General features: G+C 47.8%; 5 protein-coding genes across 7 annotated transcripts; all 5 read left to right on the plus strand.

Moving 5' to 3' along the window:
- The first annotated feature begins 276 nt into the window (after positions 1–276).
- LOC120873326 (E3 ubiquitin-protein ligase TRIM33-like) lies at positions 277–27,742 on the plus strand. The gene is made up of 4 exons (XM_040254126.1): positions 277–400; positions 25,990–26,396; positions 26,623–26,688; positions 27,491–27,742. The coding sequence occupies exons 1-4, from the start codon at positions 277–279 to the stop codon at positions 27,716–27,718; spliced, it is 825 nt and encodes a 274-aa protein (XP_040110060.1). The 3' UTR covers positions 27,719–27,742.
- Positions 27,743–35,510: 7,768 nt separating this feature from the next.
- On the plus strand, positions 35,511–36,733 carry LOC120873216 (metallothionein-2). 2 transcript variants are annotated; one of them, XM_040254033.1, is made up of 3 exons: positions 35,511–35,882; positions 36,177–36,242; positions 36,495–36,733. In XM_040254033.1, the coding sequence occupies exons 1-3, from the start codon at positions 35,855–35,857 to the stop codon at positions 36,584–36,586; spliced, it is 186 nt and encodes a 61-aa protein (XP_040109967.1). In that variant the 5' UTR covers positions 35,511–35,854; the 3' UTR covers positions 36,587–36,733. The 2 variants fall into 2 exon arrangements, with proteins under 2 accessions (XP_040109967.1, XP_040109966.1); XM_040254032.1 differs by having other exon boundaries at positions 35,689–35,882; positions 35,964–36,242.
- A 6,949-nt stretch (positions 36,734–43,682) lies between these two features.
- Positions 43,683–45,105, plus strand: LOC120873219 (metallothionein-1C). Its single transcript, XM_040254038.1, has 3 exons — positions 43,683–43,821; positions 44,454–44,519; positions 44,884–45,105. Exons 1-3 carry the CDS (start codon positions 43,794–43,796, stop codon positions 44,973–44,975), a joined length of 186 nt encoding a protein of 61 aa, XP_040109972.1. The 5' UTR covers positions 43,683–43,793; the 3' UTR covers positions 44,976–45,105.
- Positions 43,745–50,295, plus strand: LOC120873218 (metallothionein-1B). 2 transcript variants are annotated; one of them, XM_040254036.1, is made up of 3 exons: positions 43,745–43,821; positions 49,069–49,134; positions 50,063–50,295. In XM_040254036.1, the coding sequence occupies exons 1-3, from the start codon at positions 43,794–43,796 to the stop codon at positions 50,152–50,154; spliced, it is 186 nt and encodes a 61-aa protein (XP_040109970.1). In that variant the 5' UTR covers positions 43,745–43,793; the 3' UTR covers positions 50,155–50,295. The 2 variants fall into 2 exon arrangements, with proteins under 2 accessions (XP_040109970.1, XP_040109971.1); XM_040254037.1 differs by lacking the exon at positions 43,745–43,821 and adding an exon at positions 48,186–48,377.
- Positions 50,296–53,410: 3,115 nt separating this feature from the next.
- On the plus strand, positions 53,411–55,921 carry LOC120873217 (metallothionein-1A). The gene is made up of 3 exons (XM_040254035.1): positions 53,411–54,202; positions 54,917–54,982; positions 55,691–55,921. The coding sequence occupies exons 1-3, from the start codon at positions 54,175–54,177 to the stop codon at positions 55,780–55,782; spliced, it is 186 nt and encodes a 61-aa protein (XP_040109969.1). The 5' UTR covers positions 53,411–54,174; the 3' UTR covers positions 55,783–55,921.
- Positions 55,922–59,233: the final 3,312 nt, after the last annotated feature.

Below are 59,233 nucleotides of genomic sequence, written 5' to 3' on the forward strand. Positions count from 1 at the left end.
TTACAATTAAAAAAAAAAAAAAAGAATCTATGGTCCATGTGATCTGCTACTTAAAAGAAGGCACTCTAATAATAGATGAAAATACTGAGTCCAGTACCGCCTATGCATTACTTCATTTAATCGTAACAACATGATTCCACGAGGTCAGTACTGTTATCAACCCCATTTTACAGGTGAGGAAAGCAAGGAATACAGAGGTTAAATGACTTGCCTGAGACCCCCTGGCTAGTTGTGTAGAATTGAGATTTGAACCCAGGTCTGACAGACCCCAAAGCCATGTCCCGAGAGCAAGTGCAGGTACGAAAAACAGCTTCCGGGCTGAAGTCCCCTACGCTGGCCCTGGGGAGGAAGTGGGATGAGTTCACACTCACCCATCTCACCATCCTCAACAGAGCAGAAGGTAAACTCACAGTTGGGGAGGGTGTTCATCCATGCTGCCAAGGGCCTGAGACCAGAGCAGCCATGTGCACCACAGGCCTAGGTCAAGGTGACCCAGAAGCAGGAGCAGGAAAGAATGAAGCCTTCTCCAAGGGTGTCCTGTGGGGCCGGGCTCAGCCAGCAAAACAAGGAGCAGGCCTTACTGTGTGCTTCCTGGCGCTGGGTGTTTTCATAAGCCAGACTGTCATCCTCTCTGTTTGGAAATTATCTGGGGCCTGCCTGCAAAGACTCCCCGTCCGCCCATGAACTGAGCTTTATTTATTTTTTTTTAGTTTTTCCTTGGTGTGACTTCATATTTTTTAATATAAATTTATTTATTTTAATTGGAGGCTAATTACTTTACAATATTCTATTGGTTTTGCCATACATTGACATGAATCCACCATGGGTGTACATGTGTTCCCCATCCTGAAACCCCCTTCCACCTCCCTCTCCATCCCATCCCTCTGGGTCATCCCAGTGCACCAGCCCCGAGCATCCTGTATCCTGCATCAAACCTGGACTGGTGATTCATTTCACATATGATATTATACATGTTTCAATGCCATTCTCCCAAATCACCCCACCCTTGCCCTCTCCCAGAGTCCAAAAGACTGTTCTATACATCTGTGTCTCTTTTGCTGTCTCGCATACAGGGTTATCGTTACCATCTTTCCAAATTCCATATATATGTGTTAGTATACTGTATTGGTGTTTTTCTTTCTGGCTTACTTCACTCTGTATAATAGGCTCCAGTTTCATCCACCTCATTAGAACTGATTCAAATGTATTCTTTTTAATGGCTGAGTAATACTCCATTGTGTATATGTACCACAGCTTTCTTATCCACTCATCTGCTGATGGACATCTAGTTGTTTCCATGTCCTGGCTATTATAAACAGTGCTGCGATGAACATTGGGGTACACGTGTCTCTTCCAATTCTGGTTTCCTCAGTGTATATGCTCAGCAGTGGGATTGCTGGGTCATATGGCAGTTCTATTTCCAGTTTTTTAAGGAATCTCCACACTGTTCTCCATAGTGGCTGTACTAGTTTGCATTCCCATCAACAGTGTAAAAGGGCTCCCTTTTCTATACACCCTCTCCAGCATTTATTGCTTGTAGACTTTTGGATAGCAGCCATTCTGACTGGCGTGAAATGGTACCTCATTGTGGTTTTGATTTGCATTTCTCTGATCATGAGTGATGTTGAGCATCTTTTCATGTGTTTGTTAGCCATCTATATGTCTTCTCTGGAGAAATGTCTGTTTAGTTCTTTGGCCCATTTTTTTCATTGGGTCATTTATTTTTCTGGAATTGAGCTGCAGGAGTTGCTTGTATATTTTTGAGATTAATTCTTTGTTAGTTGCTTCATTTGCTATTATTTTCTCCCATTGTGAAGGCTGTCTTTTCACCTTGCTTATAGTTTCCTTTGTTGTGCAGAAGCTTTTAAGTTTAATTAGGTCCCATTTGTTTATTTTTGCTTTTATTTCCAATAATCTGGGAGGTGGGTCATAGAGGATCCTGCTGTGATTTATATCAGAGAGTGTTTTGCCTATGTTCTCCTCTAGGAGTTTTATAGTTTCTGGTCTTACGTTTGGATCTTTAATACATTTTGAGTTTATTTTTGTGTATGGTGTTAGAAAGTGTTCTGGGGGGGTGGTCCTAAGATGGCAAAGGAATAGGATGGGGAGACCACTTTCTTCCCCACAAATTCATCAAAAGAACATTTAAACGCTGAGTAAATTCCACAAAACAACTTCTGAATGCTGGCAGAGGATATCAGGCACCCAGAAAAGCAGCCCATTGTCTTCGAAAGGAGGTAGGAAAAAATACAAAAGACAAAAAAAGAGACAAAAGAGGTGGGGACAGAGCTCTGTCCTGGGAAGGGAGTCTTAAAAAAAGAGAAGTTTCCAAACACCAGGAAACACTCTCACTGCCGAGTCTGTGGTGAGCCTTGGAAGCACAGAGGGCAACCTAACAGGGAGGAAAAATAAATAAATAATTAAAACCCACAGATTACGAGCCCAGTGGTAACTCCCCCAGCGGAGAAGCAGCACAGACGCCTGCACCCATCACTAGCAAGCAGGGGCTGGGCAGGGAGGCGCGGGCTGCATTGCTTAGAGTAAGGATCTGGCCTGAATGACCCGAGGGCAATCTGAGCAAACTAACCTGGGCTAGCAAACAAGACTGTGGGATAGCTACCACGCAAAAAGCTCTAACATAAGACACCGCCAGGACCGCGCACAGAACAAAGGACTGAACAGAACTAGCCGACTGCAGACCATCCCCCTCCGGTGACAGGCAGCCAGAGCCGCAAGGGGGCAATCGCAGCCCCAGAGAGACATCTACCAGGCTTCTTTGCTAACTAAGACTTCTTGGGGTTCTCGTCATCATCCACCTGAGAAGGTGAGCCAGTTGTACACCCAGAAAACCGAGTGGCAGGGACGGGGGAGGCAATAAGTTGCAGCGACCACGCTCGCCAAACACCTCATCACCTGAGCTGCTTGGACGTGGGAAGGGCACAAAACACAGGCCCAACCAAGTCTACGCCTCTGAGGACTACCCGAGTGCCTGAACCTGAGCGGCTTAGACCTGGGAAGTGCATGCAGCCCAGGGCCGGCCTTGGATGGTTCCCAGCGGAGCAACCTAGAGCCTGAGCAGTGTGGGCAGGGAGGGCACACGCGCCTTGAGCAGGGGCAGGCGCAGTGTGGCTGAGGCACTGCGAGCACACGCCAGGGTTATTTGTTTGCAGCGTCCCTCCCTCCCCACAGCGCGACTGAACAAGGGAGCCTATAAAAAGTGTCCACCACCGCCCCCTTTGTGTCAGGGCAGAAATCAGACACCGAAGAGACCAGCAAAAAGAAGCTAAAAAACGGAGGGAACCGCCTTGGAAGTGACAGGTGCAATAGATTAAAACGCTGTCGTTAGTACCAACTACATAGGAAGGGGCCTATAGATCTTGAGAAATATAAGCTGGATGAAGGAACTATCCGAAAATGAACTGACCCCACAATACCCACAACAACACCAGAGAAAGTCCTAGATATATTTTTACTATTTTTATGATCATTCTCTTTTTAAAAAATTTTTTTTTTTTTTTACTTTTAAGTCCTCTATTATTCCTCTTGGGCTTCCCTGGTGGCTCAGACGGTAAAGCGTCTGCCCGCAATGCAGGAGACCCAGGTTCAATTCCTGGGTCAGGAAGATCCCCTGGAGAAGGAAATGGCAATCCACTCCAGTACTCTTGCCTGGAAAATCCCATGGATGGAGGAGCCTGATAGGCTACAGTCCATAGGGTCGCAAAGAGTCAGACACAACTGAGCAACTTCACTTTCACTTTCATTACTCCTCTAATTTTCACTTTTATAACCTACTATTACTTTGGAAAAAAAAAAAAAGACCTATTTTTTAAAGCAAACTTCATATATATATTTTAAAATAATTTTTGTGACTTTTTTCTTTCTTTTCTTCTTTTCTTTAATATTGTGTTTTTGAAATTCCAAACTCTACTCTAGATATTTAATCTTTGCTTTTTGGTATTTGTTATCAATTTTGTACCTTTAAGAACCCAATCTTAAAAAAAAAAAAAAAAAAAGAACCCAATCTTCAGTACCCATTTTTACTTGGGAGCAAGATTACTGGCTTGACTGCTCTCTCCCTCTTTGGACTATCCTTTTTCTCCACCAGGTCACCTCTGTCTCCTGCCTACCCCCTCTCTTCTCTACCCAACTCTGTGAATCTGTGTGTTCCAGATGGTGAAGAACACTTAGGGAACTGATTAGTGGCTGGATCTGTCTCTCTCCTTTTGATTCCCCCCCTTTATCCTCCTAGCCACCTCTGTCTCCTTCCTCCCTCTTCTCTTCTCTGTATAACTCCATGAACATATCTGAGTGGTCCGGTTGTGGCATGCACATAAGGAAGTGATAACTGGCTAGCTTGCTCTCTCCTCTATTGATTCCACCTCATCTCATTCGGGTCACCTCTAACTCCCTCTTTCCTCTTATCTTCTCCATGTAACTCTTTGAACCTCTCTGGGTGTCCCTCACTGTGGAGAAACTTTTCATCTTTAACCTAGAAGTTTTATCAACAGTGCTGTATAGAAGGAGAAGTCTTGAGACTACTGTAAAAATAAGACTGAAAACCAGAAGCAGGAGGCTTCAGTCTAAATCCTGAGAACACCAGAGAACTCCTGACTCCAGGGAACATTAATTGACAGGAGCTCATCAAACGCCTCCATACCTACACTGAAACCAAGCACCAACCAAGGGCCAACAAGTTCCAGAGCAAGACATACCACACAAATTCTCCAGCAACACAGGAGCACAGCCCTGAGCTTCAATATACAGGCTGCCCAAAGTCACTCCAAAACCATTGACATCTCACAACTCATTACTGAACACTTCATTGCACTCCAGAGAGAAGAAATCCAGCTCCACCCACCAGAACACCGACACAAGCTTCCCTAACAAAGAAACCTTGACAAGCCACCTGTACAACCCCACCCACAGCAAGGAAGCTCTACAATAAAGAGAGGTCCACAAGCTGCCAGAATACAGAAAGGCCACCCCAAACGCAGCAATATAAACAAGATGAAGAGACAGAGGAATACACAGCAGGTAAAGGAACAGGATAAATGCCCACCAAACCAAACAAAAGAGGAAGAGATAGGGAGTCTACCTGATAAAGAATTCCAAATAATGATAGTGAAAATGATCCAAAATCTTGAAATAAAAATGGAATCACAGATAAACAGCCTGGAGACAAGGACTGAGAAGATGCAAGAAAGGTTTACCAAGGACCTAGAAGAAATAAAAGAGTCAATATATAATAAATAATGCAATAAATGAGACCAAAAACACTCTGGAGGCAACAAATAGTAGAATAACAGAGGCAGAAAATAGGATTAGTGAAGTAGAAGATAGAATGGTAGAAATAAATGAATCAGAGAGGAAAAAAGAAAAACGAATTAAAAGAAATGAGGACAACCTCAGAGACCTCCAGGAAAGTGTTAAACGCCCCAATATTCGAATCATAGGAGTCCCAGAAGAAGAAGACAAAAAGAAAGACCATGAGAAAATACTTGAGGAGATAATAGTTGAAAAGTTCCTGAAAATGGGGAAGGAAATAATCACCCAAGTCAAAGAAACCCAGAGAGTCCCAAACAGGATAAACCCAAGGCAAAACACCCCGAGACACATATTAATCAAATTAACAGAGACCAAACACAAAGAACAAATATTAAAAGCAGCAAGGGAAAAACAACAAATAACACACAAGGAGATTCCCATAAGGATAACAGCTGATCTTTCAATAGAAACTCTTCAGGCCAGGAGGGAATGGCAAGACATACTTAAAATGATGAAAGAAAAGAATCTACAGCCCAGATTACTGTGCCCAGCAAGGATCTCATTCAAATATGAAGGAGAAATCAAAAGCTATACGGACAAGCAAAAGCTGAGAGAATACAGCACCACCAAACCAGCTCTCCAACAAATGCTAAAGGATTTTCTCTAGACAAGAAACACAGAAAGGGTGTATAAACTCGAACCCAAAACAATAAAGTAAATGGCAACAGTATCATACTTATCAATAATTACCTTAAATGTAAATGGGTTGAATGCCCCAACCAAAAGACAAAGACTGACTGAATGGATACAAAAACAAGAGCCCTGTATATGTTGTCTACAAGAGACCCACCTCAAAACAGGGGACACATACAGATTGAAAGTGAAGGGCTGGAAAAAGACATTCCACGCAAATAGAGACCAAAAGAAAGCAGGAGTAGCAATACTCATTTCAGATAAAATAGACTTTAAAACAAAGGCTGTGAAAAGAGACAAAGAAGGACACTTCATAATGATCAAAGGATCAATCCAAGAAGAAGGTATAACAATTATAAATATATATGCACCCAACATAGTAGCACTGCAATATGTAAGACAAATGATAATAAGTATGAAAGGGGAAATTAACAATAACACAGTAATAGTGGGTGACTTTAATAGCCCACTCACACCTATGGATAGATCAACTAAACAGGAAATTAACAAGGAAACACAAACTTTAAATGATACAATAGACCGGTTAGACCTAATTGATATCTATAGGACATTTCACCCCAAAACAATGAATTTCACCTTTTTCTCAAGTGCTCATGGAACCTTCTCCAGGATAGATCACATCCTGGGCCATAAATCTAGCCTTGGTAAATTCAAAAAATTGAAATCATTCCAAGCATCTTTTCTGACCACCATGCAGTAAGATTAGATCTCAATTAAAGGAGAAAAATTATTAAAAATTCCAACATATGGAGGATGAACAACACGCTGCTGAATAACCAACAAATCACAGAAGAAATCAAAAAAGAAATCAAAATATGCATAGAAATGAATGAAAATGAAAACACAACAACCCAAAACCTGTGGGACACTGTAAAAGCAGTGACAAGGGGAAGGTTCATAGCAAGACAGGCATACCTCAAGAAGCAAGAAAAAAGTCAAATAAATAACCTAACTCTGCACCTAAAGCAACTAGAAAAGGAAGAAATTAAGAACCCCAGGGTTAGGAGAAGGAAAGAAATTTTAAAAATTAGGGCAGAAACAAATGCAAAAGAAACAAAAGAGACCATAGTAAAAATCAACAAAGCCAAAAGCTGGTTCTTTGAGAGGATAAATAAAATTGACAAACCATTAGCCAGACTCATCAAGAAACAAAGGGAGAAAAATCAAATCAATAAAATTAGAAATGAAAATGGAGAGATCACAACAGACAACACAGAAATACAAAGGATCGCAAGAGACTACTATCAGCAATTATATGCCAATAAAATGGACAACGTGGAAGAAATGGACAAATTCTTAGAAAAGTACTTTCCAAAAGTACTTTCCAAAACTGAACCAGGAAGAAATAGAACATCTTAACAGATCCATCCGGAGAAGGCAATGGCACCCCACTCCAGTACTCTTGCCTGGAAAATCCCATGGATGGAGGAGCCTGGTAGGCTGCAGTCCATGGGGTCACTGAGAGTTGGACACGACTCAGTGACTTCACTTTCACTTTTCACTTTCATGCATTGGAGAAGGAAATGGCAACCCACTCCAGGGTTCTTGCCTGGAGAATCCCAGGGACGGCGGAGCCTGGTGGGCTGCCATCTATGGGGTCGCACAGAGTCGGACACGACTGAAGCGACTTTAGCAGTAGCAACAGACCCATCACAAGCACGGAAATTGAAACTGTAATCAGAAATCTTCTAGCAAACAAAAGCCCAGGTCCAGATGGCTTCACAGCTGAATTCTAGCAAAAATTTAGAGAAGAGCTAACACCTATCCTACACAAACTCTTCCAGAAAATTGCAGTGGAAGGTAAACTTCCAAACTCATGAGGCCACCATCACCCTAATACCAAAACCTGACAAAGATGCCACAAAAAAAGAAAACTACAGGCCAATATCATTGATGAACATAGATGCAAAAATCCTTAACAAAGTTCTAGTAATCAGAATCCAACAACACATTAAAAAGATCATACACCATGACCAAGTGGGCTTTATCCCAGGGATGCAAGGATTCTTCAGTATCCACAAATCAATCAATGTAATACACCACATTAACAAATTGAAAAATAAAATCCATATGATTATCTCAATAGATGCAGATAAAGCCTTTGACAAAATTCAACATCCATTTATGATAAAGACCCTCTAGAAATAAGGAATAGAAGGAACATACCTCAACATAATAAAAGCTATCTATGACAAACCCATAGTTCATCAGGCACTCTATCTATCAGGTCTAGGCCCTTAAATCTATTTCTCACTTCCACTGTATAATCATAAGGGATTTGATTTAGGTCATACCTGAATGGTCTAGCAGTTTTCCCTACTTTCTTCAATTTAAGTCTGAATTTAGTAATAAGAAGTTCATGATCTGAGCCACAGTCAGCTCCTGGTCTTGTTTTTGTTGACTGTATAGAGCTTCTAGATCTTTGGCTGCATAGAATATAATCAATCTGATTTTGGTGTTGACCATCTGGTGATGTCCATGTATAGAGTCTTCTCTTGTGTTGTTGGAAGAGGGTGTTTGCTATGACCAGTGCATTTTCTTGGCAAAACTCTATTAGTCTTTGCCCTGCTTCATTCTGCATTCTGAGGCCAAATTTGCCTGTTACTCCAGGTGTTTCTTGACTTCCTACTTTTGCATTCCAAATGCAAAAAAGCAAAATGGCTGTCTGGGGAGGCCTTACAAATAGCTGTGAAGAGAAGACAGGTGAAAAGCAAAGGAGAAAAGGAAAGATATAGGCATCTAAATGCAGAGTTCCAAAGAATAGCAAGAAGAGACAAGAAAGCCTTCTTCAGCAATCAATAGCAAGAAATAGAGGAAAACAACAGATTGGGAAAGACTAGAGATCTCTTCAAGAAAATTAGAGATACCAAGGAAACATTTCATGCAAAGATGGGCTTGATAGAGGACAGAAATGGTATGGACCTAACAGAAGCAGAAGATATTAAGAAGAGGTGGCAAGAATACACGGAAGAACTGTACAAAAAAGATCTTCACGACCCAGATAGTCATGATGATGTGATCACTAATCTAGAACCAGACATCTTGGAATGTGAAGTCAAGTGGGCCTTAGAAAGCATCACTACAAACAAAGCTAGTGGAGGTGATGGAATTCCAATTGAGCTCTTTCAAATCCTAAAAGATGATGCTGTGAAAGTGCTACACTCAATATGCCAGCAAATTTGGAAAACTCAGCAGTGGCCACAGGACTGGAAAAGGTCAGTTTTCATTCCAATACCAAAGAAAGGCAATGCCAAAGAATGCTCAGACTACCACACAATTGCACTCATCTCACATGCTAGTAAAGTAATGCTCAAAATTCTCCAAGCCAGGCTTCAGCAACACATGAACCATGAACTCCCTGACGTTCAAGCTGGTTTTAGAAAAGGCAGAGGAACCAGAGATCAAATTACCAACATCCGCTGGATCATGGAAAAAGCAAGAGAGTTCCAGAAAAACATCTATTTCTGCTTTATTGACTATGCCAAAACCTTTGACTGTGTGGATCACAATAAACTGTGGACAATTCTGAAAGAGATGGGAATACCAGACCACCTGACCTGCCTCTTGAGAAATCTGTATGCAGGTCAGGAAGCAACAGTTAAAACTGGACATGGAACAACAGACTGGTTCCAAATAGGAAAAGGAGTACATCAAGGCTGTATACTGTCACCCTGCTTATTTAACTTCTATGCAGAGTACATCATGAGAAACGCTGGACTGGAAGAAACACAAGCTGGAATCAAGATTGCCAGGAGAAATATCAATCACCTCAGATATGCAGATGACAGCACCCTTATGGCAGAAAGTGAAGAGGAACTAAAAAGCCTCTTGATGAAAGTGAAAGAGGAGAGTGAAAAAGTTGGCTTAAAGCTCAACATTCAGAAAACGAAGATCATGGCATCTGGTCCCATCACTTCATGGGAAATAGATAGGGAAACAGTAGAAACAGTGTCAGACTTTATTTTGGGGGGCTCCAAAATCACTGAAGATGGTGACTGCAGCCATGAAATTAAAAGAGGCTTACTCCTTGGAATAAAAGTTATGACCAACCTAGATAGCATATTCAAAAGCAGAGACATTACTTTGCTGACTAAGGTCCATCTAGTCAAGGCTATGGTTTTTCCAGTGGTCATGTATGGAAGTGAGAGTTGGACTATGAAAAAGGCTGAGCTTTGAAGAATTGATGCTTTTGAACTGTGGTGTTGGAGAATACTCTTGAGAGTCCCTTGGACTGCAAGGAGATCCAACCTGTCCATTCTGAAGGAGTTCAACCCTGGATTTCTTTGGAAGGAATGATGCTAAAGCTGAAACTCCAGTACTTTGGCCACCTCATGCAAAGAGTTGACTCATTGGAAAAGACTCTGATCCTGAGAGGGATTGGAGGCAGGAGGAAAAGGGGACAACAGAGGATGAGATGGCTGGATGGCATCACGGACTCAATGGACGTGAGTCTGAGTGAACTCCGGGAGATGGTGATGAACAGGGAGGCCTGGCATGCTGTGATTCATGGGGTCGCAAAGAGTCGGACACGACTGAGCGACTGAACTGAACTGAATGACCAACCCACAGCAAACATTATCCTCCTTGGTGAAAAATTGAAAGCATTTCCCCTAAAGTCAGGAACAAGACAAGGGTGCCCACTCTCACCACCACTATTCAACATAGTTTTGGAAGTTTTGGCCATAGCAATCAGAGCAGAAAAAGAAATAAAAGGAATCCAAATTGGAAAAGAAGAAGTAAAACTCTCACTGTTTGCAGATGACATAATCCTCTACATCGAAAACCCTAAAGACTCCACCAGAAAATTACTAGAGCTAATCAATGAATATAGTAAAGTTGCAGGATATAAAATCAACACACAGAAATCCCTTGCATTCCTATACACTAATAATGAGAAAATAGAAAGAGAAATTAAGGAAATAATTCCATTCACCATTGCAATGAAAAGAATAAAATACTTAGGAATATATCTACCTAAAGAAACAAAAGACCTGTATATAGAAAACTATAAAACACTGATGAAAGAAATCAAAGAGGACACTAATAGATGGAGAAATATACTACATTCGTGGATTGGAAGAATCAATATAGTGAAAATGAGTATACTACCCAAAGCAATCTATAGATTCAATGCAATCCCTATCAAGCTACCAATCGCATTTTTCACAGAGCTAGAACAAATAATTTCACAGTTTGCATGGAAATACAAAAAAAACCTCAAATAGCCAAAGCAATCTTGAGAAAGAAGAATGGAACTGGAGGAATCAACCTGCCTGACTTCAGGCTCTACTATAAAGCCGCAGTCATCAGGACAGTATGGTACTGGCACAAAGACAGAAATATAGATCAATGGAACAAAATAGAAAGCCCAGAGATAAATCCACACACCTATGGACACTTTATCTTTGACAAAGGAGGCAAGAATATACAATGGATTAAAGACAATCTCTTTGACAAGTCATTTCTTTTAATTCGTTTTTCTTTTTTTCTGTTTCATTTATTTATACCTTTCTATCTTCTCCTCACTTATCCTATCTTCTGCCTCTGTTATTCTACTGTTGGTTCCCTCCAGAGTGTTTTTCATCTCATTTATTGCATTATTCATTATATATTGACTCTTTATTTCTTCTAGGCCCTTGTTAAACCTTTCTTGCATCTTCTCAATCCTTGTCTCCAGGCTATTTATCTGTAACTCCATTTTGTTTTCAAGATTTGGGGTCATTTTCACTATCATTATTTGGAATTCTTTATCAGGTAGATTCCCTATCTCTGCCTCTTTTGTTTGGTTCGGTGGGCATTTATCCTGTTCCTTTACCTGCTGGGTATTTCTCTGTCTCTTCGTCTTGTTTTTATTGCTGAGTTTGATTTGGCCTTTCTGTATTCTGTCAGTTTGTGGACTTCTCTTTATTGTGGAGTTTCCTCGCTGTGGGTGGGGTTGTACAGGTAGCTTGTCAAGGTTTCCTGGTTAGGGAATCTTGTGTTGATGTTCTGGTGGGTGGAGCTGGATTTCTGCTCTCTGGAGTGCAATGAAGTGTCCAGTAATGAGTTATGAGATGTCAATGGTTTTGGAGTGACTTTGGGCAGCCTGTATATTGGAGCTCAGGGCTGTGTTCCTGTGTTGCTGGAGAATTTGTGTGGTATGTCTTGCTCTGGAACTTGTTGGCCCTTGGTTGGTGCTTGGTTTCAGTGTAGGTATGGAGGCGTTTGATGAGCTCCTACCAATTAATGTTCCCTGGAGTTAGGAGTTCTCTGGTGTTCTCAGAATTTGGACTTAAGCCTCCTGCCCCTGGTTTTCAGTCTTATTCTTACAGTAGCCTCGTGACTTCTCCATCTATACAGCACCAATGATAAAACATCTAGGTTAGAGATGAAGAGTTTTTCCACAGTGAGGGACACCCAGAGAGGTTCAAAGAGTTACATGGGGAAGAGAAGAGGGAGGAGGGAAATAGAGGCAACCAGGAGGAGAAGAGGGGGAATCAAAAAAGGAGAGAGCAAGCTAGGCAGTAATCACTTCCTTGTGTGCTCTCCACAGTCTGGACTGCTCAGAGATGTTCATGGAGTTATACAAAGGAGAGAAGAGGGAGGAAGGAGACAGAGGTGGCTAGGAGGATAAAGGAGGGAATCAAAAGGAGAGAGACAGATCCAGCCAGTAATCAGTTCCCTAAGTGTTCTCCACAGTCCAGAACACACAAAGAGATTCACAGAGTTGGGTAAAGAAGAGAAGGGGGAAGGAGGAGATAGAGGGGACCTGGTGGAAAAAGAGGAGAGTCCAAAGGGGGAGAGAGCAGTCAAGCCAGTAATCTTGCTCCCAAGTAAAAATGGGTACTGAAGATTGGGTTCTTAAAGGTACAAAATTGATAACAAATACCAAAAAGCAAAGATTAAAAATCTAGAGTAGAGGTTGGATTCTCAAAAAAACAATATTAAAGAAAAAAGTCACAAAAATTATAATATATATATATATATATAAAGTTTGCTTTAAAAAATAGAGTCTTTTTTTGCAAAGTAACAGGGGTTGCACAGAGTCGGACATGACTGAAGCTACTTGGCAGCAGTAGCAGTAGGTTATAAAAATGAAAATTAAAAGAGTAATGGACTTAAAATTTTTTTAATTTAAAGAATGATAATAGTAAAAATATATCTAGGACTTTCTCTGGTGTTGTTGTGGACAGTGTGGGGTTAGTTCATTTTCAGATAGTTCCTTGATCCAGCTTATACGTCTGAAAATCTACAGGCCCCTTCCTATGTAGTCGGTGCTAACTACAGGGTTTTAACCTATTGCACCTGTCACTTCCAAGGCGGTTCCCTCTGTTTTAGCTTCTGTTTGCTGCTCTCTTCAGTGTCTAATTTCCACCCTGACACAAGGGGGCGGTGGTGGACACTTTTTTAGGCTTACTTGTTCAGTTGTGCTGTGGGGAGGGAGGAACACTGCAAACAAATAACACTGGCATGTGCTCGCCTTGTCTCAGCCACACTGGGTTTGCCCCCGCTCACGGCATGTGCGCTTTTCCTGTCTACACTGCTTAGGCTCTAGGTTGCTCTGCCAGGAACTGTCTGAGGCTGGCCCTGGGTTGAATGCACTTCCCAGGTCTAAGCCGCTTAGGTTTAGGCACTTGGGTAGTCCTCAGAGGTGCAGACTCGGTTGGGCCTGCGTTTTGTGCCCTTCCTGGGTCTGAGCAACTCAGGTGACCAGGTGTTTGGCAAGAGTGGTCCCTGCGACTTATCGCCTCCCCCGTCCCTGCCACTCAGTTTTCTGGGTGTACAACCAGTACACCTACTCAGATGTGCCGTGTGTCTCTTCTGGGGAGCTGATCTCTGGCTGTGACCCTCCCAGTGGATGTCGACCATCCAGAGTCCCAAGAAGTCTTGGTTAGCAACGAAGCCTGCTTGCAGTTTGGTAGATGATACCTCTCTGGGGCCGCAATTGCCCCCTTCTGGCTCTGGCTGCCCTCGCCTGCCTGTCTGTCTCCGGCGGGGGATGGGCCGGTCCACAGCCGGCTAGCTCTGCTCAGTCCTTTGTTCTGTGAGCAGGCCTGGCGGTATCTTAGGTTAGGGCTTTCGCAGTGTTTCCTGGTGTTTGGAAACTTCTCTTTTTTTTAAGACTCCCTTCCTGGGATAGATCTCCGTCCCTACCTCTTTTGTCTCTCTTTTTATCTTTTATATTTTTTCCTTCCTCCTTTCGAAGACAATGGGCTGCTTTTCTGGGTGCTTGATGTCCTCTGCCAGCATTCAGAAGTTGTTTTGTGGAATTTACTCAGCATTCAGATGTTCTTTTGATGAATTTGTGGGGGAGAAAGTGGTCTCCTCATCCTATTCCTCGGCCATCTTATGACCGCCCCCTGGATCGAGCTTTAGATGCAGCATCTCAGTGCAACAGAAAGGACTTGGGAGTCGGACCCTCCACCCCCGCCCCCCACCCCCCGCCGGCTGTGTGACCTTGAACAAGTCACTTACCTCCTGAGGCTCAGTTTCCACATCTGCAAAGTGTCCCTCCCTCACGGGGAGAACCCGCAGCATAGGGTCAGTGTACACTGAAGGTACTCCCTAAATGGGGATTCACAGGGCTTTCTTAGGCTTCTGTTCATGAGTCTCTGAGAAGGTCCCTGGCAAGTCACTGTCAGTAATGGTGGAGCTCTGGGTCCCCTTGGGAAGGACACGATCCTGGTAACCATATCTTCCAGGGGGCAGAAAGGTTCCCTGTGGCTCCAACAAGCAGGCTGATCATTCACTCAGCCTCAGCGCTCCCAAGGGATGCCATCTCATCTCATTCAAATGCTTCATTTGAACAATCTCATTTATTCCTACCACATTTTTAAGCCCTCAGAGTTTCATATTAATAATGATAATACCAACAACTAATATTTATTGAGCACAGAGTGCTGAACACTTAACAAGTACCAAGCACTGGCCTAAGCAGTTTATAAACATCATCTCATGGACCCTGAACCATTAGGACTACTTCAGAGCTGGACAGTCAGGGTCCTGCTATGGACCCCCTGCCTTAGAGGGTCTGTCTTTGGCTCTCCTCCCTACAGGTAAGGAGACTGAGAGTCATGAAGACACATTCACCCAGAACTCTTTATCTGTTCCTCTCCTACTTACCCCAGTGAGACAAGGCTTTGAGTACTGGGGACCAACTCCAGGGCCTGTGTGGGCCTCTTCCCCAGGTCAGTCCTGCCTGAGGGTGGACCATGCCAGCAGTCTGCGTGCTCCTTGACCTGAGGGATGGAGGAATTCAAGGAAGGGGGATGTGTGGGTAGGGACCGGGCACTAGGGTTTTGATGTCTGCAGAATGGAATGGAGCCAGGGGTGGAAGAAAAGGGATGAACTTACAGGCTAACCTTCCATCTTTCCTTTTGCCCAGATGAGGATGCCAAGGTTTGGGAGACTCAATGGGTTGCTCAGAGACACAAGGCTCATAGGCAGCAGAACTGGGACCTGAATTTGGGGCTGCTGGGCTTAGAGTTCATGCTCATGCCTTTGGTAGATGGATGGGACAGAGAGAAGGCTGCAGGTACTCCAGCCCCACACCCAGGAATAAAAGGTCCCCGGCCTGGGCCTTGTGCTTTAAAGAGCCTACTTATCCAAACACTCAAAACACAAATTTATTGAAGAATACATGGGGGTTGCTGTCACTCACAATCGAGTACTTGTTTGGCACAGTCTAATTAATTAACCCTAAACACTAGCTCTTGTGTCTAACATGGGTCCCTAAGAAAATACTCCTCCACCTCTTGTCCTATGTCCTCAGAATGACAAAAAGTGAATTGAAGACCTTAACAGACACCTCACCAAAGAAGATCTAAACAGATGCCACAGCAGCATATGAAAAGATGCCCCACACCACATGTCTTCAGGGAAATGTAAAACAATGAGATACTGCTACACACCTATGGGGACGGACAAAGTCCAGAAGAGCAACCACACCAAACGCTGGCAAGGATGGGCAACAGGAACTCTCATTTGTTGCTGGTGAGTTTGGCCCCTCCTAGACTGGTTACTCCATTTCTTTGGAGAGTATCTCACAGTCTCAGCCTGGGGCAACATGGCAGATCCAAACAAACAGAAGTGAAGGAGGTCATGTCTCGGCTCTCCAGCTTTATCCCCCTTCAGTCACCATCCTGGTTGCTGTGCTTGCCTCTTCTTTCCCTCTCCCAATTTGACTTCCCAACTAAACAGAATAAAATAGCCACCCCACCCTGTGGACGTCTCTACTTCTTGATCTGAGCTGTGGCTTTCTCTCCTTCCATCCACCCATAAATGTGATTTGACTCCTTTTGATATTCCAGAAAAATGTTAAAATCTGATCCATTAATCCAAGTCATCCTCCCCAACACCAAGTCCCTGTTGTCTTCTGAGTTTTTCTTTCCATGGATATTCAGGAGGAAGGAGAGGTAAAATGCATGTATGTCCTCAGCCTTCCATCTTGAACCAAATATCTGGGCTCAGCTCTTTATTTTTATTTATTTATTTATCTTTGCTGCATTAGGTCTTAGCTGTGGCACCAGGACTCTCTAGTTGTGGCACACTGGCTTAGTTGCTCTGCAGCATGTGGGACCTTAGTTCCCCAACAGGGATCGAACCCATATCCCCTGCATTGCAAGGTGGATTCTTAACCACTGGACCACCAGGGAAGCCCCTGTACTCAGCTTTTTATTGGTATTATTTGAATGCCTGCAAAAACCTTGCTGGATAGCAACAATTATGTTAATTCTACAGGTAAAGGAACTAGACTCAGAGAAGTTAAAGACCTTTTCCCTACTCAGGCAAGACCAGCTGAGAGGAATGCCTGAAGACCAGGAGGGAAAATGAGCTGGGGCAAAGGCCAAAGTGAAAAGGGGGCAAACTGGTTACATATGACCCTGAATGGTTAACACACCTGAGCAGTTCAAGAAACCAAGGAACGCGATTTGAAGTCAGGGAAAAAAAGCTTTCTCATGGCAGAGTTGCCTGGAGCAGGAAAACGCCGTGTTAGCAGGCTGACACAATACGGATTGTGCTCCTGTGTTGCCCAAGGGACAATGGAGACCTCAGAGAGGCTGTGACAGACGCTGGACCTGCTCAGGTCATGCTCCGACTTGGACGGAGACCAGAGCAAGGTTTGATGGGGAAGGAACGGAGCCCAGGTCACCGGGTGGGGAGGGAAGTTCCTCATGTGAACTGCAGGGGGCGCTCCAGACCCAGACGCAGGAGCATACTGAGTCCTCTCGGAGCCTTAGTGAATTGCACAGACTTGTTTCAACTTCAGTCTGGCTGGGTTTGGAGCCCAAGAAATCCCAGTAAGGGGCTAGAATCCTTAGTCACCTCTGGGGGAGGATAAATCAGTTCTCCAAAGGCCTTAACAAGGCGCAAAGCACCTAGATTCACAGGCGTAAGGATTTTAAAAATCATTTGGCAATAACAAGGACAGAACTCTAGTATTCTTGCCTGGGAAATCCCATGAACAAAGGAGCCTGGTGGTCTACCGTCTGTGGGGTAGAGTCAGACACGACTTAGCGACTTAAAACAACAACTGTATACACAGGGAACTCTGCTCAAAAGTATGTGGCAGCCTGGAAGAGAGGGGAGTTTGGGGGAGAATGGATACATGTATATGTATTTGCTTTCCACCTGAAGCTATCACAACATTGTTAATCGACTGTACTTCAATGTAAAATAAAAAATTTTTAAAAATTAAAGAATAATTTGGCAATATATTGATATGTCAAAGAACCATAAAATCATTTTACCCATTTGCCCCAGTGGTTTCACTTCTGGAAATCTATTCTAAGAGTTCACTGCAAAGTCAGGGGAGAAAAAAAAAAAACAACTACACTCACTCATAGAAAGTTTCATTTTCACTATTTACATTATGAAAAACTGGAAATAACTTCAATTCCATGAAGTTGCTTAAGTAAGCCATGGTCTGTGCACACAAGAGGATATAACCCATTAAAAATGCAAAAACACAGAAAATGATTACAGCCACAATCTTAAATATTAGGCTACAATTCATTATGCAGGATTTTTTTTTGAAAAAGAAAAACATACCAAATATGGAAATGAACTATACTAAAATATCAACAGTGGTTGTGTTCAGATCATAGATGAAATTCTTTACTTTTCCACTTTTCTATTACTCTGAAATATCCAACATTTACTGAAGTAGCATTTTTTAAACAAATACTGTTTGAAAAGGAAAAAATGTGTACTTTGAGCCAGAAATTCTACTTCAAGGAATGTAGTGTCTTAAGAAAAAAATTATGAATGGACACACTCAAAAGATGCCAAGATGTTTATCACAGTATGAAGTATAACAGTGAAGATTTGAAAACAACAAAAATGTTTCAAACTTGGGGACTGGTTAATAAAATTGTGCTCATCTTACTGTGGGTTGATTTTTTTATTATTATTAAATGCCTCCTCACCCAGACTGTGGGTTCTTGGAGAAGAAAGACACTGTTCCACTCACCTTTGTGTCTGCTCAATAAATATTTGCAGTATGAAAGGGTTCACCACTAAATGACTCATTAGGCAAAGGAAGATGCTGGGAACCACAGAATAACTTCAATAATACATACTTAAATCAACCTCTTTTCCTGACCCACCCTTCAAAGGTGTTCCACAAAAAGAGTAAATCCAAAGTTGGGCGCTCTCAGTTCTCACATTGATTTATTCACTCAACAATCAAAGGACATTTCAGGTGTACAGGGAGCTTTGCTAGGCACAGAATCAGGGAGAGAGGAAGGAATTGCTTCTTCCAGCTTCAGCCTTCTGGGACCTCAGAGTCCACTGGGGAGACTGTAAGACTACCTTGTACCCTTCTATGGAGCAGAAAGTATCCAGACAAACCCCTGGAGAAGTTCTAAAGAGGGCAATACATTTTGTTGTAGACAAGAGTGAAGACTTTCTGAAGGAGGTGGCTTTGAAAGTTACATAGGATTTTAAACAGGTAGAAATCATGGGCAGGAAATTCCAGGAAGTGGCAAAAGTATGAGCAGAAGCATGGAAGCAGGTGAGCTTGGGGCACATTTTTGGGTTAGCATGGACTGCATTTGGTTGCCAGGGTAGGTAGGGGGCAGACCATGAAGAGATAGGAGAAGTAGGTGAAAGGGAACTGGCATCCATCATTTGCTAGTTCCAGATCCTGGAAGATTCCTGAACAGAGAAGGGTTCACTGAGCACTGTTTAGTGAGCAGCTATCATGTGTTAGGTGATCTGCACGAAGAATCTCACTTATTGTGCTGGAGAGGGTGTGGAGAAAAGGGAACCCTCTTAGAATGAAATAATGCCATTTGCAGCAACATGGATGGACCTAGAGATTACCATAATAAGTGAAGTAAGCCAGAGAAATGCAAATAACATATCACTTAGATGTGGAATCTAAAATATGACATAAAAGAACATATCTATAAAACACATGGTACTCAAAATACATAGGAAAGACCCAGCAAATGGTGAACAGTATCCGTATTAGTCACCAGCAGTTATCTGGTCAAACTATGTGAAAACTGGGGAGAGATTTCCTTGAGTTCAGAAAGCTAGTTTTTGAAAGAGCTGGAACTAGGAACCATGGGGCTCTTAGACCAGAGCCCATTCCTCTGCTTCAGCTGCCCCTGTGAACAATATTACTCTTTTAACAATTACTCTGGGCTTCCCTGGTGGCTCAGATGGTAAAGCGTCTGCCTGCAATGTGGGAGACCTGGGTTCAATCCTGAATGTCCAGACCTCTCCAAGAAACGACTTTCTTTGCAAATGAGCATGTTTGCAACCTCTTTTGGGTACACTGCTGTTTACTCAGGCTCCTAAACTCTTGGCCAACTTTCAGTCCCAGGATAATAAATTGGGAAACTCTTTAAGAGAGCAATGCAACAGTCTTAATACTGCACTGAACCAATTTCAGCCAGGGGTGGGACTTGTTGGGCTTGTTTCTGAGATCACCTGGGGATTTTCCATCCATTAGTTGGTGTGATCCTAAGTGATCTTCACCCCTCAACCCATCTGATCCTGCCTCCTGGCTCCAATCTCATTTAAAAGATAAGTATCTCCGTGCCCTCCCTTCTCCCAGGAGGCACTGGGATTGGGTGCAGGGCTCAGGGTGAGGATTGATGTCTGTGACTCAGCTGGTCCAAGCCAATGCCTGTAAACCTATGTCAATCAGAGGGAGCTGCCGTTCGGGAAGCCCAGAACTGAGGCTAACAATGGAGCTGGGTGTCAGGTAGGAGCTCTAGGGATCCCAGGCTCCTGCAGAGTCCTCACCTGACCTCGTGAGTCTCAGATTTATTTGCAAACAGAAAGAGCCAACATAGTTAAGGCCCTGCTCGGAAAGCTTTCCAAGTGCCTCCCAATTTAACCTGCTGAAAAAACTGTCACCATTTTACCCTTAAGCAACCCAAGACACAGAAATGCTAGCAACTTACTCGTCACTTGTCACCTTACTAGTCAGGGTCAGAGTCAGATTGTGACCTGAAACGGGCTGGCACCTGGGACCCTTTGCTGCGGTGCTTGTACATGGACAAATGTCTTTAAGCAACAAGATACAAGTCAACTATAAGAGACCAAAAATAATTGCCTGTGTATGCAATTGGGGAAAATTATGAACAAGATGCAAGACAAAAAACCAGCGACTTGCCTGGTGGTCCAGTGGTTAAGAGTCAGTAAAGAGTCCACCAGCCAATGAGAGCGACATGGGTTCGATCCTTGGTCTAGGAAGATCCCACATGCAACTAAGGGGCAACTAAGCCCATAAGCTGTAATTACTGAAGCTCACACACCCTACAGCCTCTGTTCTCCAACAAGAGAAGCCACCACAATGGGAAGCCCACACACCGCAACTAGAAGAGTAGCCCCCGCTCATCACAATTAGAGAAAATCAAGGCACAACAATAAAGACCCAGCACAGCCAAAAATTATTAAATGAAAATGAAAATAAAGGAAAAATGACCAAAAACCCACACAGCACCATCAAAGGCAGACCACCTAGGCCATCCCTCTGGCCCGACATATGGATCCCCTCCTACCCTCACCCCATAGGAGGAACCAGCTTGCCCCCTCTCAGGGAGTAAGCATGGGAATCTGTCACTTGTTATTGCTCCCCACTGCTGCAGCAGGAACCCTAAAAAGCCTTGCCTAAATTTTTTGTCTGGTCTCATCAATTTCTATTGACTAAGGAGGTTAAGAACCTTTCGATAACAAAGGCAACAGCTTGAATTCAGAGCCACTCATTCATTTATTCAATAAATATCTCCTGAATGTCTCCGATGTACAGGACACTGTTCCAGGCCCTTTATATGTCCACGAACAAAAGAAATGAATTCTTCATCAGATTGCAGTGATTAAATTTTAGCAGGGGGGGAGATAGCAATAAGCTTTACAAATGAATTATTTAGTTCACTAAGAGGTGTTAAATGCTATGAAAAAAGAAAAGACAGAGCAAAGTATAGGGGACCGAGGTATGTGTTGCCATTTTAAACAGGGTGATCACGGAGGTGATCAAGATTTGAGCTTCATGGAGGCAGCAAGATTTGAGATTAGAAGAAAAGAAAGAAGGGAGTGAGCCATGTGGATATCTGGGGAAGGAGCATCACAGGCATAGGGAACACAAAATAAATTTACACTGAGAATTAACAAGGGGTCAGAGGGAAATGAAGGTGAGGTGATGGGGAACTTTCTGGAGTGACGCACCTACGTGAAATGCTCTTTGGAGGTCACAGAAACTGAGAAAGAAGGATGAGAAGCCTGGTTCTGTGAAGAATTGGCAAGTAGGGCTGGGCAGGAGGATGTTTCAGTAGAATGTTGTGGCTTTCAGATCTCTCAAAATCCTGGCCACCCTTGGGTGTGGGTGATATATTAAGAGTCTACAGAGAAACAGAACCGTAGGCAATGTACACATACAGAGTGACTAGGACTTGACATACTGAATTATGGAGGCTGAAATGTCCCAACATCTGCCGTCTGCAGGCTGGAGATCCAGTAAAGCCAATGGTGAAATTCAATCCGAGTCTGGAAGGCTGGGAATGGAGAAGTCTATGTTCCCAGTCCAAGTTCAAAGGCCCGAGAACCAGGAGTCCAAGGGCAGGAGAAAATAGATGTCTGAGATGAGGCAGAGAGCAAATTCACCCTTGCTCTACTTCTTTGTTCTACCTAGACCCTCATGGGGTGACATCCACCCACAATGGTAAAGGTTATCTTTACTCAGTCTTCTGATTCAAATGTTAATCTCTTCTGGAAACGTCATCACAGATAGCTAGGAATAACATTTAATCAGCTTTCTGGACATCCCTGAGCCCAGTCAGGTTAACAAGATTAGCCCTCAGGGTGAGAGATGGTTCTCCTAGCTCTGAAACCTCAATTCTGAGGAAATCTGAGCAGTCCAAGGGGAAATGGCAGGCGGACAGCTTGGCTTGAATGTTAGGTTGCACACCTAACCTGGCACTAAAACTTCCAGATAGGGAGACCTTGAGTACTGTCAAGGTTAGGGCCCAGGCCAGAGAAGTCTAAGGCCCGAGTGCTCTTAGGCAAAACGGAAACAAACAGTGACTCGAGGTGGTGAGCTCTTCAGTTGAAATTGCCTGAAGCCACCGTTGAGAGTCTTCCCTGGCGGCTCAGATGGTAAAGCATCTGCCCGCAATGCGGGAGACCCGGGTTCGATCCCTGGGTTGGGAAGATCTCCTGGATAAGGAAATGGCAACCCACTCCAGTACTCTTGCCTGGAGAATCCCATGGACAGAGGAGCCTGGTAGGCTCCAGTCCATGGAGTCACAAAGAGTCGGACACACCTGAGCAATTTCACTCACTCACTGTTGAGAAGCCACCCGGGCTTCACGTTAAATACCTTGGGGTTATTGTTGTTTGGCCACTAAGTCATGTCCAGATAGGAGATGATAGTGTCTTCTCTTTGAACTTTTTTTTTCTTCCTTCTTTTTCCTCTTCCTTCAACTTTATCGAAACTGAAGACTCATGACCCAACACATGCAAAGCCTAGAGAAAGCTTAGCTCACTCCTTGACTGAGGCCCTTTGGAGGTCCCCTGGAAGCTAATATTTTTGAGGGTGCAGAGTTTCCAACCAACATTTTCAAGTGCTTGTCCAGCTCTGATTTAAAAGAGGCTCAGCTTTGCCAGGGGGGAACGGAGTAGGGCCTGGTCTCTCCTGGTGAGTCTCAGTCGCTCCATCTTCCTGGGAAGCAGCCTCAGGACCACCTCCAAAGCGGGAGGGCTGCAAATGCTCCACAGATATTGACCCTTTAATCAAGAGGAATTGATAAGAGGCCAGGCAAGGCTTTATTGGGTTCAGGCTGCAGCATGAGGTAGTGAGAATAAGAAATGGGTGTCCTTGCTCGTTCTCCCAGGAGGTGGGCCGGTTCCTTAAATGGATGAAGTTAGGGGCGGCTCTGGTTGGGCCAGAGGGGTGGCTTAGGTGTGCTGTGCGCAGGGATCATGCACAGTGCCCTGATTTTGCTGTGTGCGGGGTTGTTTCAGTCGTGTCTGACTCTTTTCGACCCCATGGACTTCAGCCCACCAGGCTGCTCTGTCCATGAGATTCTCCAGGCAAGAGTACTGGAGTGGGTTAAGCCCTCTTCCAGGGCATCTGCTCTGGGCACCTCGAAAAGGGCAGTCAGTTTGTGGCCCTCCTGTATCTCATTGTTCCTAATCGCCTCAACTGTGCATGCATGGTTATCTATAGTTTCGTACAGTTTCTTTGTAAATGAAGAGACATTTGTCCAGGGCAGGCACTCTGGTAGAGAGTCCCAGGTGCCAGCCTATCCCAGTATTTCTTTTTTAAAAAGTGGAAGGCGGGTGTGAGAGGTGATCAGGTCTCTTTGGGAGGACTTGTGGAGGCACTTCCATTCTTGGGGAGGCAACAGGTAGTCGCTGTGTAGTCGCGAGGTCAAGTCCAACTCTGCTATCCCATGACTGTAGCGTCCATGGAATGCACGAAAGTGAAAGAGGAGAGCGGAAGAAGTTGGCTTAAAACTCAACATTCATAGCATCCAGTTCCATCACATCATGGCAAACGGATGGAAAATGATGGAAACAGGACAGACTTTATTTTCTTGGGCTCCAAAACTACTGCAGATGGTGACTGCAGCCATGAAATTAAAACACGCTTGCTCCTTGGAAGAAAAGCTGTGACCAACCTGCTGCTGCTGCTGCTAAGTCGCTTCAGTCGTGTCCGACTCTGTGCGACCCCATAGACAGCAGCCCACCAGGCTCCCCGATCCCTGGGATTCTCCAGGCAAGAACACTGGAGTGGGTTGCCATTTCCTTCTCCAATGAATGAAAGTGAAAAGTGAAAGTGAAGTCGTTCAGTCGTGTCCGACTCTTAGCTACCCCATGGACTGCAGCCCACCAGGCTCCTCCATCCAAGGGATTCTCCAGGCAAGAGTACTGGAGTGGGGTGCTCTAGAAAGCATATTAAAAAGCAGAGACATTATTTTGCCAACAAAGGTCCATCTAGTCAAAGCTATGGTCTTTCCAGTAGTCATGTATGGATGTGAGAGTTGGACTGTGAAGAAAGCTGAGCGCTGAAGAATTGATGCTTTTGAACTATGGTGTTGGAGAAGACTTTTGAAAGTCCCTTGGACTGCAAGGAGATCAAACCAGTCACTCCTAAAGGAAATTAGTCCTGAATATTCATTGGATGGAATGATGCTGAAGCTGAAACTCCAATACTTTGCAAAGAACGGACTCAGTGGAAAAGACCTGGATCCTGGGAAGGATTGAAGGCAGGAGGAAAAGAGGATGACAGAGGATGAGATGGTTGGATGGCATCACCAACTCTATGGACATGAGTTTGAGCATGCTCTGGGAGTTGGTGATAGACCGGGAAGCCTGGCATGCTGCAGTCCACAGGGTCACAAAGAGTCTGATAACAACCGAGCAACTGAACTGAACTGAACTGACTGCAGCCCAACAGACTCCTCTGCCCATGGGATTTTCCAGGCAAGAATACTGGAGTGGGTTGCCATTTCCTCCTCTAGGGGATCTTCCCAACCTAGGGATTGAACCCACGTCTCCTGTATTGCAGGCAGATTCTTTAACTGCTGAGCCACTGGGGAAGCCCCTTAATGCAGGTTTCCTGGGAAAAATTTTGTTTTGTTTACTGTCTCTAGATGAGCCTTCCCTCTGTGAGGCCCAATACAACCATGTGAGAGGTGCTTACACTACAAGTAGAAGTGAGGCCACCCCGTGTTCGGGGCTGGGCAGGGGTGGGGTGGGAGGTCACCATGTGGCTGCCCTTTCTGAAACACCATCAGCAACCCTTTCTCCTCCTTCTGTAACCCTTGGCCAGTTGTCTAATGCTGTCCTTTGCTCCTCCATTCCCTAGGGATTAAGTGTGCTGACTTGCTGAGTGAGGACCCAGTCTTATAACAAAGAACATGGACTGTTCTGTGTCCAGCTTCTGTGGCTGCAGGCCCCATCACGCCAATCTCTGCTCTTGTGGTCACATCGCCCCCTCCTCTTCTCGTCTCTGTGGACCTTCTAAGCATGCTCATCACTGGATTTAGGGCCTATGTGGATAATCCAGGATGATCTCATCTCAAGATTTTTAATTGAATTACATCTGCAAAGCCCTCCTTTCCAAATAAAGTAATAACCACAGATTCTAGGATTTGGATTTGACATTGATATCTCTTGAGCGGCCAGTTTTCAGCCAACCACACGTGCAAGGGTCTCTGAGAAACTCAGCAGGAGGAACAGATAAAAGGAGAGAGGCTTCCCTCTGAAGCTGAGATGCAGCCACCTAGCATCACCACCCCTCCTCCCAAAACTCCCGCTGGTCACCCCAGTCCTGGGCTGCAGGGCTCCCAGAGCAGGTCCTTCCCAAGACAGTTTGTGAGGGCCCTTGGGTGGGGGCGGGGTGTGTTCTCTCCCCATCAGACAGGGAATCCTGGAGCAGCGGAATGGCTCAGCGCACCCTGGGAATCCCAGAATAAGGGATAACGGCGGTGGAGAGGATGAGAAGCAGGAAAGGGTTGGGAAATTAAAAAGCCTTTTGCTCTCCCTCTGCCTTCAGAGGCGGGAAGTGAGCACTTTCTGCGAGGAGGCGGCTGCAGCGGTGGACAAGGGCGGACAGGCGGGCGGGGAGTGTTCCCTGTACACACGGTGGGAAGTACGTGACTGCGCGCGCACCCGGCTGTGCACACGGCAGCGGGACGGGGTCGGGGGAGCGCCCCGGCCGTGCACACGGCGCGGGACACACGGCAGGGGTGCGGGGAGCGCTGCCGCAATGCGCGCCTCCGCGCCGACTTGTGCTCCCGGATGAAGAGAGGAGGCGCGCGCACCTAGAGGGCTGTGCCAACGCGCCCCCGCCTGGGGCTATAAAAGTCTCGCCACCTGCTGCCGCCAGTGCATCCAATTGCCCTAGAAGCCGATTCGCCTCCTTCGGTGGTCGCTCCTCTCCGGCATGGACCCTGAGACCTGCCCCTGCCCTACTGGTGAGCCCCCGCCCCCGCCCTGCGGCACCGCGCGCCCCTTTACTTGCAAAGAACCCTACGCCTTTGCTCAAGGACGTTTGGGGGAAGGGACCCTTATTTCCCATTTTGAATTTCTTGAAGGATGGGCATGGCTATATCCCAAAGGGCATTGAGGCTGAGTACCCCATCTCCTTTTAGGCCTGGCCCCACCCCGAGTTCTAACCCTTCTTGTGCCCCCCTCCCCCAGGCGGCTCCTGCACCTGCTCCGACTCCTGCAAGTGCGAGGGCTGCACATGTGCCTCCAGCAAGAAGAGTGAGTGCGGGGACCCCTCTGCGCGCCCCCCCTACCGGTCCTCCCCTGAGCACCACGCCTGTCCACGTAGGCACGGAGCGGCCCCTCGGCCGGCTGTGACACTGAGTTGACTCTAACGGGAACAGAACCACCCAGAGGCCTGAAGACTCAGTTGCAGGCCCTCTTTCAGTGATTGTTACCTTGGGCCCAGACAATTGTTTGTGGATTCCTGGAAGGTTCTAATGGGCAGTTAGGATACAGAACTGCTCTCTTGAGCCCACCGCTCCCCTCCAGATCTCCAGCGCCTGGGGAAACATTAGTGAGGCCGGGGGTTAGCTCTGGAGTTGGGGTCCCTTGGGCCCTCTTGGCCTTTGTGAATCCCCTCAATTTTACCTCCCCTGAATCTCCCCCAAAGCAGTGCAATACGCAGGGGAAAGGCACCCTTGTTTGTGAATTACACTAGGCATACGCCCTCCACGAATCTCCTGACCCCTACACTTGCACCATATCTGCCCCTACAGGTTCGTCATTTCCCCTGGATGTTTTCTCCTTAAGGCCTGGTTCCCCCTACTGTCGGCCTCACTCCACCGTCCCCAGGGCTCCTGGGCTCATAGATGGGGCTGTGGGCTAGTTACTGTGTACCCTTCCCCCATGGGAGCCCAGTGTGTAGCTGACACACCAGAGTTGCTGAGTCAACCCAGGTGTAAGACTAGGAAGTGGGGGGCAGTGACCTCTGGCACCCCTCCTTTCCCCCCTTCCTTTTGATGGGGACAGGTCGGGGAGGACAAGCCATCAGACTGGGCGTTCCCCATTTTATCTGCAGGCTGCTGCTCCTGCTGCCCCGCAGAGTGTGAGAAATGTGCCAAGGACTGTGTGTGCAAAGGTGGAGAGGGGGCCGAAGCTGAGGAGAAGAAGTGTAGCTGCTGCCAGTGAGGACATGCCCACTGTCCCGTGTGAAACGTGTGTAAATAGTGCTGGGTGGCCCAGTGCCACCTGCCCTGTGGTAAGGCCCAGCAGTGTGTCCCTTTCTCTGCAAGGCACTGGCAAGTGACAATAAATCCTATGAATGGCATTAGCCAAGGACTGGTCTCTTCTTAAAGGGGAAGGATGCCAGGGCGGGGGTGGGTGTAGGGTGGGGGTGGAAGGAGCCTCATCAGAAGAACTGCCCAGTTGGAAGATAAAATCGGGAGATTGGCCACTGGTCTTTTTGGGACTGGGAGGACATCCTCCCACCTTCAGATGGCACATGACCCTCCTGCCAAGTCAAGCTGAACTCTGGGAAAAGAGGGGAGACCAGACTCATATGGGTCTGTTTCTTTTTCTGCTTCTCAGCTTCACAGTCTGCATTTGTACAATGGGACTTGTTGCTGTTGCTGTTTTCGTTAAGTCGTGTCCAACTCTTTGCGACCCCGTGGACTGTAGCCCTCCAGCCTCCTCTGTCCATGGGATTTTCCAGGCAAGAATACTGGGGTGGGTTGCCATTTCCGTCTCCACAGGAACTTCCCGACTCAGGGATCAAACCTGCATCTCCTGCTTGGCAGGCGGATTCTTTGCCACTGACCCACCTGAGAAGCCAATGGGGTTGGGGGAAGTTAAAACCAGACCCCAGCCCCAAAGCCCTGCAGTTTCTGCAATTTTCTAGCCACTCCTGCAAAGCTGCCTGTTTTCAGAGTCATCGGAGGCGAGGCCAGGAGGCCCCGGGGCCTGTCTTGGCAGACTGTCATCTGTGTTTCCAAGGTCACCACTCTGAATAGCCTGTCTCCCTAAACAGATTGTTCCGCTCCTTTTCAAACCTTCTCATTTGGCAATTTGTGTCCAGCTCCTTCCTTCTTCAAGGGGAGGTAGGGTACTGAGAGCTTTAATCCACAGTGGCTGTGGCATAATCCTTGATGAAAGGGAACACTCTGGTCTACCTGGGTTGAATGGAAAAGAAAAAGTCCTGGGAAAGAAAAATATCCCAGCTAAGAGAATAGAATGCTATAAACATGTCAGTTTTCCTCCATGTTTATTTCATCAGAATGGTCCATTCAAAAGTCCACCAGGATTTTTTTTTTTTACCTAATAGGCTGTTTTGAAAAGAAAACAGTAAAAGAAAAGCCAAGCCAGTTTTGAAACAACAAAAAAGGCCTGCTCTAGCCCCACGGCAGGACTTGTTCTAAAGCTCTTGGAATTGGTGTTGGCTCAGGAATAGATCAATTGGACAGAAAGGATGGTTCAAAAATAGATCCCAGTGCAGCTGCAAGTAAGTGATTAATTCAGTGGTGAAAAGATACACTAGTTAGTGAAAAGTGTTGAAAAAACTGCCTACCCCTGTGCCTATCAGATAAATAATTTTCAATTGACTTAAATATCCAGGAGCAAAATCAAAGCTATAAAAGAATTTGGAAGAGGGAAACAGGACCATGCTGAGTACTATGGGGTGGAGATACCTTCCCCCCCCACACCCCCCGCCCATCCCTGCCCTGGCCTCACCCTATGGCTTGTGAGATCCTAGTTCCCCATCAAGGATGGAACCCATGTCCCCTGCAGTGGAAGCACAGAGTGCTAACCACTGGACCACCAGGGAATTCTGGGGGTGACTCTCTTAAATAAGACACCAAAAAGATTAATACATGTGAGATTATTTTGTGCAAAATTCTATTAAGGACACTATCTTACTTGATCCATACAACCCTAGGAGAAAGGTATGACTATTTTACCCATTTTACAGATGGGCCAATAGGTCTTGGAGTAAAATTTGTATGTGGTCTGTTGAAAGATAAACTGGGGCATATTAACATTTTTAAGAGCTGATTTGAGCAAATACCTATTCCAACTGGGCAGCACTGAATGTAGCAGATAGATAGGAGCTCTGAGGAACTGCACAAAATGGAAGACTTTTATAGCCAGCAAGACACAAGGAAGTTATAACAGGCAGAAAAGCTGGTTGGTTATTGCAGTTACTTTCCTTCAGCGGGTGGCAGGGCTTTCTCATGAAGATTACCCAACTCGTGCTGATCAGATGATTCCTGAATGGTTAAAAATTCCATTTCTGGAGCCGAAGTCTCTGGTGACATGGAGCTTAGCATAAGCAACTCCATTTTGAGTCTGCTGTCCTGTGTTTCAGTTCAATTCAGTCGCTCAGTCGTGTCTGACTCCTTACAACCCCCGGAATCGCAGCGCGCCAGGCCTCCCTGTCCATCACCAACTCCCGGAGTTCACTCAGACTCAGGTCCATCGAGTCAGTGATGCCATCCAGCCATCTCATCCTCGGTCGTCCCCTTCTCCTCCTGCCCCCAATCCCTCCCAGCATCAGAGTCTTTTCCAATGAGTCAACTCTTTGCATGAGGTGGCCAAAGTACTGGAGTTTCAGCTTTAGCATCATTCACAAAACTAAAAGATGGTGAGCTTTCCTGGTGGCTCAATAGTAAAGAATCTGCTTGCCAAAGCAGGTGATGGGTCCGATTCCTGGGACAAGAAGATCCCCTGGAGAAGGGAATTCTTGCCTTGGAAATCCCATAGACAGAGGAGCCTGGCGGGCTACAGTCCGTGGGGTTGCAAAAGAGTTGGACACAACTTAGCAATGAAGCTCGAAGGTGGCAGAGGCAGGATTTGAACTCAGGCTGTCTGACTAAAACCTAATCAAGCTTGTTTCCTCTGCTTTTGGCTTGCTCTGTGTTACAAAAAGTATCAAAACAAAGCTAAATCACTTCATACCCACTAGGAGGGTGTCTGTCCCTTTGGGCTGGTATAACAAAATAGTATAGACTGGGCAGCTTACAAACAGCAGAAATCTGTTTCTCACAGTTTGAGAGGCTAGAAGTCTGAGATTAGGGGGCCAGCATGGTTGGGTGCAGCCCCTTTTCTGGGTCAAAGGCTTCTCATTGCATCTTCACATGGTGGAAAGGACTAGGAGCTCTGTGGGGTTTCTTTTATAGAAGCACTAATCCCTTTCATGAGAGCTCCACCCTCATGACCTTAGCACCTCTCAAAGGCTCCAGGGGACACAAACATTCAGACTATAGCAGATGACACTACTATCAAAAAAACAAAAAAGAAACTACAAGCACCACCCAGAAAATAGCAACTGTTGATAAGGATGTGGAGAGATTGGGACCCTTGTGCAGCACTGGAGAAAATGTAAGATGAAGGTTCCTCACAAAAATAAAAATAGAACTATCTTATGACCAGCAGTTCCACTTCTGGGTATATACCCAAATGAATCAAAAGCAGAATCTTGGAGGGTATTTTAACAGTAGTTACTCAAATTTAAAATGCACATGCCTTCAACCCGGGAAGTTCACTGCCCATTGTTGGTATCCACAGAAGCCTCAAAACAAGCTAAATAATCTTCAAGAGGGAAGTATAAAATTGGTCATATGAACCTCTAATAAAAAGAATGCTATACTGGGTACTGCTATGGAAAGACCACCACAACTTATCATTTAGTGGGGGAAAAAACAAGATGTACATGTAGTATAATGCTAATCACGTTAAAAGGGAAATTTAAACTAAAAATGTGTGTGTGTGCATATAATATATATATATATGTGAGGGTGTCTTTGACAAGCGGGTGTGTGACGGTGGTGACAGAGGGCATCGGTGATCTGAAGGAAGGCCTTGTAGAGGTGGGCCAGTTCATCACCTCCATAATGTTGATGACCTTCTCACGAGAAATATATTGTTTCTATCCCACCAGCGAATCTGTCAGAATCCCCCAGCCTCTGTCCCTACTCTCATGGTAACAGGAAACTCCCCAGGCCGTCCCGTCGTCATCACCAGCTCTAATGGCCAGAGAGGCCTTTTCCTGCCCAGAAGAGAATCCTTATTCCCGGTTCTGCTGCCCTTAGAGCACAAGTCTAATTTCTTCTTTTCAGTGTGACATAAACATGTAGTTGTGGAGTCAGAGAGTCCTGGGTTCAAATCCCCACACTGCCACTTCCGGCTGTGTGACCCAGAGCTGGCCACTGTACAGCTCTTCAGTGGCGCGTTTGTAAAATGGAGAGACTAACAGCTGAGGTCTCAGTGAAGTCAGCTCAGAGTGTTCTCATGCATAGTAGGTGCTCAATATTATGCCCTATGACGACTAGGGCAGATTGGAGATAACTGCAAACATTCATTCCTCCCATCAAGACCGGGGGTCCTCATCCTTTCCCCTCAAATCTATGGCTTCTTGACCAATCAAATGTGGTGAAAGTGACCTGTGCTAGTTTCAGGACTCAGGGCTTAAGAGACTCACAGATACCATTCCAGTCTCTTGGGACATTCACCCTTGGTGCCCAGAGCCAAACGTAAGAAACCTAATTGCCCTGTGGCCACATGCTGAAGAGACCACAAGAGGGAGCTCTGGTCTCTAATTCCTGCTGAGTTCAGCCCTCTAGCCCTAGTCTGTAAGGGTGCCAGACACATGAGTGGGCGCCAGACCAGCCCGACCTCAGACAATGCCACCAAGTGACCTCAGACAGTGACACACGAAACAAAAGAATCACCCAAATGAGCCCTTCTCAAATTCCTGACCCACAAAACCAAGAAAGAGAATAAATTGGTTCTTGTCTTAACTTGCAAAGTTTTGGGTGATTAGTTGCACAAATCAAAGTTACTCACTCAGTCGTGTCCCACTCTTTGCGACTCCATGGACTGTAGCCCACCAGGCGCCTCAGTCCATGGGATTATTCAGGGAAGAATACTGGAGTGGGTTGCTATTACCTTCTCCAGGGGATCTTCCCGACCCAGGGATCGAACCTGGGTCTCCTGCATTGCAGGCAGATTCTTTACCCTCTAGGCCACCAAGGAAGCCTGGTTTATTGCACAGCTACAGATAATTGGAGCAACCACTGTCCACATATCTGAAAGTAACTGTTTTCTTGCAGACTGAAACTACTCACCCCTCTCAGGTGTTACTCACATGATGGGGTTTTGAGTCTTAGGATTTTTGTTATTAACTTTCTTCCGGACTACTAAAGTCCAGCCATGAACACAGCCCTCAGGGTGGTCTGCCCAACTATGCCAGTTAGGAATCTTATTTCCCGAAGGATTTAAACAAAGAAAGGAAATTTTGGACTCACAGTGGCTTCAGGCGTGGCTGGATCCAGGTGCTCCAGTGGTATCATCAGTCTCCATCTCCTTTACAATGAACTTATTCTTGACTCCTTCTCATGGAGCAAAGGCTCTAGAAACTCAGCTTCACATCCTTCTAGGTTCAAATCTAGATGGAAAGAATATCTATCATTCTCCCAGCATTTCCAGCAGGAGTTTCATTGATTCTCTCTGGTTCATGACTACGTGACCCAATCAGAGTCAATCACTGTGGCCAGGAAGAGGGAATGTCCTGAGGGCCCACAGATGGGGCCTACTCCATCCAAATCATATGGACTAAGAGTAGGAAAGAGCAATTCTACAAAGGAAGGCTAAGGATACTGTCATAGGGGAAGGATGAATGGATGACTCAGCAGTTGAATTACGCTTCATTCTAGATGGTATAGTACAATTAATGCAGGCTAAGGCCACACCATTGCCTCACACTGATGACTCACACCAAATCTGCATTTAACACTCCTCATTTTACACTGCTTGGCTTCATTTTCCTCACTTCCTACCACGTGAGGAGGGCAGGCACTCTTCCTCTTCACCCCTGTCCCCCCAACACAATGAGGCTTTCAGGAGCACAGAGATGAGCAAAGCTGGGCCTGGGCTGCCCTTCACCTTTGTTGATTGGTCATCTCTTCCCTCACAGAGTCAAAATGACTCAAGCGAGACAGCTTCGACCTGAAAACAAATTTTACTGCCAACACAGATGGCCCAAACCCAGGGCTTGATTCAACACTTTTCGGTGCCAAAACAAGCTTTATTGTCTTCCTCATAGCGTCTGACTGTTTCCCCTGAGTGGACAAGTGACCATCTGGCTTATTAGAGACCTGGAATTTTGCATATAATGCAAGTGTAATGCACATGTAAATAACAACAAAATCTACCCACCATCCAAACAGCGGCCCTTCCATGCTCTTGGTCCATGGGGCTGCCAGACAGCGAGATTTCTGAGACCTTGGCTCTCAAATCAGAGCGTGTTTGCATGTGAGCCTCCAATTCTAGTACAATCTAATCATTTGACAGATGAGTAAACTGATGCTCAGGGTGGGGCGTGGGGATCCCTAGCCCATAACAGTCCCAAGGTCACTTAGCCTGTGAGTGGTGCAGTGAGCATTAGAATTAAGTCCTTCTGACAGTTCAACTTTCCTGCCCTGCTTGGCATTTCTGAGTGACCTTTCACAGGTCCCAGAGTGATGAAAACAGTTTTTTTACTTTCATTTTGTAATCAGCCCTAATGCTGGGGGGAAGAGAGGCTGGGAAGGGAGGACATATGGATAGATTTACCCTCATTAATTGATTTGACAAATATTAATTAAGTGCCTACTGTAAACTTGACCCTGGGCTAAGTGCCGTAGACACATATCAGGGGCAGTGAGTTCTCTTGGTGTTTTCAGCGGAGGCAAGGGTGGAGGGACCCAGACACGGATTCCAGAATCACACACGTTCCAACACATTACAGACACAGGAAGCACCAGGAAGGAAAAGAACAGGCTGTTTACCAGTATGTTCCACAGGCTAGGTCAGCACTAGCTGACCTAGGTGCTAGGGTCAGGACAGGCTCCCAGCAGGAAGTGATGTTTGAGCTGAGCTGTGAAGATATTTCCACAGGACTTTACAGTAAATCCTCCGAGGACAGCCTGTCCTCTGCCCACTGCCTCACTGGAACTCCCCACTGCAGCAAATAGCATCCTCTAAGCCCGCCAGGAACTTTCCAGTAACTTGGTCCTCCGATGACTCGCTCTGGACAGGATGATCTAAGATCCGTTGCTTAGTATTCAGACATGTGCCAGCAAGGGAGCAGGATGTGTCTCCGGAGAGAGGAATTTGGATACCACCTCCCCGCTGCCCCTCTGCATCCACTGGGGAAGAAGTTTCTTGTGGGGTTTTCCCTTCCCAATGTCCCAGCTTTCCATCCGGTTGCTTCTTCCAGGCGCTGGCATACAACTCCTTCTTCCTCCCCTGCCTGGAGAGGACTTTCTCACCCTCAAGCCCAAGGTGCTTGCCCATCTCCTCCCAGGTTGGGCTGGGTCTCCCAACTCTGCTCCCGCTGCCCCCATCCTAGCCACGACCCTGGTATTACTTTTTCCCCATGCCCCAGTGAGGCTGCCCGCATGACTCTGAGTTTCCTGAGCACAAAGCTTGTGGCTTCTTGATCCTTGGTCTGCCCTGGTGATGTCTGCCCTTAGAGGGACTTCAGCATATGTTGGGACCACTGATTTGAATCACCATGCTCTGCCACTCACTAGCTCTGTGACCTTGGGAAAGTTACTTAACCTCTCTGGGCCTCCATACTCTAAAATGCGAATGATGACTAGCCCTTACCTCACAGGGTTGATGGAGGATTAAATAAGAGCTCCTACATAACAGGCTTACTGACTCCCCCACGGCATCTACAGTACAACATCAGTTAATCATCCCATGGACTCAGTAGGAATGTACACATTTTTTGAGTCTTGACAGGTACAAAAAGTTTTCTGTAATCTGTCCTGAGTTCCAACCTTTTTTTCCACCCGAGCTGGATGGCATCACTGACTCGATGGACATGAGTTTGAGTAAACTCTGGGAGTTGGTGATGGATAGGGAGGCTTGGAGTGCTGCAGTCCACGGGGTCGCAAAGGTCGAACACGACTGTGCGACTGAACTGAACTGAATTGAACAGGGTCCTCAGGATCAACTACCTAACTACTCAGGCCCGGCAAGCACAGGGTACAGAGCAGGGGGCAGGGGAGGGGAGGGGCGGGAGAGCTGGGGGAGGGACAGGCGGCGGCGGAAACTCTGCACACGCCGAGGGCAGGGGCAGGGGGCTCGGCGCACGGCCCGGGCCGCCCTCCCCGCTCTGCGCCCGGCCCTTCCCTCCATCGCCCCGGCGCACGTAGGGCGGCTTCTGGGAACTGATGCCTGGTGGCCCGTGTGCACAGCTCGGTGAGCCGCGCGGCCCGCCAGTGACTCAGCGCGGGGCGGGTGCAGGCAGCGCCCGGCCCCGGAGGGTTTTTGCACTCGCCCCAGCTCCTTTCCGCTATAAAGGCAGCCCACCGCCCGCTCCGCTCCAGCACGCCCCTTCGACATCCTCGCCATCCTCTGCTCAGCCGTTTCCGGACCCCAGCCTCTGCTTCAGCTCGCCATGGATCCCAACTGCTCCTGCACCGCGGGTAAGGACCTCTGGTTTGGGGCTGGGTGGCCATCGCAGAGCTAGAGGAGAGTCTTTGTGACTCCTCATCACTCACTTTCAGGGCACTGTTTGCCCTTTCGAAAGGGTTTCCGTGTACCCGCCTCTCCTCTGAGTTCAACTAGGAGACCCCGTTTGACCGATAAGGCAATTCGTGTTCGTGGCTCGCCCAGGCTCCCACGAATTGATTGTGGAACTGGGACTCAAACTCGGGCTGCTAGCCCGCATGCCCGCGTTCGGTTCTCCAGGGACCGTTCTTGCATCTTTCTCCTGGCAGGTGAATCCTGCAGGTGTGCCGGCTCCTGCAAATGCAAAGATTGCAAGTGCGCCTCCTGCAAGAAGAGTAAGTGGGATTTTCTCTGTCTACCCCTTACGCGCCGCACTCCCCGCGCCCAGCTCCACACCCCCCGCCCTTGCAGGAGGATTCGTTACCGTCTGAGCCACCAGGGAAGCCCCTACACCACTGGAGGGGAATTTAAATCGGGCAGTGGGTGCCCCTTCCCCAGGGAAGGTGGCGCCTCCACCGGAAGGAGCGGGAAACCTTCTTAATCCGCTGTCCCTCGCGCTCATCAGTGCCGCTCCCTTCCTCCCCCAGGCTGCTGCTCCTGCTGCCCCGTGGGCTGTGCCAAGTGTGCCCAGGGCTGCGTCTGCAAAGGGGCCTCGGACAAGTGCAGCTGCTGCGCCTGAAGTCGGGGAAAGCCTGCTCCTCGGTGTAAATAGAACAATATGTACAAACCTGCATTTTTTTAAAAAAAATACAACCTGACCCGTTTGTTACATCCCTTTTTTTTTTCCTATAAAATACAAGAATGATAATAAAAGTGGTTGGCTTTACTCTGACTGTTTTCTTTGACTTGACCAGGGCTTCAGTGAGGGATTGGACTAGAAGTACAAAGACTTGGTTTCTGGATGGAAATGTTAACCCCTGACAAACCTAGTGCCTTGTTCGAGCCACATTTCAGCACTGAGCTCCATCTTCTGTAAAATGGAAGTGCCTGAGGGTAGATGCCACAAGGACACTGGGCACATGTGGGGTCCTCTCTGTTTTCAAGTCAAGGGTCGGTGGCACAGAAGCTGCTCAATCTAGAATTTTCATTCTGTATGGTTTCCCTGTTCAGTTTCTGTTCAGGGTTTTATGCTTGAAAGTGACTAAAACCTGCTTGAATATAAATGGGGCTTCTAAAATAAATCACTGTGGTGAAGGAACATATTTTACTTTCCATCCATCACAGATCTAAACATTGGTAAAAATAATAATTACTATAAAAATGCCATAAAGGAGCAACACAGAGCCCATTCTTTCAGATTCAACACACATCATTTCAATCACTATGTGAAGAACAAACAAAATCAGATTTTAAAATACTTCACAGGGGGACTTCCCTGGTCCAGTGGCTAAGACTTTGCAATCCCAATGCAGGGGGCTTGGGTTCCATCCCTGGTGGTGTACCTAGATCCCACATGCCATAACTAAAGATCTTGCATGCTGCAACTAAGACCAAGTGCAGTCAAAAAAAAAAAAAAAAGACAAAAGGAATGCTGCGGATACATTCATCAGGTGTCCAAGAGCAACCGGAAACTCCATAAAACAGCCCCAGGGTGTGGGCCCCGTACACCTTGCACAGCACTGCCTTCCCACCCCTGGCATCCACACAGGGAACAGACACTTGACTTGCCCAGTGCCACTCACAATAGACCCACTGCCCTGAGGGCTTCCTGCTAGGGCTTGGCGCTCAGTCTTTGGAAGCTGTTCCTTTGCTCAGGCTGAAACTGGTCCCTCCAAAATCCAGCCCTTGGCTACCTGAAAACAGCAAAGTAACCAGGGATTCGGAGGGAATTACCCAGCCATTTCCCATGAAGAGGGCGGATGCCTGAGAATTGGATCCAGATGAGAGTATTTCATGTCTGCCAGAGCTAGGTGATGGCAGTTTGGAGGGTGTGGTGGTGTTTGTTAGGCAGGACTGAGGTGCCAGGTGACTTGTAATTAATGCCAACGGTTAGTCCCCCCTGGCTGCTTGCGGGACAGAATCGCTATTTGATGTCAAATAAAAGGGAAAGGCAAGTCATGTGGCCCCGAAGTCAAGACCACACTTGTTCACAGGTGCCCTAGGTAAAGAGGGGATCCCAGGAGTCAGCCTGTGCTGAGGGCATGGGTGTTGCAGTTCACAGCCTATTTTGCCACAAGTGGTAAGCCCTGGGCAAGTTACTCAACATCTGAGTCTCCATTCTCCAACTGCCTTCTCCATATTAAAAAAAAAAATATATATATATATATATGTATATGTATATACACACACATATTTCTTTCCTTTTGGCTGTGCCGGGTCTTTGCTGCCTCGTGGGTTCCTCTCTAGTGGAGCTGGGGCTGCTCTCTAGTGGTGGTGGTGCGTGGTTTTCTCAGTGCAGCGGGTTCTCTTGTGGAGCACAGGCTTGATAGTTGTGGCACATGGGCTTAGCTGCTCTGTGGCCTGTGGAATCTTCCTGGGTCAGGGATCAAACCTGCACTGGCAGGCGGGATTCTTTACCACTGAGCCACCAGGGAAGCCCCCATTTTCCCATTTGTGAAAAGGAGATTATATCTCGATGTGGGGATTAAATGATGGTGTCCTGGCCTAATAAACAATGGCCATTCTGATCATTAGATCCACACAGACATTCACGGAGAGAGAATCCTTTCAGCTCCCAACAAGCTCTTGGGGAAAGACTCATTGGTTTAGAAGTAATTCTCTGGGCTGGAGGTTAAGGATGGGATTGGAAATTTGCTGATCTGGTGCTAAAGGGAGTATGGATGACCTCCAGTGAGCTGGACAAGATGCTGCCACAGCGTTTGGACACATTCCCAACCATGTCATCTGATCTGCACAGGAACCAGTGAGAGCATAAATGTGCAGGCTGGAGTGACTGTGCCAATTTCAGAGAGGTTAAGTAATCTGCCCAAGGACACACAGCTCAGAGGTCAGAGGCCTGAACCTATACTACAGCTGATCTCACCCCCTGGCCACAGCTGGTAGATCATGATGTCACTGAATGCTAAACCTGCCTCTCACTATTCAGAGGCCAAAGGACCTTTCGAAAAGGTCTGAATGTGCTCCTGACTTGACACATGGGAAACTGAATTCCAGAGAGGCCACAGAGCTGCTTGCTCAGTGCGCTTCCCACTGCTGCGCCTGTGCCAGCTTTCAGCATCCTTGGTCATGTGAAGTTGGGGTGTAGGAGCCTGGCTGGGGGCAGAATGCTGCAGTCAGCCTGCAAGAGTACCAATCCAACCTGCGTCATAGGACATTAGCTCTCTGTGGCTCAGTCTCCTCCACTGTTTGAGGCTCAGGGACTGCCCTGGTGGTCTAGTGGCTAAGACTCCGCTCTCAAAGCAGGGGGCCCAGGTTCAATTCCTGGTGAGGGAACTGAATCCTACATGTGACCATTATGACCTGGCATAGCCAAATAAATAAATATTTTTTAGACAAAAGCATATGGCTCAGGGGATTAAAGAACTAATGCATGTAAAAAACTTAGTATGGTACTTGGCATGCGGTGAGCAGTCTATAATGTCAGCTATTTATCATTATCATTATTATTCATAACATCACGGCTATCCAAGTACCCTCTAGACACAGAAGCAGTGCTGGTGTGCCTAGGTGTATCTCCTGTGGTCTGCAACCACTTGAGCACGTGACCTGTGGTCCAAAAAGAGTCACTGATTCTCACAAAATTGTGACCAGCACTGGGGGTTTATAACCCCAAGCACAACAGTCTGTGCCCTTATGGTGCATACAGAAAATTGCCTGCGATTTCGGCTACCACACTTGCACCAGTATTTTACTTAACATTTAAATGATTTATATGTTTTAAAATATATTGGTATCAGCATCTCCAGAGAAACAGAACCAGTAGGATGTAGAGAGAGAGAGAGAGCCAGATTTAAGAAATTCGCTTATGTAACTGTGGAAACTGGCACGACTGAAATTTGCACAAGCCAGCAGCCTGGAAATTCCAGTAGGAGTTGATGTTGGTTGCAATCCTGAGTTTAAAGGCCATCTGGAGGCCCAATTCTCTCCTTTTCAAGAGACCTCATTTTTTCTCTAAGGCCTCCACTGACTGGATGAGGCCTTCTACATTAAGAAGGGTAATCTGCTTTTCTGTATACTGATTTAAATGTTAATCATGTCAAAAAAAACCCCAAAGAAACACATTCACAGTAACATCAGGCTAGCGTGTGTGATCAAGGACTTGGTATGATAGCCTAGACATGTTGGCACATAGAACTAACCATTGTAGACCACCACTCATCACCCATACAACTTCTCCAGGTCAGTTCAGTCCAGTCGTGTCCAACTCCTTGCGACCCCATGAACTGCAGCATGCCAGGCCTCCCTGTCCATCACCAACTCCCAGAGTTCACTCAGATTCACGTCCATTGAGTCAGTGATGCCATCCAGCCATCTCATCCTCTGTCGTCCCCTCTTCCTCCTGCCCCCAATCCCTCCCAGCATCAGAGTCTTTTCCAATGAGTCAACTCTTCGCATGAGGTGGCCAAAGTACTGGAGTTTCAGCTTTAGCATCATTCCTTCCAAAGAACACCCAGGGCTGATCTCCTTCAGGATGGACTGGTTGGATCTGCTTGCAGTCCAAGGGACTCTCAAGAGTCTTCTCCAACACCACAGTTCAAAAGCATCAATTCTTCGGTGCTCAGGTTTCTTCACAGTCCAACTCTCACATCCATACATGACCACAGGAAAAACCATAGCCTTGACTAGACAGACCTTTGTTGGCAAAGAAATGTCTCTGCTTTTTAATATGCTATCTAGGTTGGTCATAACTTTTCTTCCAAGGAGTAAGTGTCTTTTAATTTCATGGCTGCAGTCACCATCTTCAGTGATTTTGGAGCCCCCCAAAATAAAGTCTGACACAGTTTCCACTGTTTCCCCATTTATTTCCCATGAAGTGATAGGACCAGATGCCATGATCTTCGTTTTCTGAATATTGAGCTTTAAGCCAACATTTTCACTCTCCTCTTTCACTTTCATCAAGAGGCTTTTTAGTTCCTCTTCACTTTCTGCCATAAGGGTGGTGTCATCTGCATGTCTGAGGTTATTGATATTTCTCCTGGCAATCTTGATTCCAGCTTGTGCTTCCTCCAGCCCAGCGTTTCTCATGATGTACTCTGCATATAAGTTAAATAAGCAGGGTGACAATATACAACTTCTTAAACCATACTTAATCTCCCAACAAAGACAATAACAAGGTCATACTTCTGTCTAACACAACACAGCTACCTTACCTACAACTGAAAATGTATAACACTGTCCTCAAAGGAGGATGCAAAGTCCTTGGGTACTTTTGTACTTGCTATCATGTAACTTAAATACTGTGATATTAACAATACATAAATACTACAATGTACAGTCAATACATTCTATATTATATGAGAAGGGAATAAAAGAGGGAAGAAAACAAAGATATTTGCCATATACATATATATTTACCTATTTATATATATATTACATGCACTTCCCTGGTGGCTCAGGGATAGAGAATCTGCCTTCCAATGCAGGAGATGCAGGTTTGATCCCTGGATAGAAGAGACCCCCTGGAGAAGGAAATGGCAACCCACTCCAGTATTCTTGCCTGGGAAATTCCCATGGCCAGAGGAGCCTGGTGGGCTACGGGCCATGGGGTCGTGGACACAAGTTAGTGACCAAACAACAACAAATATGTCACATTATTTACATATTTATACATATTGCATATTTGTAAGAAACTAATGAAGTACTCATAACAGTTACAGTTGTCAGTTCTGTTTCTGGAACCAGTCATATGGTCACAGCTGACGTTTATAAAGACCTTCTTCTCCTACCCACTCTGTTCACTTTGCCCCCTGCATGTACCTCATTTGGTCATGGCTCTTGATCTGGTGACCATAAACCTTCATTTTTGAAGGGTCTGGGCCTTTATCAGTCTAGTCTTGATTAGGTTGTTATAGTAGTTTCCCACTGACTTTAATCTCAGGGCAGGGTAAGTACTAAGAGATGCCCTAAGGGATCTCCTCTGTTACATAGGCTTTCTTAGCGCCATTGCAGTCTTACCCATAAGCCTAGAGTACTTGCTATGTTTTACAGCTAGCTCCAATCAGCATACCATCAATGTACTGGACCAGTGTGGTGTCTTGAAGAAGGAAAAGACAGTCTAGGTCCCTGAAGACAAAATCATGACACAAGCCTGGAGAGTTGATAAGCTTGAGGCCTAATCTCTCTTTAAAAGGTCTCAAGCAGTACACTGATATTGAAGACTGCTGCTGCTGCTAAGTCACTTCGGTCGTGTCCGACTCTGTGCGACCCCATAGACGGCAGCCCACCAGGCTCCCCCATCCCTGGGATTCTCCAGGCAAGAACACTGGAGTGGGTTGCCATTTCCTTCTCCAATGCATAGAAGTGAAAAGTGAAAGTGAAGTTGCTCAGTCGTGTTCGACTCCTAGCGGCCCCATGGACTGCAGCCTCCCAGGCTCCTCCGTCCATGGGATTTTCCAGGCAAGAGAACTGGATATTGAAGACACATCAAAGGAAAACTTGATCCTTGACCCTCTCCTTCCCTTGGGAAGCTGACTGGACTCAGATCCAGTGACTCTAATTCCTAGCTCTGTGGGCAAGCTACTTAACATCCCTCTGACTTCCCTTCCCATCAGCCTAATGGGCTCACAAATAATAGTGTTCCTCTTTAGATTCACTGTGAGGGATGAAAGATTAAAAAAAAAAAAAAAAAGATTAACCAGCTGTGAAGTGAAGTGAAGTAAGGTCGCTCAGTCCTGCCGGACTCTTTGGGACCCCATGGACAGTAGCCTGCACCACGCTCCTCCGTCCATGGGATTTTCAAGGCAAGAGTACTGGAGTGGGTTGCTGTTTCCTTCTCCAGGGAAACTTCCCAACCCAGGGATTGAACCCAGGTCTCCCGCACTGTAGACAAACTCTTTACCGTCTGAGCTGACACAAAATGCTGCCAAATAGTAATATCGAAAGGGAAACAATTAAAAAATGATATGTAAGGCTAGGTCTGAATATAACCTAAAAAAAAAAAAAATCCCTCCTCTGTATGCATCCCACTTTCTGAACATGTTTTCTGGAGTGAGGTGGGCTCGCTAGGCTGTGTAGATACGCAAATGACCCAGGCAAACGTGCCCATATATCCCTTCAAACTAGAGTGGAGGAAGAACGGAAGCAGAGGCCATTTCCGTTTACACCCAAAGGAGGCTCCCCGGGCGCAGTGTCCGCCTTGAATTGAGCCAGAAAAATAGGGCCAAAGGCCTTCTGAGCACTGGGGGAGGAAAAGTTCGGGTTTTTCCACCGCCTCCTTTCAGCAGGGACGTGAGCACAGGCTGGGGTTGCACACTGGCTCCGGAAAGGACGAACTCGAGAACTTGAGTACAAAGGAACGGGCGGCGAGGGGTATTGGAGGGGGCAGGTTGGGGTGGCGAAGACGGATGATTGGGTTCTTGGAAGATCCTAAACAAAGGTGGCATCCTACCTTGGGAAAATTGGGAAGGCCGGGGGTGGGGAGTGCGTAGCAGAGAAGCTGGGACACCGAGAACAACCCGGCACACCTTCCCTCCGCGAGTTCTCGCGCCAAAGGGGGCGGTCCGAGCACTGCGCACGGACCGAAGTCTTGCTCGCTGAACCTGCGCCCGGCGGGCGCCGCCAGGTGCGCTCAGCCCAGCGGGGCGGAGCGGACCGGACCGCGTGGACCCACCGAGCGGGGCGGGCGGAGTGCAAGGCCGGGGCGGGGCCTCTGCGCCCGGGCCGCCTCCTCTGGGTATAAACTGAACCGCGCGTTCCTGGATTCCAACACGTCCCCAACCGGCCCTCTTCTTTGCCACTTGCTTTGGACGGCCTCACCTCGTCTCCGAATGGACCCCAACTGCTCCTGCTCCACTGGTAAGGGATCCCTGGCTCTGGGACTTCGGATGTCCCCTCCCCAATATCAAGAAGCGTCCCTGGGTTTAGAAGAGGGAGTATTTGGGGTGAGCTTCTGTAGTTAACCCAGCATGTGCTTTCTCCCCAAACTAGCGACTTCATCTTCCATTAGAGCGTTCCCTTCCTCTTAGTCTTCCTCTTCAGAGGCAAGAGGTCTGAGGCTCCAGGCTGCCCGGTCTCACATCATCCAGGTGTCTCGGGGCCTCTGGGTCGGCTCCAGTGCTCTGTCCAGGCCCCCGTATTGCCTAGGCTGGTTGGGGAGGAGATATTGCCTCTTCTGGGCTCAGACAGAAAGTCCGAGCCATCAGACGCAGGCTTCCTGAATGGGCACTGGAGCCTGGGCTTATCCTTGGGGGTAAATACAAGACAGTACCCTTTGCACCGAAGGGCAGAGAAGTGGGGTGGCGGGGGGGGGGGGGGGGTAGGGGGGTTGGGGTCGGGGGGTGGGGGCGGAGATGAGACTTCTGTCTGTTCTGTGCTGGACGGGAGCTCCCAGGGCTGGTCCTGACCCAGGAGAAGAGGGAGGGCCCTGCTGACGGCTGCAGTGGCTCCTCCTCCCCTGTGCTCACCGCTGGCCTTTCCCTTCCTGGCAGGCAGCTCCTGCAGCTGCGCTGGTTCCTGCACCTGCAAGGCCTGCAGATGTCCCTCCTGCAAGAAGAGTGAGTGTGGGCCCTCCGCTGGGAACCCAGGGAGGGGTGGGTGGGGAGTGCTGTAGCTAGGGGGAGGGAGGGAACCCAGAGTGGGTTCTGAGTGCATGGTTCTGGGGGGGCTGGCCCTCTTTTGCCGCTGGGCACCCACCTGTCACTGCTGCTTCTAACTTTCTGCCCTGTCCTGGGCTTAGATGGAGCCAGGCAGCCATTTCCTAGTAGAACTCATGCCAAAGGTCCTCCAAGCTGTCTTAGGGCATGCTTTTCTGCACTCAGGGTCCTCTGGGTCTGAGGGTTTTGCCGCAGGGTTGCTGTTCGGCAGAGAGGTGCCTGGGAAATGCATCGCTGACACCTGCTTTCCCCCATCTCTCCACAGGCTGCTGCTCCTGCTGCCCTGTGGGCTGTGCCAAGTGTGCCCAGGGCTGCATCTGCAAAGGAGCCTCTGACAAGTGCAGCTGTTGTGCCTGATGTTGGGTAGAGCCTGCTCCCAGGTGTCAATGGAGGAACGTGGGCCAACCTGCATTTTTATACAACTCTGACTTGATCTCTACATTCCCTTTCTTAGGAAATATGTGAATGGTAATAAAGGTTGTTGACATTATTCTGATTCAGTTTTCTTTTCTGTGCATTCAGAATAAGGGCTTTTGTGCTATCCAGGGCTGGTGTAGGAGACTGGATGAGAACTGTAGAGACACGGCTACTAGAACAAAGCGTTAGGCCCCAATAAACTAAGTGTGCTGAGCAGATTCAGGGTCCCCTCCATTCTCAAGTCAAGGGTTGGTGGCTTCATTTTCCATCCTCTGATTGCCCTTAATAACTTCAGTTTCACATAAATTTTAGGCTTGATAGACTCTAAAGAAATTGGACTCACACCCCTAGTTACCTAAATCCCTACCTGGGACTCTCAAACTCCCTGCACTGAAAGACTAGTGTGAATTTTCTGGCTGTGGTTTCTATTTTCTATCTTCACAAACCTAAATGTTGGCAAAATAAAATTAAGTGAATTACTAATAAAAATTTACAAGGCTATAAAATACAAAGTCCAATTATTGATTCAACAAATTTGAATAAATACATGGGGAACAGTAATACAAGAAAAATTTAAAAAGTAAAAACCACATGTTTGTTCACCCAATACTAACACAATATTGTAAATCAACTATAGTTCAGTTTAAAAAAGAAACAAACTACACATTTGTTCCATCAGAGGTGTATGCTGAACACTGAAAACACTGGTGCCCCACTGTGTGGGCCAGCCATACCTGGAGTAGCCCCTCCCCACATGCCCACAGGGACCATCCATCTCACCTGGCCCAGTGCCAGTGACAGGACACCTGCTACCCTTGAGAGCTCCCTGTGTAGAGTTGGCTGTAAGTCTTTGGAAGTTCCTTTAGGTCAGGCTGAACTCTGCTTTCAAAATCCAGCCCTTGGCTACTTGAAACCAGCAAAGTGGCTAGGAATTAGGAGGTAATGCCCAGCCATTTCCCAGTAAGAGGGAGTATACCTGGAGACTGGTTCCTGATGAAGGACTTCATGTCTGCCTGTGCACGTTCTGCACAGTACCACATTCTGCAGTTATGAAACTGTAGCTGTATTTAGAAGGAGAGAGGTGCTGAGTGACTTGTAAACGATGGTCATGGCTAGTCCCCCCTGGACAACATTTGGAGTGATTTGCTATTTGATAAAGAGAAAGACAAGTCACATGGTCCAAGTAACAGGACCACACTCACCCACAGGTATCCTGTGTGAAGAGGGGATTTCTAGACCCAGTGTGCTGGTTCATTTAAGCAGTGGCACTTCCTGCCACATATCCTGAATGAAAGTGACGTCGCTGTCATATCCGACTCTTAGCGACCCCACGGACTGCAGCCTACCAGGCTCCTCCGTCCATGGGATTTTCCAGGCAAGAGTACTAGAGTGGGTTGCCATTTCTTTCTCCAGGGGAGCTTCCCGACCCAGGATCGAACCTGGGTCTCCTGCATTGCAGACAGACACTTTACCGTCTGAGCCACCAGGGAAGCCCCCTATCCTGAATGAGTCTCTCAAATCCTCTAAGTCTCCATTTCCTATTAAAAGGAGGTTGTATCTCTACATGGTATTAAGTGAGAGTGGCCTACTTCCTCACTGCTGCTGCTGCTGCTAAGTCGCTTCAGTTGTGTCCGATTCTGTGCGACCCCATAGACGGCAGCCCACCAGGCTCCCCCGTCCCTGGGATTCTCCAGGCAAGAACACTGGAGTGGGTTGCCATTTCCTTCTCCAATGCATAGAAGTGAAAAGTGAAAGTGAAGTTGCTCAGTCGTGTTCGACTCCTAGCGACCCCATGGACTGCAGCCTACCAGTCTCCTCTGTCCAAGACTCCTAGCAACCCCATGGACTGCAGCCTACCAGTCTCCTCTGTCCACGGGATTTTCCAGGCAAGAGTACTGGAGTGGGTTGCCATTGCCTTTTCCAGAGCTCCTCACTAGGTCTTAATAAACAGTGTCTATTACGATCCTTCAGTTAACAGTGACTTTATTGGGACAGACTCTTGTTGAATCCTAACAAGCTCTTGAGGAAAGGTGGGAGGTTAAAGTTTGATTGGAAATGTACTAATCCATTGCCAGCGGGAGTGTGGATGCCCTGCGACAGCCTCCCTCGGGTATGGCACTTCCACATCATTTGGACAACCACAAATTCAATGCCCACCCTCATATCACCTGATCTATACTGAACCCATTACAGAGTGAACTTGCAGGGGATGGAGGGATGTGCCAGTTGCCCAGAGTTTAAGCGACCTGCCCAAGGGCACACAGATCACAGTCAAGAGGTCTGAATCTATACTACAGCTGTCTCACTTACTTGCCAAAGGTGAATAATTATGAGGTCATATTATGCTGAGCCCTGCCTCTCCTTATTCAGAGCTGGCAGGCTCCTTAGAGACAGGCTAGTTGTGCTAATGGCAGAAGAGATGGGAGACTGAGTCCAAGAGGTCACGGCTATGATCTTCCCTTCCTTGGGGTCGTCATGCTTCCAGAACCTCCATCCTGGAATGGGGTGGACTGGCTAGGTTCAGGAAAACCCCTGAAAAGTTTAGGGCAAGAGCACCTGGAAAAACGTGCCCATCCATCCATTCAGCCGTGGAGAACAAAAGAAAGGATGGGAGGCAGAGGCCTGAGTGAGTTGATCCTGGGGCTGTTAGAGAGAAAAGTTAAGAGAAACGCTGCCTAGGGCCCTTCTCGGGGACCAGGACAGGGAACGGTGGGGCAAGAGAGTCGGGGGCCTTGGTGGTGAAGGTCACACCCACCACGGGGCGCTGCACACGAGGCTCTCCGCGCGACACACAGCTCCAGCCATGCCTGGGACGTGAGCGCGAGACTCGGGTTGCACACTGGCTCCGCGAAGTGGCGAACGCGAAGCGACCCCCGCGGCGCTCGGGCGCGGGGAAGACGGCGCAAACACAGAGGCTGGGTTCCCGGAAAAAGCCGGGAGCAGGGAAGCTGCCGCCCTCGGGAAAATTGGGAGGGGGCGGGCAGGGAGGCTAGGACACCGCGTACCTCCCGGCAAACTGTCCCTCCCCGCGGGCCGGGGCCAAAGGCGGCGCTCCGTGTGCACAGCGGCCCCAAGGGCACCGGGAGACTCTTGCGCTCGGCTCGCGTGGGGCTCACCGCCCGGCCCCGGAGCTGTGGGCGGCGCGGGCGCGGAGCCTCGGGGCGGGTGCAGGCGGGGCGGGCCCTCTGCGCCCGGGCCGTCTCCTCCGGTTACAAACCCAGCGAGCGGGCTCCTCGACTCGACACGCCTCTCACCGGATCGGGTGTCTCTTCTATGCCGCGTGCTTTTGCCCTCTGGTCTCAGCTCGGCTCCAAATGGACCCCAACTGCTCCTGCCCCACTAGTAGGCTACCCCTGGCTCTGGGCCTAGGGTACACCCTTCCCAGGCACTAGACAGAGGTTCCGTGGGGTTAGACGACGGAGGATTTTGAATTTGAGCTAAAGTGGACGCCCAGGGTTCACCCAGAAGTGCCTTCTTCCTAGCCATGATCGAGAGAGCTTTTTTTTTTTCTTTTTTTCCCCCCCAGTCAAGCGGCTTGTGGGATCTTAGTTCCTCCACCAGGGATTGAACACGGGGCCCTGACCAGTGAGAGCACGGGAATCCTTAGGACTGGACTCACAGGGAATTCCCAGACTCTAATTTTGAATGGAGAGTACTGAGGCTCAAGACTGTCCTTGTTGTCCTCACCCAGGGGGTCAGGGGACAGCTAGACTGGGACCCAGTGCTGGATGGAGACCTTGGAGCTGCCGGGCCTTGATGGGAGGAGGGGACATGGTGCCTCTTGGGGTTCGGGACATAGACCTGGCCCCCAGCCCCAGTCAACCTGGGCTGGGTCTGGAGCCTGGGGCCTTCCCTGGGAAGGGGATCTACTTTCCTGGGACCGGAAAAGAGAAGCTGCGGCTTCTCCATCTGCCTGAGTGGCGGGGAGCTCTCCCAGGGCTGGTCCTGACCCAGGAGGAGGGGGAGGGCCCTGCTGACGGCTGCGTGGCTCCTCCTCCCCGCTGCTCACCACTTGCCTTTTCCTTCCTGGCAGGCGGCTCCTGCAGCTGCGCTGGCTCCTGCACCTGCAAGGCCTGCAGATGTCCCTCCTGCAAGAAGAGTGAGTGTGGGCCCTCCTCTGGGAACTTGGGGTCTGGGCTGAGTCTGAGGAGGGACCCAGAGCTCAGCAGGGAGCAGGACTGACCAGACTTCCCTACATCACCCCCACCCCCTGCACCAGCACTGAAAGAGAATCTGAGCTGAAAGAGCCAGAGAGATGATTCTGTTCCAACTTCTCATTCTACAATGGCTAAATAAGTTTGAGAGAGGTCAGCGAATGGGGTCAAGGGTGGAAACTAAACCTAGAACCCAGGTCTCTTGTCTCTGATGTCACCTTGTGAACCCTCCAGTGTCCTGGGCACTTTAGATTCTTGAACTTGGTGACCAGGTGTGGAGTCTCTGCCCTGGGCGTGCAGCCCTTTGCTATACAGGCAGCCCAGTCCTTCCCTGACCCCTGGTGAACAGCTGTGGCAGCAGTTTGCCCCTCTCTGAACTTGACCACTTTCCTTACTTCACTGTATGTTTCTGAGGGGTATGTGCATGCTTACTTCACTGTATATTCGCTTCAGTCATGTCTCTTTGTGACCCTAATGGGCTATAGCCTTCCATCTCCTCTGTCCATGGGATTCTCCAGTCAAGGATACCAGAGTGGGTTGCCATGCCCTCCTCCAGGGGATCTTCCAAACCCAGGGATCGAATCCACGTCTCTTACATCTCCTGCATTGGCAGGAGGGTTCTTTACCACTAGTGCCACCTTTGAGGAGTGGCAGCTGCCCTTTCACTGCCCCTAAAGGCCCCACCACAGTCTCCAGACTTTCTGCCCTGTCCTGAACTCAGAGCAATTTTCAGAGTGTCAGAGATGAATTTCTTAGGATAGAGCATACTTTCCTAAGGTCAGGGTCCTCAGGGCCTGGGGCCAGCTTGTGCCAGGCCAGCTGTTGGGAAGGGTGGTTTCACGTACTGTTGTCTCTCACTCTCACTCCCCACAGGCTGCTGCTCCTGCTGCCCCGTGGGCTGTGCCAAGTGTGCCCAGGGCTGCATCTGCAAAGGGGCCTCGGACAAGTGCAGCTGCTGTGCCTGATGTCGGGGAGACCCTGCCCCAGGTGTCCACAGAGCAACCAGGACAAACTTGCATTTAACAATTGTTTCTCACTACCTTGATGCGATACAACATTCCTTTTTCTATAAAATATGTGAATTGCAATAAATCTTGTTGACTCTATTCTGGCTTCTGTTTTTGTTTGTGTGTCTTGAGTGGAAATGCAGAGGCTTGGGTTTTGGACCTAACCAGTTGCCCCTAAGACACTGAGTACCTTAAACAGGTCAGGTTACCTCTCTGAGCTTTGGCTTCTCAGGTAAAAGGGGACACATCCTCCAAGTGACATAAAGGCATTGGGCACATACAGGTCCTCACTGCCCTCATTAGTTTAAGTGTCAATGATGGGAAAACTCCTCAATTTCTCATTTTCATTCTCTGGGCTTCCCCTACCAAAGTTCAGGCCTCAGTGTTATTAGGTTTGTAGGTTTCGAAAGTACTCAGACCAGGTGAAATCCGAATCCTAATTGTTTTACTTCTACACAGGGCTTGCTTCTAAAACGCTGCTGAAGGACCAGTTTTTATTTTCTAATGCTAAAGATTTAAACTTTGGTAAATATACTAAAAAAAATTTTAGAGGTCACAATGGGGATAAAAAAACATTTTTAGATTCAATACAGAGAATTTCATCAATCTATGAAGAACCAATAAGAAAATTTAAGTTTTAAATGCTACACACATGTTCATCAAAGCCGTGGATAAGCCCTCCTGGGCACACTTCACCAATGCCCCACTGTGTGGACCATGAAGTAGCTCGTGCCCCCGCATACCCGCAGGGAACATCAGCCTTGGCTTGCCCAGGGCCACTGACAGGACAGCCACCATGGCTGCCAGCTTCCCATGGTGCGTTGGCTTAGAATCTTTGGGAGTTCTTCCCTAGGGCAGGCTGAAATCTGTCCCTGTCTCAAAATCCAGCCCTTGGCTACATGAAAGCAGCAAAGTGACTGTGAAAGTGGAAGGAGTCACCACCCAGCTGTTTCCCAGGAAGAGGACGTGTACCTGAGAACTGGGTCCAGGTGAAGGACTTCATGTCCACAGGGTGATAGCTGTTGCCCAGTTTGGAGGGCGAGGTGGTGTTCATTAGGCTGGAGTGAGGAGCCCAGTGACTTGTTATTTATATCAAAGCTCCCTGCCCCTAGCCTTTTGCGGAGGGAATTGCCATTATTATTATTATTTTTAACGCAGGAATCTTTTAATAGTAAAAGGACACTTCATGTAAGCTGTGTGCGTGCATGTGTGCTCAGGTGGCCCAGCTGTGTCTGACTCTTTGCAATCCCATGAATTGTTTTCCCCCTCAGGCTCTTTGGTCCATGGAATTTTCCAGGCAAGAATACTGGAGTAGGTTTCCCCTTCCTACTCCAGGGTATTGCTATTTGTTGTACAATCAAAAAAAAAAAAACGTAAAACAAGTCACTTGGCCTAGAAGTCAGAACCACACTTGCCCACAGATTTCCTTTGTGAAGAGGGGATGGGTTTTGGTATGAGGCACCCTAGTTCACAACTACCTAGCCACTGTCTGACTTGGGCATATATTTGATACTGCCTGAGCCTCCATTTTCACAGGTGTGTAAGGGAGATTACATCTCAATGGCAGGGGCATAAATGGGATAGTGGTGACTCCTAGATATGGCTTTAAGAAGTGGCCATTATAATCACTTTATCCACGAAATTTTGTGGATATGCGGATAATCCATTGAGGCCCCAACAAACTCCTAGAAAATGGCTCATGGATTTGGGAGGATTCCCCAGGACTGAGGCTGGGAATGGGTTGGAACCTTGCTGACGGAGTGCCGGGGGAGTGGGGATGCCCTCCAACGACACCGATAGGATAAGATGCTACACAGTGTCAGGACAGACTCGGAAGACTTTCCCACCCTTCATGTCATTTGATCTGCACAGGAACCAGTGCCAGAATAAATGTGCAGGGGCTGGGGTCATTGTACCATCTTCCAGAGAGGTTAAGCAACCTGCCCAAGGACACACAGTCAGAAGTCAGAAGACTGAACCTGTACTACAGCTGTCTCACCTCCCGGCCACACACTGCTGGTTATGATGCCCCTGGAGGCTGAATCCTGCCTCTCCCTCTGCAGAGCTGCAAGGGCCCCCAGAGATGGTCCAGTTATGGTCCTGGCTGGAGAGATGGGAGACTGAGGGCCAGAGAGGTCACAGAGATATGCAGAGAGTTCTGACTGCCAGCTCAGGGCTTTCCACTGCTCCTTCCATGCCAGGTGTTCCGTGCCCTCACCCATTGTGAGGTTTCATGGTGCCCGGTAGTGGGTGAGGGCAAGGGGGCTGCAATCAGCCTGCATGAGCGCCAGTCCCACCTGTGTCACATCCACGACACAACCTCTTTGTGCTTCAGTCTCATCTGCTTTAAAAGGCAAAAGAATAGTGTCTGGCTCTTAGGATTAAAGAATTGAATATTTGGAAAGAAACTGGAATGAGACCTGGCACACAGTCAGTAATATAGTAATATTAGCTATTATGATTATCAGTCGAAGCATAGGATACATTTCTCTACACCCAGACCAATAAGCTGGAGCTGGTGTGCTAGCTGAGTGTTCTCTCTTGTTCTCATCAAACATTGGGAGCAGATGACTAGTTCCCCTAAGAGGGTTATGCCCCTCTCCCAACAAAAAGGGGCTGGCGCTAGGGATATTAAGCCATCAGCAAGACAATCCGAGTTCTAACAAAATACTGAAGGATTCTGCCATTGCTGCTGTTACCTGAACCAAGATTTTACTTAACGTTTTATATACATATAAATTTGTTTACATGAAAAGCAAACTCTTTAAGGCTATGAATATGAAGATCAATTTACTTCTAGACATTGACGGTAGCCACTAAGACATATATGCATTCCTTTCATACCACTTCGGCACCCATGCTTGAGCTAAGGCAGTAGAGAAATGCTGAACACATAGCTCTGGGCCACAGGGAAGCTTCATTGCTGCCTCTTTTCCTTAAGAAGAGACAGGAATAGCATTTGGGGCGCCACATCCCAGCACTGTGACCTTGGGTTAGTAGCATCCTTGTACTGGATGTACTTTTTGCCTTTGGGAAACAGGCTCCCAAATAGTATTTCCCTTGAGCTGTTAGAATTCAAAGAGGAAAAGTGATGAAACAAGGCTTGGCACAGACTCCCTGGTATGTAATTGTCAGGACTATTCAAAGGGAGATACCCACTGTCTTACTTCGTTATTGAATGCCAGCTCTGCCTATCACTTACAAGGATGCTTTCCCTAGGGGGCATCCTATGACTAGGGAACCTCCATCCTGGAGCCGGGTGGACTGGCTAGGCAGTGGATTCCCTGGCCCATTCATCTATTCAGTCGTGGAGAATGTAAGGAAGGCTGGGCGACAGAAGGCTGAGTTCGCTGCTGGGCTGTTACAGGAGAAACTAGAGACTGTTCAAAGTCCAGTGTGGGGGCTGTGGGAGGAAATATTAGGGAAGCGGGGTTCGGGGAATTGGTGGTGAAGCTCACATCCATCACGGGTCTCTGCACACGACACAGGGGCTCCAGCCAAGCCTGGGATGTGAACACGAGGCTCAGGTTGCGCATGAGCTCTGGGAAAGGGTGAAAGCAAAGACAAGAGTTGCGGGGGCAGGGGAGACTGTGAGGACTCAGGGACTGGGTTCCCATAAACACCGATGACTGCCCACATCGTGGAAAGCTGGGAAGGGGCGGGCAGGAAGCCTGCAGCGCTACTTGTCACTCGGGACAAAGTCCCTCCGCGTTGGGGGCGAGTAGGGGGAGGGAGGCGTTTCGGTGCGCACGGAGCCCTGCCGCGTTCCGGGAATCTTGCGCTCGGGCGCGCGTGGTGCTCACCGCCCGACCCGGGCGCAGAGGGCGGCGCGGGTGCAGGCGGGGGCAGACCCTCTGCGCCCGGCCCGCCTCGTGCGGGTATAATAGCGCTCGGCTCCTGGGCTCCAACACGCCTCCCACCGGACCAGTGGATCTGCTTGCCACTTGTGCTGGACCTCGGACCTCGCTTTTCCTCCAAATGGACCCGAACTGCTCCTGCCCCACTGGTAAGGGTCCCCTTGCGTTGAGCCCTAGGATGCGTGCTTTCAAGCGTAGGACAGAAGGTCCCGGCAGCTAGAGAAGGGAGGATGTGGAGTTTGTGCTCAAGGGGACTCCTGTCACTGGACCAGTGGTTTTCCCTAGTCAGGATTATGAGACCGTTTATCTCCCTTTGCCACCCCCCTGCCTTTTTTTGTTGTTTGGTTTTTAGTTTGTCGTCTTGCACGGTGTGCTGCATCTTAGTTCCCCGACCAGGGATGGTACCCGTGCCTCCCTGTAGGGGCAGCAGGGAGTCTTAACCACCGGGGAAATCCCCGCTTCTTGTTGAATTGAATGTACTGAGGTTCCAGCTCATCCTTGTCCTCACCCACCTGGTCAGGGGACAGCTCGACCGGGACCCAGCGCTTCGAGGAGGCCTTGGAGCTGCCGGGCCTTGATGGGAGGTGGGGACATGGTGCCTCTTGGGCTCCAGGACATAGACCTGGCCCCCATCCCCGTCACCCTGGGCTGGGTCTAGAGCCTGGGCCTTCCCTGGGGAGTAAATCAGGAGGCGACCTACTTTCCTGAGACCAGAAGAGAGGAGCTGGGGCTTCTCTAGCCGCCTGAGTGGACTGGCAGCTCCAGCGCTCGTCCTGACTCAGGAAGATGGGGAGGGGCTCTGCTGACGGCTGCGGTGGCTCCTCCTCCCCGCTGCTCACCGCCGGCCTTTCCCTTCCTGGCAGGCGGCTCCTGCAGCTGCGCTGGCTCCTGCACCTGCAAGGCCTGCAGATGTCCCTCCTGCAAGAAGAGTGAGTGTGGGCCCTCCTCTGGGAACTTGGGGTCTGGGCTGAGGAGGGACCCAGAGCTCAGCAGGCAGGAGCAGGACACTGACCACACTTCCCTACATGTCCTGTGCACATCCCCACCCCCACCCCCAGCACTGAAACTGGAATGGGACTGAGACCCATACAAGCCATAGAGATTGTTCAGTCCCAACCTCTCATTCTCGAAAGGTAAACTGGTAAACCGAGCCCATAGAAGTCACATAATAGTGTCAAGAATGGATCGGGGACTAGAATCTCCTTTCTCTGATGCCACTTTGTGAACCCTCCAGAGTCCTGAGTACTTCATACTGAACTTGGTGACTATGTATAGCTTCTCTGAACCATGTCCTTTGCTGCAGATGCAGCCCAGAGCATTCCTGGTCTTCCTAGGACCAGCTCTGTAACTAGTCTGCCTCCTCTCTGACCCTGAAGACTTTCTCACTTCATTGAATGCTTCTGGGGGTGGCCTTCCCTTGGTCCTGAGGCCCTGTCACTGTCTCTCCAAGGCCCTCTGACTATTCTGTACTCACATGGGGCGAGCAACCTTTTCCTTTTGTCACAGAACAGATTTCTTAAGACAGCTCTCTATCCTGAAGTCAGAGTCCTCTAGGCCTGGAGGAAGAGCCTGTGGCAGGTCTGCTGTTGGGAAAGGTGTAATATTATCTCTGACTTTCACTCTCCTTTCTTCCCCAGGCTGCTGCTCCTGCTGCCCTGTGGGCTGTGCTAAGTGTGCCCAGGGCTGTGTCTGCAAAGGGGCCTCGGACAAGTGCAGCTGCTGCGCCTGATGTCGGGGAGAGCCTGTCCTAGTTGTCAATAGAGCAACCATGACAAATTTATATATTTTTTCATACAACCTGACCTGGTGCTACATTTCCTTTTTCTATGAGACATGTGATTTCTAGTAAAGTTGTTGACTTTATTCTGGCTCTGTCTTCCTTTGTTTATCTTGGACAAAGAGACTTCATGCCTACAAGGACTGGGGTTGGGGGTAGGGAATGGACCAGAAGTGCAGAGATCTGGGCTCTGGACCAAATATTAGCCCCTAACACACTGAGGTTCTTAGCAGGTCAGGCTACCTCTCAGAGCTTCAGTTTCTCAGTTCAAAAGGAAAACGTTGTCCATATGACACAATGACATCAGGCAGGTACTGGTTCCCCTCTATTCTCATTGTGAGAATTGATGGCTCAGAAACTTCAGTTTTTATTAAATTCTGTGGGGATTTGTGACAACCTCAGTCCTCAGTGATGTGAATCTTCAAAAGTACTCACAGGGGATGCTATTTAACGCTCCTCTTGTTTGATTTCCATGTTTTAGCTTGCTTCTAAAACACTAAAATGACCTGTTTTTATTTTCTACCACACTTTTATTTTGAAAAATAAAAAATGAATTACTAAAAAATTGTTAAAATCTACAGTATGTAAAACCTACTTTGGATTCAACACATAATAAGCAACATTAATATATGAAGATGATAACTTTTAAAAGTTTGTGATTTTTATATGTTCATTGAAGAGGTTCATGAGCCCTAGAAACACTTTACAAATGCCCCACTGTGTGAGCAAACACACCTGAGATGCTGGGCTTGGCATCCCCAGAGGGAATATCAGTCTTGGCTTGGCCAGTTCCAGTGACAAGACAGCTGTTTTTCCTGAGAGCTCCCTGTGCTGACCTGGCTCTGAAACTTTGAAAAATTCCTCCCTAAGTCAGGCTGAAATCCACCCTTCCTTGAAATTTAGCCCTTTGTACTGGAAACCCACAAACTAACTTAAATTTAGAGGGAATTTCCCATCTTTTTCCCAGCAAAAGCAAGTGTACCTGATACTTGGTACCAGATAGAGGACTTCATGTCTTCCTCGGCATGTGATGGCTATTCTGCAGTTTGAAGGGCCCTGTGGTGTTTATCAGGGAGCAGTGTGTGCTGCCATGCGTTCGTGCTAAGTTGCTTCAGTCCTGTCCGACTCTGCCATCCGATGGACTAGCCTGCCAGGCTCCCATGTGCTGAGTGAATGGTAATCCATTCCAGGTGTCCCACCCCCTAGCGGTCGCTGGAGGGAATTACTATTTGATGTTCAAGAGAAAGGGGAGTCTTGTGATTCAGAATTCAGGATGTAGGTTGCCTACATGTGCCCAGTGTGAAGAGCCAGCCTGTGCTGAGTGCATGGGTATGGGGGTGGTCAGGCATCCTTGCTAACAGTCACTTTGCCACTTCCTGACAGAGGCAAGTTATTGATACTCTGGGATTCCATTTCCTCCTTCCTATAAAAAAGATAAAAGGACTTCCCTGGTGGTTCAGGGGTAAAGAATCCACCTGCCAATCCAGAAGACACAGGTTGGATCATTGATCCAGGAAGATCCCACATACCATGGAGCATCTAAGCCTCCTGACTAGCTGTGTGCCACAACTGATGAGCCTGCGCGCTAGAGCCTGTGCTCCCCAACGAGGAGTCCCTGCAATAAGAAGTCCACGAACTGCAACTAGAGAAAGCCCGAGCACAGCAAGGAAGACCCAGCACAGCCAAATGTAAATAAATAATCAATTTAAAAGATGCTATTTCAATGTGGGGGAATAAGTGAGACAGTGGCTTGGTTCCAAGCACAGGCTTTGTGAACCGTGTCCATTATGATCTCTATACCCACACTGACATTCATCCAGTTCCCAATAAGCGCCTGGAGAAAGCCTCATTGGTTTGCAACCATGCTCAGGGTGAGGCCACAGGCGGATAGGAGCCTTGCTTATCCAGTGCCCCTAGGGCCTTTGCATGTCCTGCAGTAAGCCCCACAGTCACTGTACCACCATTTGAGCAAACTCAGTGAACCTGCAAGGTCTGGAGTGACTGCTAGTTACAAAGAGGTAAAAGAACTTGCCTAAAGTCACACAGTCCCTAGTCAGAAGACTGAACCTAAACTACTGTCTCACCTCCTGGCCATGCCATGCTGTGTTGATGATGATGCCACTGGATGCTGACCCTGCCTCTCCTTATTCAGAGCTGCAACGGTGCTCAGAGATGGTCCAGTTGTGCTCCTGGCTGGAGAGATGGGAGGATGAAGCCAGAGAGCTCACCGAGTATGCAGAGGGTTCTGACTGCCACCTCAGGGCTTCCCCCGAGGTGTTCAGTGTCCTCACCTGTCCTGGGATGGCATGGTGCCTGGTGCAGGGTGAGGAGAGGAGGCTGCAGTCAGCCTGCAAGAGGGTCAGTCCAACCTGTGTCACTTAGTGTCATGTAACCGCTCTGGGCCTCAGTCTCCTCTGCTCTAAAGGGCAAGATAATAGTGTCTGGCTCTCGGGATGAAAGAATGTAATACATAGGTAGACTGTCAAAATATGGTTGGCACTTAGTGAGTATCTATAATATCAGCTATTTATTTATTATGAGTAGTAGTAGTATAAGAGCCATTTTTCTCCTTCCAGAGAATCAAGCAAGGACAGGAGGCTTAGCTCTGGGTTCTGTGTCATCCTCATCAACGCTGTGAGCATGTGACCAGTTCCCCTGAGAGGGTTACCCTCCATTCAGGAAAAGAGGCATTGACCCTAGAGACAGAAGGCCATGAACAAGGCAGTCTGGGTCCTCCTAACAGATACAGAAGGATCCTGCCCTTTCTGCTGTCACCTGCCTCAGGGTTTCCTTACCATTTTCTTTTCAATGATTCATATTTTCTTGGGTATATCATATGAAATAGAGTTATATGAAAATTTCATTATATGAAAAATGACCACTACTGAAAAGGAGAGTAAGGCCATAGCCAGAAAATCATATATACATTCCCACACGCTGGGAAAATCATATATACATTCCTTTCCTTTCTCATGTATCACTCCCACGATTGAGCCTTACGCAGTGGGAAGTGCTGAACACAGTTCTGGCTCAGAGGGAGGCTTTCTCACTGACTTTCTCCTTCAGTTGGGAAGTGACACAAAACCAGAAGGGAATAACTCCCCAGCACTGTGAGCCTGCCTGAGTAGCCTCCTTGTAGAGTGTGCAGTTATGCCTTTGAGAAAGGCAGTCGTAACTAGCATTTCCCTCAGGGTTCCTGTGAGAATTCAAAGAGCAAAAGTAATTAACAAGGCTTGGCACAGTCTCCAAGGTGTGTAATTACCAGGAAATTGTCAGCAATACTGATAGGGTAATACCCACTGGTCTTTCCTACTGAATGCCACGTCTGCCTATCTCCGGGGGGGCGGGGGTGCAGGGGACATCCTCTGATTAGGGAACCTCCATCCTGGAGTGCAGGGGCCCC

The sequence above is a fragment of the Oryx dammah genome, unplaced genomic scaffold (assembly GCF_014754425.2).
Source record: "Oryx dammah isolate SB20612 unplaced genomic scaffold, SCBI_Odam_1.1 HiC_scaffold_13, whole genome shotgun sequence".
Lineage (NCBI taxonomy): Eukaryota > Metazoa > Chordata > Mammalia > Artiodactyla > Bovidae > Oryx > Oryx dammah.

Excerpts from the sequence above, each read along its gene's own strand:
- LOC120873326 (XM_040254126.1), top strand. The coding sequence starts at position 277 with ATGTCCCGAGAGCAAGTGCAGGTACGAAAAACAGCTTCCGGGCTGAAG. Across the intron at positions 401-25,989 it reads CATCCTCAACAGAGCAGAAG|CACTTTCTGCGAGGAGGCGG; the intron begins GTAAACTCACAG and ends GCGGGAAGTGAG. Across the intron at positions 26,397-26,622 it reads GACCTGCCCCTGCCCTACTG|GCGGCTCCTGCACCTGCTCC; the intron begins GTGAGCCCCCGC and ends CCCCTCCCCCAG.
- LOC120873218 (XM_040254036.1), top strand. The coding sequence starts at position 43,794 with ATGGACCCCAACTGCTCCTGCTCCACTG. Across the intron at positions 43,822-49,068 it reads CAACTGCTCCTGCTCCACTG|GCGGCTCCTGCAGCTGCGCT; the intron begins GTAAGGGATCCC and ends CCTTCCTGGCAG. Across the intron at positions 49,135-50,062 it reads ATGTCCCTCCTGCAAGAAGA|GCTGCTGCTCCTGCTGCCCC; the intron begins GTGAGTGTGGGC and ends CACTCCCCACAG.
- LOC120873216 (XM_040254032.1), top strand. The coding sequence starts at position 35,855 with ATGGATCCCAACTGCTCCTGCACCGCGG. Across the intron at positions 35,883-35,963 it reads CAACTGCTCCTGCACCGCGG|GGCACTGTTTGCCCTTTCGA; the intron begins GTAAGGACCTCT and ends ACTCACTTTCAG. Across the intron at positions 36,243-36,494 it reads GTGCGCCTCCTGCAAGAAGA|GCTGCTGCTCCTGCTGCCCC; the intron begins GTAAGTGGGATT and ends TTCCTCCCCCAG.
- LOC120873219 (XM_040254038.1), top strand. The coding sequence starts at position 43,794 with ATGGACCCCAACTGCTCCTGCTCCACTG. Across the intron at positions 43,822-44,453 it reads CAACTGCTCCTGCTCCACTG|GCAGCTCCTGCAGCTGCGCT; the intron begins GTAAGGGATCCC and ends CCTTCCTGGCAG. Across the intron at positions 44,520-44,883 it reads ATGTCCCTCCTGCAAGAAGA|GCTGCTGCTCCTGCTGCCCT; the intron begins GTGAGTGTGGGC and ends ATCTCTCCACAG.
- LOC120873217 (XM_040254035.1), top strand. The coding sequence starts at position 54,175 with ATGGACCCGAACTGCTCCTGCCCCACTG. Across the intron at positions 54,203-54,916 it reads GAACTGCTCCTGCCCCACTG|GCGGCTCCTGCAGCTGCGCT; the intron begins GTAAGGGTCCCC and ends CCTTCCTGGCAG. Across the intron at positions 54,983-55,690 it reads ATGTCCCTCCTGCAAGAAGA|GCTGCTGCTCCTGCTGCCCT; the intron begins GTGAGTGTGGGC and ends TTTCTTCCCCAG.